Consider the following 72,089-nt stretch of genomic DNA (forward strand, 5'->3'; position numbering starts at 1 on the left):
AAGCTAACTGAGTGCTTTTCACCTAACAGCAAGCGAATCAGCCATTTCTGATCTGCTGCATTCCAGAGTTTGGTTCCTCAGTCATTTCATACAGACTTCTGGTAACAATTAATACTACCATAAAAAGAAAATAACAGGGAGAAACATGCACACAAATTGAAAGCAGATATCTGAATGCTGTTGTCCCACAAATTTAGATCAACCGCATGTCTGCCTGGAAACTTGTAACTAGCATTCATGAGTGATGTTATAATATAAAGTGTGGTGGAGAAATGACAGTGGAGCCTGTTTGTACTTTCTGGAATTAATATATATGTGCAGATAATTAAAAGTACAATAAAAATACACAAGATGAACATACACAAGGGGAAGGTTTAAACATCATCCAAACATGTCATATGGTGCAGTCCTCAGGGAAATAAAGGCTTACAGGATACTGGCAGACAGTCCTGCTGCTGGTACCAGAATTTAGCAGTTTCACTGCTTGAAAAATAAATCCTTTTAGTTAATCCGTCTCTGTGGGTGGAATTACACACACCACTCCCATTATTGTTAGACAGGAGTGCAGGCTGAATTCCCATGAACTTTACTGAAATGTAACTTCCAGCATTCCCTATGCAAAGCTTTATTTATTAGGAATGCTTTTCAACATGTCATGGTGAAATCTTATCGTGGCAACATCAGATGCTGGTGATATTAGTTGGGCACATTTCACCCTTGATGTGTACCTGCAGCTCTTATTAGCATTACAGAGCATTTACTATGCATATCAAGAAGGGAGTATGTGAGATTGTGAATTCTTTCACCCAGTGTGTTCCAGAGTGTAAAATCTTAGTGGCCAAATGTTGACACCTGGCATAGTGAAGGGTTTGCTGCAGACAGCCAAGGTTATTGAATGGGAATGTGGCTGCACTGTAAGCCTTCCCCTCACCATCTGGTTCATTCTGGAATATGGAATATATATCACAATTACATGAATAAATGAAAAGATATGCAAGTTAACTGAAATGTATGTGTTTCTGTGCTTTTCTACACAATGAAACAGCCATCTGGGAATCAGTGTGGCTCACATTTCAAGCACAAATCAAAGCAAGCAGCAATTCACTCCGTGACGTGTGCTTCAAAGAAAACTGGACTTCATTATCACGGAGTTAATCACTTTGGAGTCTTTTTTTTCAGGGTGTTTTTTGTTGTTTTTCCCCCTCTCTCTTCTCTATGGATACAAAACAAACCTATTTGGAAATACACAGAAACAACTCTTGTTAAAACTGTAGTAGGAACGTACTATGGTTAAAAAATAAGAACAAAAAGAAAATGGAAGCATGTTTGTTTGCGCTCTTGTATCTCAAATCCAAGTTTAGAGGTGGGTCTATAGACAGGAGGTAAAGAACTGCAATATGAATATCCCCCCCACCCCTCCGCCCCCCCCTTTTGCCCCAGTTAGTTTTATATGCATATTTTCTTTTTCCATGTCTATGGTGGACATGGATCCAAAGCATATGTTGTTGCCCAGCAAAACTTAATGGAAAGTGGATAGAGTGGGGGGGCATACAGAGTGTCAGAATGTCTGCCAAGAAAACAGCTCCTGTCTTTCTACCATCCTTTGGCATCTGTGACATGTGGAGATATTAGAACCTCCCCCTCCAGATTTTCCTTTGCCTTCTGTGAATGGTGGGTGCAAATCCTTACAATAAAAGACCATGGAGTGTTTCTGTGGGAAAACTCTTCTGGGGCAAATCCTGAGGAAGTGGATGCTAAGTTTGAGTTGAATTAAAAGGCATAGTTTCTGCAGCTTCAGTGGTTGTGTATCAGGGTATGTATGTTAACTGACATTGCATCTAAAGGCTGAGAATGTGTTTAGTAGACAAGTTGTGATAGCACTTTGAGAAAAGCTGTTTTAAGAACAATGAGTTACTGTGCTTCCATTTTATATATGTCCTTTTTTGGCATTTCTGGAAAGAAAAGCTGTCTCTATTAAACAAAAACTGAAAAAATATAATTGCTGGAAGACGTTCATGCACATTTGCCCTTGTCCAAATTTCATTAATCTCCTTGAACACAAGAGTTGACTAATTGTATGAGCTTTTAGCCAAACTCTTAAAAAATAAGACTTGAGAGTAAATATTCATGATTTTCGCAAGGGTCCTTCCTCTGCATGTTCTCTCATGTAATCCTGATCTTAACAAAAAGCTTTTTTATGTGAGATGATCTCAGAGAATGCACTTTTTTTTATGCCTTGGCTGAAGTGTCTAAATGTATAAACTCCTTCTTTACAAAGAAAAGACTGGTTCCACAGTGGCTTCATTTTGGCATGTGCTTACGCACATTGCAGAACTGAAGGAGTTATTTCTTACTAGAAAAGAACAAACCTGCAATGTGAATGCATTACATTGTTGTTTAACCTGCTAAATGTAAGAGCATACCAAATAGACCTGCAAAGGCTGCAGGATTGCCGTCATGGACAAAACAATCTTTAGCTTTCTGTCCTCCAAATCTGTATCTTCCATATGCTGAATATATACCTGAAGGATTGAGAACCCTCAAGACCCACAGAAAACAATGACAGTGAAGGTTTTGATGGTGAGGGATCAGATCCTTGAAGAGAGATGAAAATTACCAGCCCCTTCTGATTCTAAACTCTTAGCAAGCAGTAGAGATAGAAAAAAAACAACACCTAAACCAGAGCTCACTTCAAACCCTGTTGTCTGAAATCTCTTTGTGAATGTTGGAAAGGAAATCTGCTTTGAATATGTTCTCTCTACTACAGTTGTCTAAAAAAAAGTCAGGGTCAAAGAAAGGGCACAGTAAATTCTGAATATCTGAAGATGTGGAGCTGATGTATATCCACTAAATGCTAACATAATTAAGACATGACATCATCCTTCAAGCATTATGGGTGCTGTATATTGTATTGTAAAACCTTATCTAGCTTCTAATGGTGTGCTGAGGGATTAGTTATTTTTTCTTTCTGCACCTCAGATATGTGAATTAAAAATTATAAAAATCAAATTGACTTCATAATTGATTTTTTATGGATGTTATTTGTTTTACCATGAATATTTCATAAACAATTTTTTCCTGAAGTATGGCATTATAAGACATGCAACAGAGAGAGAGAGATAGCAGTGGATGCCTGTAAGTCTCTATGAAATCAGTGTTATTCTTTAATTCAAAATGTTTGTAAATGTATTGTAACTTTTCATGAAACAAAATCTTTCTTATATTAAAATCAAAGGGGAATTTGCCATTGTCTTTGTTAAGGAAAGGAATAGACCTATTATCCCCTTAGCATTTTTCTTCTACCTTTCCGATTCATTTAACAAGTCGCAATGAGTGCAATTGTCCAGAATCTGTAACACTTTATCCTACGTAAAATCTTTATTCTCATGAATCACTCCACTGGTGTTATTGCATGAAGAGGAATTTCAAGACATAGCTTACTTTTCTCAGCTATGTGAATTTTGGCTTTATCAAGCTCACATGTGGTGAAGCTGAGGTGATGAAAAAGTGACTAAGAAGATGAGGATGGGTGGAGACCTTTCAGTTTCCCACAGAACAGGATTTCTAGGGACAGAGGGGAAAGAAAATGAGTATGAAAAGCCAGCCCTTATACCAGACAAAAACCTCTTCAGGATCTGATTGTTCCAATCCTTGTGGTAAGACCTTCCTTATTCCAAACATAAAGCACATCAGAATACTCCTGAAGAAGCTGCAAGGAGGTTCTGTGTGACAGGGCCATGCTTTGAAATGAAGCCTGGGTTTCTTTGCAGTTCTGTAGAGGAGAAGAATAGTTATGGCTGAAGGGCAAGTGTTCTCAGTAAGCAGTGTATCCAGCACTTATCACCATCTTAATTTGGCCATCTAGGAGTTAAGATTCAACTCTTAAATAGCTTTTTGACCCCACATATAGTCAACAAAACCTCTCCAGAGAGGATTCATTGTACAGTATAATAAATGGAGTTTGCAAATGCTTCTCCATTAACAGTAAATAGGTCTAGACAACTGGCTTAATCCCAACTCTAAAGAGGCTGAATTTAGGAGAGAGGAACTGCACCCAGAGCCAAATCCTTAGCATTAGGATCACCATCAACTAAGCATCATCTGTGAACAACTTGTAGCACTGCAGGCTCCCTTTAGCAAGATTTTTCTACTGCTTTGTGCCCTGAGTGCTCAGATAAACCAAGGCTAGCCCACTGGGTAAGAGCAGTATTACTACCCGAGGATTAGCTGTGTAACAAAAGACAGCAGAGAGCTGTTAACCTTTTGCTTTGGTAGGTGTTAAAAAAGAGGGTAACAAGAATTTTCCATCACTAAGAACATATCAGGCAGCATTAGCGATGGATAATTTGAGAGGTTAAGAAGACTGCCCTGCAGGAATTTTTTTTTTAAAGTTAATCTTTTATAAAGATTGAAAGTTTCACAGGCACAAAGTTTGCCTTAGAGAGATTTAGTTCTTTTAGCCTTTGCTCTTGATACTTGCCAAAGGACAAACAAAATGTGAATTTGCATCATGCCTCCACATGTGTTTCGCATATTTTACATGTGGCGTCTAAATGGCTCCTGTGACCTTAGTGTGTGGATCACACGTTTTTCACATATGCTTTGTGTGGTTCACATCTGCTTGAAACATTGTTTCTGACAGTAGAAATCATTATTGTTTTACAGCAGGCTCTAATAATTTAATTCAAGCTGCAGAATTTGAGAAGACACAGAATGTTTTCAGTTTTGGTTTAGATTTTGTGTTGAGTGCTACCCATTATAATTGCATACCAGAGGAGAGATTCACAGCCTAGGCCAGAGTTTCCAATTAAGGCTATCAAGGCTCTTTTTTTTTTCCTTCTGCAAATGTGCTGGCTTGTCAAAGTTGTCACTTTTACAGAAAAGTGCTCGATCCAGCGATCTCTGTGTTCTGATGAGTTTTTTGGGTCTCTGCTTGAATTTCTGCTCAAAGCTAGAAAGTCAGTGGTATGCAGGCAGGTACACACACAGGATTTGGGAAACAATTTTTTATTCTGTAAGGTTTAGAGCATAGTTTGAACAGAGCTCTTCCATTAACACTTGTGAGTGCCCTAATGTCTTGGGCTATGCAGATGGATAGAGTTTTTTCTGACTATAGCTTGATTATTAGGACGAAGATGTAGGAGACTCTTGTCAAAGTCCTCAATGCAATTCAAGTTTAATTATTAATACAAAGCACCAGTGGAAGAGGTTGAAAGCAAGCTATTATGCCATGTGATGAGCAGGGCTCTTACCAGACCTATCAGATATATGAGTATTTGTGCTTAATCTGAATGAAGCTGAATGAGAACTTGAAACTTGGTTTCTAATGCATGGCTTCTGAATAACTGCAAAATGAACAGCTGTGTCCTACAGTGACAATTCTCAAATCTTCTACTAAATGAGATGCGCCTGTCTGGCTGACTTCAAGTCTTCCCACACAATCAAAGTTGTGGTCATAGTTCTGGCCAGAACATGAAGGACTACCTCTTTCCCTGGTCAAACATGCTGCTGAGTTTGCTTGCACCAACCAGCTATCAGCACCATGTCAGGCAGCTGCATCTGGGCCAGACTATGGTCATTTCTTACACAGCTTCTGCACACATAATCATTTACTAAGTTTTATCCAGCTTTTACTAATTTATCCAGCTTTTCTCCACTTATTTGCCTGAATTTCCAGGTTCCCAGGTCATAAAACTATACAAGAAATAGGTGAATTGCAGGTATCCAGATATTGTGCTGATTTTATCTACAGTTCTGTCCTCCGCAAACTGAACAATGCCTTTAAGCTCTTGAATTTATTCTCCTTCTTCTGTTCCGCCTATTTCTGCATATACTTCTAAGAGTTCTCTCAGTCGTCTCCTTGCTTTAAATTATTTGCAGCCTCATGTCATTCTCTCTGTAGGTGACAAAAGATGTTATTTTTCAACTGCATGAGACTGCATGTTTAGTTTGTAAAAGTTGCTCATTGCAGTAAAGATTCATGGGAAAAAAGACACTGCAGCCTGTATTGTGTACTACTGCTGCAGACTCATGGGCAATGGGCCCCCTCCAGGGATTGTGCTGCCAAGCTGGCAAAGAAACACGGGCAGTGAGATTACTGAACTCACTAAACAGGGTGTTGAAATAGATGGAGTAGTGGTCATGTCACACGTGTATAGTGATTGAAAGAACAAGACCTCGAATAGGGTCTGAATGATCCTTCAGACAGAGAGCTAGCTGATATTTAAAAGTCAGAAAACCAACTTGTCATTTAGTATCACTTTTGTACTCTGACATCTTCTAAGAATACTGGAATATGTACTCATTATTATTATTATTATTAATTTATTTATTTTTCGTTGAGGACAGAAGGCACATGGAGAGATGAAGTAGTGTGAACAAGATGACAGAAGGTGATTTATACTTGGTAGGACAAATTTCAGTGTGTAGACATTGTTTCTGAATGTATGCTTTTTACAAGTCATGTTATGAAAAAGATCTCAGTTACTTTAGATATTGTGCCCTGGTGTTTCAGATTTTCAGCTGCTTATTAGATAGTCTGAGTGAATCCATCTTATTTATGCTTTGGTTTTCGCTTTCTCCTTCCAAAACAATCATAACTTTCTCTGTGGGGGTAGAGGGTCCTAAGTACAATGGTTCAGCTAGTTAGGGAGGGCAGTGTCATGTAAAAGAAAGGTCATAAAGGGAGATCTCTGCTGCGCATTCACCATACTCAATGGCATTTGTCGTCACAGCAGATTTATAGGGGTTGCAAGAAAGGGCTGTGTTTGACAAAGGGACAGGGTCAAGGAAAAAATTATTAGATACCCATTCCCCAGGAGGGAGCTGCTGCTGTATCACATAAGCTGCAGTGACGCATCTGAGTCTGGGGGAGGGAGAGCACTTTGCATCTCTCAGTCCATTGCATATCCCCTGCACATGGCCTGTTTACTCAAGCTTTTCACAGGCATGCAGGCTTTGGCTCAAAAATAATGAACTTAAGCCAGAGACAGGACCTCTGAAAGCAAAACATTAAATATAAGGAGCTATGATTCTCCTTTCCTCTCCTTTATGTATACACGCAAAGCTCATTAATGCTAATGATAGTCTAGGAACAAATGAGCCATGTTGTACCACGGCTACTTTATCCCATAGGCAGATCAGGAATGTGGCACCACTCACCCAACAAGTTACCTAACACAGAGTTGGCCTCATGTTGAAAGAGATTTGAAGCTGTAGGCAGTTAAATACATAGCCTGCCCCTTAGGACTGCCACCGTAAATAAGCATTTTAAAAGAATCTCAGCCTTTAATGAAGAACAGAGGGAATTTTCAATCAGTAATCAGAAACAGCTCTCAAAATCAGGGATAGTGGAGTGGTATGCATATTTTTATTTGGTGCACAGAAAATGCATTGTTTCTGAGTTATTTCTATAAGTAGACTGACTGTACTGTTAAAACCTTAGTGGATCCTGCAGTGTTTGTGATTCTCTGAGTATTAAAGGAATTAGAGAAAGCCTTCTAAAGTAGTTAGAGGCACCACAGTGAGAAATGATTACCCACTCTAAGACCAGCCATGTACAATTAAAAAGAAAAAAAAAAAAAATGAAAGAGAGAATAGATGCACATAAAAAAAGACTGAGTCTGAAGAAAGGAAAAATGATTTAAAATATCTATCTGCTGTAATCATTCCAGATTCACTGCGAGACTGCATGTGCTGAAAAGGAAGATGGAGAAGTAAGAAGACACTTATCTAATCGTCTGCAAATTATAGTAAGAACTGCTATAATGAGACCTAAGGATATATCCCTGTTAATGAGTCATCAGGATTCTCAGGAGTAAATGAAATTCCATGCTTGTGTAGTAGAATGTACCTAGGTCAGACTGGAAAGACATTATTCATCAAAGAAGATATAAATAAAAAAATGCTAATAGTCAAACCTATAATCAGTGAAGCTCTTATGCTGAAAGCTAAAACAACTTAAAAAATAAAAAAAATTATATATATCTAGTTCTACACAATATGAAATAGCTATAAATATGCATAAACCAAAATAAGCTGAGGCTTAAAATTGCAATAGGGAGGAAATCAGAAATGTCTTTTAGATTAACATACATATATATATATATATATATATATACATATATACACACATATATGACATGGTATAGAAAACTGTGACACAAGGACATCACTTTGAGATTGTTTGCTCTCAGCTTTCTAAGTGTTTCTTTTACAATTCTACTGCCCACTCTTTGGCAGTCTATTATTTTGTCTTCGGGCCCAAACATCTGGGGAACTCAGGTACTGTCAACTGGTGCAGTGGTCAACCTGTTGAGAGGAAATCTGTAAAAGTGATATTGTTTCTTTCTTGTCACTGTTTTGTACCTTTGGTGAAAGTTTTGGTAATATTTGAGATTTTGATTCAGTGGCCAAACTTGAATGCTGAAATCTAAAATATAAAACCAGAAGCGATATTTCTGGGTGCTATAAGAAAATACAAGAAAACAAACATCTAAAACAAAATAAGTTTTGTGAATGAAACACCTTTCCTAGTTTCCATGCATTTACTGTAGAGGATAGTAAAAATGCAGAATAACCTTCCTGAAGTATATGTATGCCAAATTAGAGAATGTTTCATCAAGAGAAAGTAGCAGATAGGTAGTGTATTTTCAGATCCACACTAGTAGATAGAAGTTTCAATCTGTTTACAGATTAGGCCACATGAGCAGGGAAAACAATGACAAAGGGGAGTCAAAGTGAAGAAGAGAAACAATGATTGCAAATCTTTCATTTAAACCATCCAGATTTTTTTTCTCAAAAAATACACAGCAATTAATTTTGAAAAATATTGTTTCAACATTTCTGAAATATCTTGCCAGTATTATTCCATTTGAAACTAATCCTTGATTGTCGACAAAATTCACTAACAGTTTTGGTTGTTCTGAAAATGAAGTTTTATTCAAATGGTTCATTTACCAAAAAATACTTCTCACCTTAGCTCATTCTTAGTTCAAATACTCTAAATAATATCGATAAGAATTTTTTTACCCACTTGGTAGTCTATGGTGTCTTTCATTAGATTTTTTATTGGTTGTAAGGCCAGAATTTTTTATATAACTGAAGATTCTTCCATTATTCTTTAATTTTTTCTTCTTGTAGAACTGAAAAAGCTGAAGTCATGAAAGGCAATGGAAAACTGCTTGCCCCTAAGAAATCTTAATGTGGCCAGGAATGTGCAGTGATGAAGTGTCTTAGAACTTAGTTTCTTCAGCCAAGGGTAATCTCACTTAGAATTACACATACATGAAAAGAAAAAGATGTCATCAAATCACTTCCATCATGATCAACAGCACTGCGATGTGGGGCCTGTTCCAAGGAATCTACATATCTTTCTTTGCTCCAGCTCAAATGACTTTCTTCTCACTAGCCTCCTTTGACTGTATTTTATTTCCAATTGTTTCTGTAGCAGTTTGTTCTGTTTCCCATCATCTCATATATTCATGAGTGTCCTTTGGCCCAAATCCCAAAGCCAAGCCTTTAGTAACCTTCTTCATCTTTTCTGAACAATTAATTTTAAGTCAAAGGAAATCAGGGAATAAATGTTATAAAATACATTTCAAAACCTGAGAAAATGGGTCAGTTTATATACAAATGTTCTTGGGCATATTGTTAATTTGAACTACTCTTAGAAGGGTTTCTAGACAACATAAATCCCATGTGATGTGGCAGCTGTTATGTTAACTAGTATGTTTCCATAAAAGTGTACAATGCGGTTGTGTAATCCTAAATGTAAATTCATTTGTTCAAACTAAGTCTGCCAAAACACCTCATTTTTTTCTTTTTCTTTTCAGCTTTTTAATTGCTCCATAAGTCTGTGCTTTTTTGTGCTTGGAAGTACAATACAGTTGTGTTTTGCTTTTTTGTTTGTTTGTTTGTTTGTTTGTTTTTGTTTTTGTTTTTGGTGGTGTTCAGTTTTGGTGTTTTTTATTTTTTATTTTTTTTCTTTTTCTTCTAATCCACTGATTTTGTCCTTATGTTAAAGTAGGTACCTACCAGCTATAGCTGCATTCAGGTGTGTTGTAGAAGCAGAGATATACACCTATATACATCTCAAATGATTTGACTCAGGCATTATTACTAGTTCAATTTGGTGCCTAACCAACGAACAGCACATATAAAAGGCAATGGACAGTAAATGAAAAAAAAATTTGAATCCTCAATTTTCCAAGTTATTCCCTAATGAAAACAAGGACTAAAAAACCTAATAGGTTTCTGCTTCAAAATGTATTTCTCCTCATAATACTAATAATATTTTCACTGGCGTGAATAATGTTTTGGTTGATTGTTTGTTACTTCCAGACTTCTCTGACATGAAGTCTTCAGTGTTATCTGCTGGGGATTATGAGAGGCAGTTGATTCTGACAAAGTCTTGGCTGTCAAATATTTAACAAAATGAGTTACTTTTCTGTTTGCTTGTTTTAATTATTCTCCCATGTACTAAATTTATTATCAGTTTTTTGTGTTTGTTTTTGTTTTGTTTTGTTTTGTTTTGAAACGTTATGCCAAATCCTGAGTTTTTTAGATTTTTTAAAGTGAGAAGAAGGTCACAAAATTAATGAGATTATGAACCTTCAGATCATAAGACAGCCATGTCTTCTATGAGCAGTTACCAGAGAAGTCAGTGCCACACTGCTTATGGAAAATATCACTTGGTCTGTCTTTCGCCTCTGCAAATGTTTTCTGAGCTGGTTGCTGTCCTCAGCCCAGCAGCCTAAAAGAATTAGCACAAGTTACTGGTACACAGATTCCAGATGTTCTAGACTTTGTTTGGTGAGAAAAGTTAACCACATATGCCGGGACAAAGAAGGAAGCTGCTGTTACATCTAATGCAATTTTCTGCTTGACAGTAGCTCTAGATAACTTGGTGTAATGTAAAAACAACCATCCTTAGATAAAATGTCTGAACTATTAAGATTTTTTGAGGTCATTAGGACTTCAATTTTGTGCCTTTTTTTTTTTTTTTAATTTTAAATTTAACTTATTTGTTATTAAAACTTTATCTTTTTATCATTCAGATTTTACTCTAGTTTTAGGCTAAGTAATATCTTGTGTATGTGATGTAGAAAATTATCTATCTGTGTCAGATTTGAATTTACTACCTTTCAGTATACCTGAATGTACCCTTTCTCAAGTGTTACAGGACAGAGAATAAAAATTGTTAGTATATTATGTTTATAGTTTATATGTTTATGCTTATAGTTTTTTATAGTCTATTCCTGTTAGTCTTCTTTGTGAAGTTCCAGTATCTATCTTCAATTTTTCTTCAGAATAGTGATTTCAAGATAAACCAAGATTGGAAAATCAAAATGGAATCAGGAAATTTGCATAGAAAATCCAAATATAGTAATGCCCACTATGTTATTGACATCTATCCAATTAGGAAACAAGTGAATCAAAAGGAATGCCTTACATACTATTTCTAACTCTGTTTCTGAAAAAGAACCCCTTTTTTATAAAAATAAAGAAGCATTCAAATTGTTCAATGAGTAATAAAGGCAAAATATAGAGCTGTATTTCACAAAACTGATTTAATTTCTTCCTAGTTGTTTCATATTTGTGGGACTAGAAGCAGAAGATGCAATGAAGACAGCTTGTCAGTTTTATGGATATTGTAGGAAAATAAAACACATTTTTCCTTCACTGAATTACTGTTATCCCCTATTATTTTAGTTGTTGCTAATAAAGAACATAAATAGCATAAAAAGGAAAACACTTCTGATTTCCATATTTAACTATATTCTGCTTTAGTTGTTGGAAAACAGAATTTGATGTTGTCAATGTAATTTTATCACAAGGAAATTTCATACTTTATCCTGCCCTGATGTGAACTGCTTTAACTGACATCAATGAACAGGGGAATACTGGTTTATTCTCTATGGTCCTCTATGAGAAATAAGCCATTATTCATATATTATACACAGCTTAACAGCGTCTTTCATTTAATCTAAAACTTTTCAGTCTCAATGCCAGCTTTGAGCTTTGATTTGCATTTTCTGTAGTACCCAATGGTACAGTGGGCAAAGTGCCAGGAAAATGAAAACTACTATGAAATTCCTTTGAGAAAGCTTACTAAGCATTTCAATCAGGACACCATGGGCAAGTCGTCAAGATACACCTATTTCATTTCACTTGGTTCAAATTACTGATAGATATTGATACACTGTGAAAGAATAGGAAATGTGAATAAAGCATTCTTTGTAATACCATTTGCCACTGCTTAAAAGAGATGTTAAACACCGGGGTGTCACAGAGAGAGACTTAGAATACCCATCTCATTTTACTTTGGTGGGTGATGTTAGTAAGATTTTATGAAGAGACTTAGCTTAAATTTACCAGAATTGTTCAGATGCATAAGTGCTGCCTGTGATTTACATGTTGGCAGGTGGGAGTGCTTGAGCCGTCCTCCAGCTTATGGTTTTGACTCCATACATAGGCCAAGCCTGTGGACAGTATATTGAGTTTGTACTATTTTCTATCTAATGACATTGTGTGGTAACAAAAAAACAGATATTCCAGTTTGCTATTTTCTGTGGCATGCTTGTCAAATTTCTGGACTGTGAGAGAGGTGAACAATACATTGTCAAATTTTTCAGGTAATTACTGGGATTGTGGATGAGTGTGTCCAAATCTTACTGGTATGCACACTGTAGTCATCACAGCTAAACTCTGGATGATGGCAATTTACTCCACACAAAACCAAGAGTTGTCCTTTTGCATAGTTACAAATCTGTCTTGTAGAGATTAAGGATATGCAATGAGATGCATTCATTTAAGAATAGGACTGACTGGATGTGAACAGAGTTTGAAGACATACTATAAGACAAGAGGGAAAGCAGAAATAAAGGATAGATATTTGCAGGTACAGTCAAAACTGTTAGTCATTCAACAGATTCACCTAACACACTATCTTTAAAAAGAGGGAAGAAAAATATACAATATTAGACCTACATGTAGAAACCACAGTATTGGTATTCATTTATTCCTTATGTAAGTAAGCCAAGTCACTGATGAATTTGTGTTTAGATTTTGATTGATTTGTACAATAAATGCTTATAAACAATTAACAATGTGCAATTGAATGTTTCTTGATTAAAAAAAAAAATAATAATAAAATTCTCTTTTTTCCATATAGTAATGTTTTTTTTCTTGAGAAAAAGTAGCATAAAGCAATGTTTAAAAAGAAGCTAAATGGGTAAAATCTTCATGAGTAGCACAAGATAAATAATACAAAAATAAAGCTAAAATCCATAAATGGTTTTTTTCTAATCAAATGACAAAAGCCCTGCCAGACCTGTAGGTACATATACTTTCAGGGAACTCTCATGTAAGAGGGACACTTTTAATAACAGGCACTGTAGCATAAATATCCATACAGATGTCTGGAAAGTAAGTTCAACTTCAAGAAACTTTTACTCTAGATTTGTTTCTCACATTTCATCAGTGCAGAACAGAAGAAATTCATTGTGGTCTGTACTAAAGCTAGCTACAAGTTAGATAAGATTACATTTTTACTATGTTAAAGTAATGTTATGTTAAAGTTATGTTAATATTAATGTTTATCGCATAATATTCCTCCTGTATGCAGTAATTCTCATTTGCTCCGAGTATGCTTGGTAATTCAGCCTGGAGAAAAGAAGGCTGCAGGGAGACCTCATTGCAGCCTTTTAGTACCTGGAGGGTACCTATAATCAGGAGGGGAGTAAACTCTTTGAAAGGGACGATAATAGTAGAACAAGGGGAAATGGTTTTAAGTTGAAAGGGGGAAGATTTAGGTTGGATGTTAGGGGTGAAGTTCTTTACTAGGAGAGTGGTGAGGTACTGGAACAGGCTGCCCAGGGACATTGTGGGTGCCCCGTCCATGGAGGTGTTCAAGGCCCTGGGCAACCTCATCTAGTAAACATGGACGTTTGGTGGCCCTGCCAGGCAGGGTCGTTGGAGATTCATGATCCTTGAGGTCCCTTTCAACCCAGGTCATTCTGTGATCTGTGATTCTGTAATTTAGTGATTTTAATTAGCCACTGAGCAAAAATCCTTGTTGTTGATCCATTTTATAGCTGTGTTTTTCTTTTGTTTGTTTGTTTTCAGTTATTTGATTAGAAGAGACAATAGTTTAATCTCAACATATTTAGATTTTGGTTTATTTATAGTTGGTTCTTATTTCTACCATGTAACCTTGGGAGGGTCCAGTTACATATGCTCGTCTGGAAATCATCTGCACAATCCCTCCCATAGCTAAGGAGGGATTTAGGGAAATTATGTTAGGTGTCATTCTTGCCTTCTTGCTGACATTTGATTATTCCAAGATGATCTCTAGGAATGTTACCACTATAACTACCATAATGATTGTGAGGTTGTCTAGGAAACCTTTTCAGTCTAGAGATCTGTTGATTAAAGAACTTTGGCATTATTTTTGCTGTTGATTCATACAGTGAATAATTGGGTTTTGATTTCTTTAGTGGAAGCTTTTTGCAGTTGTTATTGGCCAGTACAGCTCTAAGAATCTTGGCTTTAAAGGAAATCAAAATAAAAGACTAGCTCTCCAAATAAGAAAAATTTAGTGAGGTAGAAGCACACAATTTGTAGAATTTGTTGTTGGGGAAAAAAAAAAAAAAAAAAAAAAAAAAAAAAGATTGAGTAAAGATTGATTATTGATTATGTTATGATTTCTTTAAGGAGTTAGGAAATCTAGGAAGTCAAAGGTGATTGATAGAAAATGGTATACTACATTAAGTACAAACCGATGTGCAAGGCTAACTGATGCGATGGTTATTACCTGAGGTTTCTTCACATGTTGGTGTAAAGGAGTGTCTTGGAGAGATTAGCTTAAGTACATTCAGTTTTCTAGAATAACGTGCTCCTGTTCTGTGGCTTCAGCTATGCAGTCGCTTAAAAGAAATGTTCTTGAGAGCATGTCTGTATGTGGGATGTGGCTTTCAATAGGTTCCTTTCAGTATTCATGCTGCAGAGGTGGGTATTGATCAGTACTTAGTTTGTCTGTAGTAGTTTCAGTAGTTTGTTTGTCTGAGGCAGGTCAGCAGGCCTGATTTCAAGGAAGCAGCAGGTTTCCTCAAGCAGCTGTGCTGACCGTGAGAAAAGGAATGGTAATAGAAGAAGGGGGCTATTGTTACGTGCAACGAGTATGAAGATAATGGATTTATATGTTTTCTTCTGAAAAAAAAAAAAAAAAAAAAAAAAAAACCTCCCTTTTTTTAGCAGTACTCATTATAAAAGAAATGAAGAATGTTTGCCTTTAATGTTCATCTTCTGATGTCACTAGCATGGCATTTAGCTTGATACAAGCATGTGATGACACAACTTTTTGACATTGGATTTCACCTGCTTTTAGGTTAGAGAAATTACCCAAACCGACAAAATGATTTTGTTCCTCAAAAGTATGAAAACTGACACAAAGCACATGGAAAGAAAACCGTCTCACTCATCTTGAATTACAGGGTTACAGTGCTGTCGCAAGACTCAACAGTCAATTATTTTTCAACCTCTAGGAATGTTGCATTTTTCCAATACAAATGAATTTACCAGCTGCTGTGTTTTTATTTACTTTTAGAAAAAAATAATATATATGTTGTAGATTTTTTTGCCCCAAGGTCCAGAAAAAGCAGTATTATCATTGCAAACATCAGCCCACAGGTCTGGTAATTCCGTGTTACACTAAATATAAAAGATTCCAATCCCAGCCATCTAGATTTCTTATTAACTTGTTAGTACAATGTGCTATGAGAACTCCTGCTTCATAACAGGTGTTTCTCATGGGACAACAGCAAAAGCATTGCAAACTTGTGCATGTTGCACAAAGATGCCAGGAGCTGTAAAAACACATAATGGAAGGACACATACTGGCCATTGGAGAAGCCCATCCTTGCTAGCTGGAAAAAAGAAAAAAGAAAGCATGACAGAGGACAGAGGAAAAAGAGCTAAACACTTTCCACATTCTTCACTTTCCTCCTCTTTAAGGCTCCTCAGTAAAGACTTTCATATAATCTCAATTTAACTAGTTATTATTTTTGGCAAAATACAATACGAGAAGAAAATAAGAACAAGCCAGCTTATTTGCAATTCTTCTAGCAGAATATTTTTGCTGAATCTTTAAGTACTGATCCTGTCAGCTATTCAAAGCTTTTTCTGATTTTCTGAGATGCTTCTCACTTTTATTATATTCATGGGATATTGAATCAAGTCCTTTGTTATCAAAAAGTCATATGGAATAGAAATCAGAAGATCTGAAACTTTCCTTAGCTATTGCTGGGGACATTATTACTGAAACAGAGGAAAAAGTTGGTTCTGGTCATCTGAAAAAACCCAAATCCTTGCTTTACATGTGGAGTGGATGTGCTTTGGGAGATTCTTATTGATGAGGCTTCAGGCACAACATTTAGACCTCACATTTCTTCTCTCACACAGATAAATTTTCAAGCAATTAATGTTACACTGGAGTTTCATTCACTTATACTGCAAAGGTAATTTCCAAGAGTCATTTTGATGGATAGATCACATAGAAAAAACACCTTAGTTTACAGAGGAACTTCAGTGGACAGTAAAAATTGCAGTCCTTTTTATGGTCATCACCACAGAAGAATACAAACAAAGAGATGCAGGCCTCCAGTTTTACACCTAACTATTGTACTTTAGTATATTAGCTCATAAAGATTTTATTTCAGCTGTGCTCTGAATAGTATCATTGTCACTGGTATGATGTAGTCTCTACCATAATTAATGTATACTCATAGGGTATAATTGTCAATAAAATATGCTATAATTGCTTGAATATCTGTCAGTGATTGTCCATCATGCCTGTATGATAATATGCAATGATAATATCAAAACATTGTAATATGTTGTCAGATCTAGTGTCAGTCTTATAAACAACCATTACAGTCATGTCAATTACATCAGATAAGATACAGATATTAGGGTGCATATTTTGTGGGGGGTGTTGAAAATGGAATTATTCTACCTAATGTCATCTGTGAAGAGACAGCAATATTTCTCATAACAGCTGAAGTATCAGAAGTTTCTGATTGCTGGATGCTGGAATATTCCCCAGTGACAATTCCTTTTGGAATAATAACGGACAGGAGTGCCACTTTCAATTCTGTGCTGTCAGCCTGTGAGGCCAAAAATCCTGTGGGTACCACAACACTGCCATTTTGTGGAAAATTTCCTTAATTTGTGAGAAAAGGTGCCCTTCTTAAGATTACTGGATTTTGTCTTCAACTCCGACAGAACTGAGATTTCTTCTTTGGTGCAGAGCTTTTCAGATCTGCCCTTTATGAAGAAAATGGAATAAATTAAAATAAAACAAACATTAAAAGACAATTATAAATGCACTATCATATCATCTTTGGGATTTCAGCACTACTCTTGTTCTGAAGTATGGATAAATAGTGTAACAATATATGATGCCACAATATAGTACTTTTAAACCATGATGTGTTGCTGAAGGTAATGCAATATATATGCTTTGTAGAATATATATATATATATGTAAATACATGCTAAACATATATATGTACGTCTAAACAAAGTGTTTGTATCACATTTTATAGTTTATATATACGTGCCTAAACATATGTGTATGTAAATAATACACCGTTGCCTCTGTGCTGTTACAAATTACAGGATTCATTTGATTGCAATTTCTTGCCTGCTGTCAGTCAGATGCCTGTAATTCTAGGGATCATTTTCTCTCAGAGGGACTTTGTGGCCAAGTTGTTTTCCCAGGGATTCCTGCAAATAGGTAACTAAATGCATTGTGCAGAAAATGTATCTATCTATCTTAGCATTTTTGTGGAAGATGTATAAGTGGAAATTATTTAGATTTTTAAAAATATCTGTAAATTGATGAAGGGATCCAGGAAAGAAGAAAAAACCCCAATGCTTTCAAAAGCTTTTTGACATTGCCTTTCTACATCTGAACAAATGTAAAATGGTAAAATCTTTGCAGCAATTTTTTCAATGCCAAATTGTAGTTATTAGGTATCCCATAAAATGATACTGAATTATAAAATGCCTAATAACACAGAATTTATAGTGATAGTGTGACTTACATTTGCAATAAAGCATGGAATCTATCTTCAAAGAACTGGAAGCTTGGTTTTACTATAAGAAATTATACAAGTAATAAAAAAAAATCATTGTTGAGGGATTTGTTAAAACCAGATCATGGGTCTCAGCTCTAAGTGAATTTATTTTGAACCTTCTGAAGCAGACATTGCAAATTTTTACATTCTAATGAGTGAACTAAAAACATATATTTCAAAGAAAACAGCACTCATAAATTACATTTATGACACATGAGGTTGCTGACTGCTGTGCAGGGAGCACAGAGTAATGGTGCTAATATGCACTCTAGCTTGATTTTCTCAGTTCCCAACATGCTCTAATTCTACACTACAAATCTTTAAATGGCAGTTATATTTTAATTAATATGATTATGTGCTGCCATTAGCAAACCCTCCCCCAGCACATTTCTCGTGCCAAACCCATGAATGCCAGTAAACCATTAACATAAAAGGGCTGTTTGCTTATTAAATTCATCTACACAAATAGGCAAGGGTTGCAATTGTTGATTTGCCATTGAAAGAAAAGAACACGAGCGAGCTGCACAGTAGCTGGCAGTTGCAATTATCTAGTGTAATTAAGCCTAATTTATAAGCCCCCCTCAAATGAGAAAGTAACAATTTTTGTTAATTAACAAGAGCATTTGTAAAGCTCGTTAACTCCATCATTCACCATCTGCCTAGATAGATGGGAGCATGCAGTTATTATTGTGGGACATGTTGCATATGTGTATTTGTGCAGCAATCTGTTTGGAAAGTCTAATGATTGAAATGGGAGATAGGAATGGATGTTATATTACAGTGAAAAGAAGATCTACTGTTTTCATTTATCTTTACAGCAATGCAAGTGCTTTGTCATTATCTTGTGCATACGGTTTCATTATTCTGATACAGCACTCTGTTACATTGCCTCATACCATCATGCCTACAAGCCTGCAGGGTACAAGAGCACTTATCTTTCCTGATGACTGTTGAATCATTTAAAACAAGTTATTAGTGAAACAATTAAAATGATATTGGTTCACAATTGTATTGATAGCTGCCAGGCATAATGAAACATTCTGAATAGCAGTTGGGGGTTCTCTGAATGGATAGAAAATGCTGTTAATCAGAGACAAGAGAAGCCTCTAAAGAAAAACTAAATTGCAAGAACACATTAATTGTATTGGAACATTTCATTTAATTGAGAACAAAGGGAAGGTAAAAATCATATTATCAATGTTTTATGAACATGAAGGAATAAGAAAATTACTATGTCATTTGTCACATATCTTCTGTTGGAAATGAAAATTGAAAAGGCTGTATTTAACTTTAACAGAAGAAGGCCAAATACATCATGAAGTTACACATTTTGTTTTTTCACTTGGATTGCAAAAAATGTAAGGAATAAGGATTTTTTCATTTACAAATTGATGAGTGAGTAAGCAATAAGCAAGTTACAATCTTCCAGTCAGCCATGTATCATGAGAACATGATATCTGTGCTCGGTCATGGAGGTCTTGAGAAAAAGGCAGTATAAAATCAGATATGAACAGTGTACAAGTGACACAGTGCACACCCTTGCTTTTTTTCTTCATGTCTTCTTAGGAAGAAGATCACTGTCAATTCCGTGGAATTGTAATTCTCAGAAGGGAACATTTAGTACTTCTGGCTGATAATAGACTTATGTACCTAATCCAGTGCTCTACTGTAGCTGCTACAGAGATTCAGATCAGATGATTCTCATTTACACAAAAAGGCCTTAGCGTGGCCACAAATATATGTAATTTAAAACCTATTACTCTGCAGAGCACTGCAAAGGATCCTTGAGTAAATGGCAATTGGACCGAAGTTGACTGAATATGGAGTAAATTTATCTCAGTTCTACTCTCCATTACCAGTGGTCTCCTAGAACTGGGAAGCATGGGAAAAGTTTGCCATTTTTGCTGGATATTGGTGGCTCTGTGATTTTCCTCTAGGGGATTAAGTAATGAGAATGACCAGAGGGCTGAACAGATGGTATGGGAATTGGACACCCTTATTTTTAAAAAAAGAAATTGTTATGAAATTATATTTAAACCATTAAGTTAATTATTTATTCTCTTTAATGCACCAGTCCTCTCAGTTTCTGGTGAAGACAGAAGAATGACTGGGACACAGGCCTGGAGCCAAACCCTGGCTAATAGAACTGACAAAGGTGTAGAGTATGTTGGTATGGTAGTGACAACAAATAGATGCAGTCACCTTTGTGAATGCTAGGAGAAAGGCATGCAAATTTTTTTGTGAGCTGTTTTTCAGAAGATCTATCTTTAAAGAGACCTGAGCACCTGCAGTTTTTAATGGCTTTAACTGGAATTTTGAATATTGAGATCTTTCAGAACTCGTGCCTTTCGTAGAGAGGGATGAAAAAAAGAATCTCACTGTGTGTGTAGTTTCCTGATGGTTTATTTTAAAGAAAAAAAGGAAAGCTGAACTTTGCCTGACTAGAAAGGAAAGAAATATACAGGTTAATTTATTGTCTACCTAGCAGATTTTACCTTCAGTTTTATTTTTACATTCAGTTTTCTACCATAAGCATATACAGATCAGCTGGGTAAGCACATTCAGCATAAGAAAATGTGTTTGTATATAAATAAGTTGATTCACATGCAAATAAGCTCATTCATACATGAATACGCATGTTTGCCTGGATAAAGTATTCCAGACATTTGTGACGAAGAAGTAAAAAGCCCATCAATAACAGCCCAGATGATCACAGCTAGGTGAAGAAGAAAAACCTAATCAAAATCCTGTCACGGACTGAGCAAAAGTATTTATAAAAATATGGCTCTATTAAATTTCTAACACCTGCTTTTTCTTATTTACTTGTTGTGCAAGGAAAGTCATTCTCATAAAAAGAAATTTTAAATATGAAGATTACATATTTGTATGACAAAGACATTTTCCATATGGAGAAGGCTTCCCAAATGGGCTGTGGTGATGAAAAGCCACAATTTTGCTAATTTGGGACTGAATATATGTAAAAATATTTGTATAAAACATGATGCATATTCCAGAAAAAAAAAAACAAAAACACAATCTCTGCTTTACCTTCGCCATCTTTTATTTTTTATTTTTATTTTTTAATTTTAGAATGATAACTATGCTTTCCAGCCAATAGTCTTATGGAAATGGTGATGTTTGTGGCCCTGTTTAATCACTTAGTGCTATAGCACTGGTACAGAGACAAGACAAGAAAACACCATCTATTTTCAACTCAGTGAGCTATCTTAGTTTTTGCTAGTCCTAGTTTTTACTTTAAATCTATGTCCATTTTGCTTTGCTAGTCTTTGGAGAAAGTGATAAAATAGAAATTCTCTATTGATGCTCTTTTCTATATTTAATTGAACATGTTTCTCTTTTAAGATGACACAGAATTAGTCCTCCATCAGGCAAAGGGACTTTCTGAATCAGAATGTAAATGCTGTGCCAGGATCATTTTTCCATGAATAACATGGACTCAGTTTAAAAAGATCTTCCCTATCTATGGTATCTATCCCTCTTACTGTATGATGAGTCTCAATTCCTGCATCTTGAGTTTAGATTAAATCTGCTCACTGTCTGCTCACTATGATGTTTTCTTCTCTCCTCTAGTCCTTCATTTGGTTCTTGATATGCTAATCCTACACTCCATAAAGAATTCTTGAATGTGTTTGACCAGCAGTACAGTTATTCCCAAAGTGTTCACATTAGTATTCATGAGTAGAGAATCATAGAATCAGCAAGAAAAGACCTCCAATATCATCTAGTCCAACTGTCCATCTTCCAGTAATATTTCCCCACTAGACCATGTCCCCCAATACAACATGTAAAGATTTCTTGAACAACTCCAAGAATAGTGACTCCACCACCTCCCTGGGCAGCCCGTTCCACTGTTTCATCACTGTTTTTGGAAAAGAAATTATTCTTAATATCCACCTGAACCTCTCCTGACGCAACTTGAGGCCTTTTAGTGCCAGAATCCATTCCCTTTTGTTTTCATGGCTTTCTCATATTGACAGTTTAATAGCAGGGTGGCAGGGATTATGTGATCAAATGTGTGCATTGCTTCCCATGCTCCTTTGTCACTTCAGCTGAATTTTGCTTATTTGTTGAATATTATCTCCTATTCAGAACTTCAAAGTCAGACAGGTCTTTCAGTATGATATCCCAGTCCTTCTTTGTTATTGATACTGCTCAACATCAGCATCACCAAATATCATCAGGACATTTCTATTTTGTTGTGAAAAAGCTGTTAAAGAAAATATTATGTCCTCAGAAACTTTTTCACTAGATCTCTGTGTAAAAGCAAAGACTTTTTACCATTCCCGATAAGTTTTCAGTTTGTCTGGATATGTTTTCTGGATGTGGTTATTCCTTCAAATGTTTCAGGAGCCCTTCCTAGAACAGTTTTCCCCTTGTTTTGGATACAGATTTTGATATCTTAGATTTGAAGTCTTTCTGGATTTCCTAAATATATACATCTCCCCTATGAAGAAAGGCTAAGTGAACTGGGTCTGTTTAGCCTTGAGAAAAGAAGACTGAGAGGAAACCTGATCCAGGTCTATAAATATCTGAGGTGTGGGGGGCAAACTGGTGAGGTCAGACTCTTTTCAGCAGTGTGTGGAGACAGGACAAGGGGAAATGGTCAGAAACTGGAGCATAGGAAGTTCTGCACGAATGTGTGCAAGAACTTCTTTATGGTGAGGGTGATGGAGCACCAGAACAGGCTGCTCAGGGGGATTATGGAGTCTTCTTCTCTGAAGATATTCAAGACCCGCCTGGACGCCTACCTGTGTGACCTGGTGTAGGGAACCTGCTTTGGCAAGGAGGTTGGACCTGATGATCTCTGGAGGTCCCTTCCAACTTCTGCATGGTACTATATTTAAAATTTGTGACCAATAGTGTTGATAATATCAATATTTTGGCTGTTGTTGAACAGAACTTGCACAATATCAAGGGCTTCTCTATTTCTCACTTTGTGCCTCTAGCAAGTGGGCTGGGGGTTGGAAAGAGATTGAGAGGGTACACAGCAGGAAAAGCTGACTTGAGCTGGCAAAGGAAATATTCCATACCAAACAATGTCAGTGTTCAACAATGACAGGTGATCATTTGCTTTTCTGAAGCAGTCATTCCTCAGAGATTACCTGGACATTTGTCTGCTCAGGAAAGGCGCTGAGTGATTGACTTTTACCCATGTCCATTTTTTTTTTTAATTTTTTTTTCAGACTAAACATTTTATCTTGATTTATGTGTCTTCTCACTTTTGCTCTTGCTATCCTTCCTTTGTCCCACACTGGGAAGGTGGGTGAGTGGTATGAGTTCTTAGCTGCTGGTCAGGATCAGCCCACATGTATTCAGAAATTTGCTACTACTCTGAACAACATACTGTTAAAATAATTTTAAAGAGTCTTATTTTAAACAGGTATAATAAAAACACTACCAATGGGATTATACCATGATTGTCCTTTACCAAAGTATTCTGTTACTTTAGCAGATGCTTGGAATATTTCTGAGACATACATAAAATGAAACTGTTTTTATGTCCTCACACTGGAACAGAATAACTCAAGACATCTTTAAATGTCTTAGATGTTGAAGTTTGACTGGGAGGAAGAATAATCCTGTGCTCCAAAACCTTTGTGGATATTATGTATTACCTCCTGTTAGAACACTGCACTACAATCATCCAGTGCAACTGGAAAGCAATCGAACTTGGACACACTTCTCAGCAGCATTTAAGAAGGTGCAACCAAGCTGAATTACCTCTCAGACCCAACCAGTGTGGCCTGTTTTCCCATCTGGTACATAGTCACATGGGATGCTCCATAAGTCACCCCTGTGCTCATTTAACATTTCTACTGGCGGGTCTGGATGATGACATACTGAATCCTAGTGCACCATGGCTCAACTTTGTGCAGCTGCAGAAAGCAAACATGGACAACTCCTGGAAACAGCTTTTGCTTATATGGGACACACTCCCAGCCACTGCTTTAACTCCAATAACCTATTCTCTCACACTGAAAACTGGGAAAGAACTTGGCAAGTCAGGAAACAAAAACAGGTTTCTGAATTTTGGTTGGCAAGGCTGGGATCTCAGTAGCAACTGTAAGTATCAGAACCTTAGGGCAGGAGACCAGTTGTGACTGCTGGAGCACATTCATGCTTTTCTAAAAATACCATCCTGTCTAGGACAAGTCTTTCCTACTGAGAGATTTGTCTGGATGACATCTACCTGCTAACAAACATTTCCTTTTGTTTCTGTCTGAGATAGGAATGTCAAGTGATGGGTATTTAGCAGTTCTTGTGCTTCAATTAGAAGTGCTGTTCTCAGAATTTAACAAGGCCATTTCTAACATCCTTCCTGAATGAAATCTTTTCTCTTGCAACTCCCATCCACTGTCAGGTAAGTTCAGCAGATGAGAAAAGCGTGTGTGTTTTCAACAGAGAGAGCATTTCTTCAAAGAACTTCTTTCTGCATGTTGATCTGTTACATGCATGCCCAGCTAACCCTGTTCTAAAAGAACATTCTTAACCTTTGACTGGGATTTTGAGGACAACAGCAGCCTCTGCTGTTTTGACAGACTGTCTTTGTTCAGGTGGCTTTTTGGAACTTGTTCTCAGTATATTAACCATAGATGTGCTTGCTCTCATTTGTTTAATACATACTGTGCCGAAGTCAGCCCAGCCAACCCATTATGTATCCCTTTGTACACTACAGGACATTGTATTAGAGTGATGGTTAGTAGCTAAGCCAAGCAATAATTCAAACTTGCAATGTCTGGGTTTGGGAGAGAAATACTCTCTACCCATCTACTGAAATAACTCATACATAGCAGAAATGAAGTAGAAGAATAAGATATTTTCATTCTCTGGGATCAACAGACTGCAATAGTCTTCCCCCCTTCCAGGCAGTATTAGCCATATGAGGCTTTCACACACATCCACCTTGTTTACATTATAATTTCTACTCACATAGGGTAGAAATGGAATTCCCAAAACACAATATAGCAATAAACACTGGTTAAAAAATGTAAAAAATGACTGACCAGGCATGCAATATGCTTCTTGCCTCTGTATAAATCCTATGTGGATGTGGATGATTTGATTTACTTTCCATATCAAAAGCAATATCTTTCCTAAGGCAATATTAGAATAGTTTTTAATGATAACAGTCTGTGTAGTGATGACTTTTTTATATAAATTTAATGATTTTTACCGTAGGCCCTCCTATTTGAAAATCTATATGAAATCAAATGAATGCTGGCTAAATAACACTCTCCCCACCCTTATTGTAGGTGAGTGCGATTTTGAAAAGATGCTGTCTTAATTGAACTGATTGCATCTGCTGAATGTAGAAGTGACAAGTTTAAGAAAGAATAACATTTAAGGATTATTGCCTTAAATTAACAACCTGCAACTTTGTAGACTCAATTGCAGTTTATCTTGTTAAAGATAGTCAAAGTTAGTATTCAGATATCCTTCTTACATTTTCCAGGGTCTCTTGGCCTTATTAATTCAAATCTTACTTTCAATGCATGCATGTAGCCAAGATAATTATTAGAAGGAGAGATCAAAGCAAGCATATTATAGTCCTATTCCATTTTCTGCTGATGTGAGTGATCTGCCTCTTCTTTGATGTTGTATGCTTCTACAGTGAAAGTACAGAGGATAAAAATACTACACCATGTAATCTGGCATTTATCCCATGAGAGCAGAATTCCAAATTGTGACACATGTCAAGAAGTTAAAAAAAAAACTTAAAAGAACCCTATGCTTTCTACAGTGACATACTCTGCATTTAAACACCATCAAACATCATTTTCCATTACAAATTTAGTCCCCTATATAAAATTCAAAGAATTTCTGTAACTTCAGTAAAAAAAATAAAATAAAATAAAATGACAGCAATACTTATAAGATAGCTACTATATTTACTAGCAGCTACACTAAGACTGCTGCTTAGCATTTTTTTTTTCCAAACCAAATCTTTTTTTTTTTTTTTTCCTTAAAAAGGCAAAAGAAAGACAAAATTAGCATTTTTGTGCAAGCACAGATGCATCTTCTGTACAATTTGGATTTATCTCCACTAGTCTGTTTGTTCAAACTGAGTTTTATCATCCTTTGCAAAATAGCTGTGTTTCCAGGTGAAAACCAGATCTGGTGTGGACTGATAAGATTACTCCTCAGAAGGAGGAAGCAGGATTTATCCTTTATTATTGTATATTTAAGAGCTAACTGCCCCACATTTATTGTCAGAATTCTGTCATTTTTGACACATACATTGGAAGCTGAACTCGTCATATTTTGCCTTTGTAGAATAACATTTGATTGTTTCAGATTGTAAAGAGCAGAAGGAATGTCAGTTACAAGAGTATAACATTTGGCCTTCTTTGGTTTACTGGCAAATGTCAGAAGTCTTTGGATAGTTGGAGAATTTCTCCTTCATTATTGACACCAGTGAGGATTTTATTACCTTCAGTGTCTGTATAGACTTGAGACAATACCAGTTCCATTATGTCTAGAGGATAAAGCAGGTCTGATAAGAATATGTTTTTTCTTCATGCTCAACACTGTAATGAATTAATTCCAAACTGATTCATTGTGATGTTTCAAAAATATCCTTAGTTTTCTTTTCAGTATTTATCCACATCTTCAGACATCTGAGTTTGATAGGGACCAGAAACAAAGCTGTCAAAACACAGGGAATAAAAAGAAAATGTTGTTCCTAAAAGACTACTGGAATCAGGAAGATCCAGAAATATTACCAAATGCATTAGTTCCTTTTTATCTTTGCAGTTAAGTTTGTATACTGCAGATAAACTACAGATACCTACACCTGGAGAAACTCATTCATGGGAACTCAGACCCTGACAACTCTTCTTGCAGTTGTTGCTAAGCATGTCCTGATCCCTTCACTTCATCATTCAGTGAAGATCTGTTTAATTTCTCTTGCTTTCTAACAACACTTCTGGGTCTTGGTGGACTTTCTACCCAAATAAGTGAGGAAATAGTCTTGCATGGATTATTATTATTATGTTTTTATTTTATTTTATTTATTTATTTATTTATTTATTTTTTACAGTGTAGTGCTTTTGCTATAGAATGAGCCTCAAAATCCCAGCCTTGTTAAGCTGACCTATACTGGCAGTTGAGGTTTTCCCTAAACAACACATTTAAAGGCAAATAGTATTAGATTTATAGCCTGGGATCCTCCTAAACTTGAAGTTACACTTAAGTAGACATGAGTGCAAGAAACATTCCTTTTCATCTATGTCTGCCTGGAAGATTACCTCAGATTCTATCAGACTGTCATCTGGCACAGGGATACATGCTCCTGCCATGTCCAGGCTTGAGTACTGCAAATCATAGGATTTAGGATTGAGATTTGCTTAAGAGAAAGAAAAAAACTCATAAGGTGATTCAGAGTGCGTCTGCTCATCTGCTCAAGAATATGGGCCATAATGTTCTTTCTGCACAGTACTTCTACTGATTTCAGAATCCACATGTGCCTTTGAAGAGTTTGCAGTGATTTGTCATTAGAATGATTGTCAGGTGGAAAGTAGGCTTTCTTCAGAATCAAAACTCTTCCTCCAATAATTTCAGTTTTCCAGCTAATTCCAGTTTTATTTCCAGTTCCTCCATGCGTTAGTTCTGGCTACTCTGTCGCCTGAGGGGTCTGTTTCTTGAAAGGATCAAACATAGAAAGCTGATGAGATCTAGGTCCTTGTTCCATAGACTACTCAATAAATTGCTAGGAGGAAGAGGACAGACTGCTTTTGACATCACAGTAACGTTCAGAAATACTTTTGAAAACCTGTGAAATTTACTTAGAAATGCATTCCTACATTCTCTTTTTCAGGAATTCAAAAATTACTAAATTAAAATCTGCTTTGTAAGTTGTTTTATCTATCTATCTATCTATCTATCTATCTATCTATCTATCTATCTATCTATCTATCTATCTATCTATCTATTTATTGTTCTGGACTTTTTTTTGTTTTCTTTCCCCCCCCCCCCCCCCCCCCCCCCAAATGTATAGATTTCCATATGACAAATAATCCATTTTTTTCACTGTTTCTGTCTATAATTTTGCAAACTTCTTGCAGATTCAGATGTGACTGTCCCAGGTATCTGCAGTGAACGTTCCCAGGACACAGAGCAGGGAGCACTACAGCACGCATGTTTAACTGCTGTGGAAGGTGCAGCAGGGCTCTTTGTTCCCTCCCTGTCTTGAGTGCAGAGAAACCAGCCAAGCAAAAGTCAGAAGTACTTGGCTGTAGTTCTCAGACTATTTTCAATAGGTTGATGTTACACTGTATTTTTCCTTTCATCTATAAAAAGTGTCTTGCATTTGTACTTGTGGCTGTTCCAGCAGTCCATCTTGTAGAAAATCATGCGCTGCTGCACGAAGAGAGGTCTCTCTAAAGAGTGAACAGAGTCAAACAGTAGAAGTGATGAGAATGCATTTATTTGTCCCTCTTCACGTTTCCCCTTGGACAGAGAGGTGAATTTGTGTTATCAGTCTGGTGTGAACAGGCTTTTTACTTTTGCTGTAATACTGACTTTACATTCAGCTAAAGCATGACACTACTCTCACAATGCAGCATTCCTGTAGCAACTGGAAGGTAATTGTAAATGTGGGAGACCTACATATGTGTACCTAGCTTTTCTATGAAAAGAACTAGGTTAATGAGAAATGAACACATTAAAGATGGTAGATAAGTAGGAAATACATTTTCTAAAGAAATCTGAGAGGAAAGAAGGATGTGTAATTAAAGTTACAGGCTGAGAGAGTAGCTTTGGTTCCCATCCATACCACAGAGTTTTTGTGTGACCTCGGCAAGTCATTTCATTATGCACAGTCTCTTTTCTACACACTTCTTTGCTCAAAGGTGTTGAAAAGATTGTGGTAAAATCTGTGGTACAACTGTGGTAAAAAAGTGTGCATTTGAAGTGAAATCTCCAGAACTACTTCAAATCCTTCAATTGTTAAGAAGAACCACCTCAAAAATCTCTGTTTTTTTGGGGAGCACCTGTGGTGTGGAAATGAGAACCTCATCTTGAGTGAACCTCTGCAGTCAAGCAAATTTTGTTCTCCTGTAGGCATATTTCTCAATATGATTCAGTGGCATTATATATGTGCCTCTGAATGGCAGAGATGAGGTACATTACTCATGAGAGTGTTACTCTTGCACAGTGCGACTGGATAACCACTATCGATTATATATCTGAAATTCTGAATTACTGAAATGCTTAGAGGATTCTTGACGTTCTTCCCATTTCTGTTACTGAATGCTGCTGGAAGTAGGGTGTGGGCAGGAATAAAGTTTGTCATAAAAATACTTACTCCTTACTTTTTCTGAGTAAATGCCACAAATACCTGCATAAATGGTCCATAAAGATTTCACGAATCAAACCTCAAGCTAGATATCTAAATGGTCCCCACTGTATTTACATGAAAACTGTTACGCAGTATATTAGGAATTGCAATAGAAAAATAGCTATAAAGTATAAGCATGATTTTGCTTTTTGTTCTTTAGGTTCTTGTCTTGATTGACTTCTTTAAAAAACAATATGGAAAAGTTGGTAAAATATTAGAAAATATAGAAAGTAGTGACATTGGGTCAGAATTTGGAGATATTTTAAACTTTCCATATTCATTCGTTACTCTGGAAGAAAGATGAGTTCAGGTTATACTGAATACATTTCACATACAGTCCTCCTAGTTATCAATTAACTCAACTTATTTCCTCATCAATTCTTTTCCCCCTCAGTCCTGATGGTTTTATGACCTAGACTGGTGATACCCTTAGGCACTCCATCTGATAATTGACACATTTTCTAACACAGCATAGTGATGCCCAAGTCAGTACTTTCAGGCCGTGACTTCTGCTTATTGGAGACTGCAGCAGGGACTCCTTTTATCCCTCATACATCAGAATACACTGACAGCTCTCCCAGGCAGGGACAAGGCAGATCTCTCCCTCAGGAAAATGTATGCAAACACCTCCGGAACATTGTACTCGTTGCTAGGCATCACACTGGTGACATCTTTATGATAAACATGGTATGCAGAAGAAGGCCTAATAAAAGAATAACAAATTATTACATCCAGAGGGCAATTTTACAAGATTAACTGGTGTAATAAATTACTGCTGTAGTCAGAATACTATGTTACCTTTTAAGGTATTTCACAGCAGAGTGCAAATGAACTAGCCTATAAAAACACAGACTATCTCAGAAAATAATAAACACATTCTTACATTTTTTAATACCCGTCATGATGCCGATGTGTGGTATTTTGCTTGCTTCATGGTAGATTCAGCAAGTGTTTGCTATAAAATAAGACTATACATGCAATTCATACCAAGATGTCTCTGTTCATTACTTTTTCCTTGCTGCTGGATGTTCAGTACCACTGTAATCTACATGATATCAATTTGAACAAAAGCCTGTAGCATTTTTTTTTTTTAATAAAAATATTTGTATACATTACAAATTATGAAAAAATGCCAGTAGCCAAATACCTTTTGTATTTTTATATTTTATACTAATTATCAAATGGTTTTTTTTTTTTTTTTTTTTTCTAATTTCTGAATGCATTTATTAAAAAAGTGAACTCTGACTCCCTCTGTTTATATATCATCCATTCTGACTTGTTTTCTCTCCATTCCTTTTTAATGGTCTGAATATTTCACATTACCCCATTACCAATTTTCATTATAATTCTAGTCTTAACTTTTAGAATAACGTGCACTATTTGCTTTAAAGATAGCTTTTGGGAGGAAACTTATCCCTCATCTGTGTATTGTCATGTAATATTTTTATACCAATATATAAGTGAATTTTCATTTGTATTTCATTTGTAAATGAATGAGATGCTCTTTCCTGTGGTTATTCCAGTCAGAATGTGAAGATTTCCCACAACCCATAAAAGGCAGAGTGTACATCTGGAGTTCAAAGGCCATGGATGTGCTACAATTTATCATAAACTTTCCTATGTTACTCTAATATAATACATTAACAGAACAACAGTTTTGCATTTGTAAGTTGCAGACCATTTGCAGCTGGTTACAAGGTCATATTCTTGCAGTTCCACCAATTTGAAACAGAATGACTTTATAACTGAAGCCACTGGTCTCTTTGCTTTCAAAAAAAGGCATGCTATAGATTGGGTATTCACTCTAGTTTTAGTCAGGGGTCTTTCTGAGTGGTGGTGTGCTCCAGTCTTCTAAATTTTGATGTACATATTGTCCTTTCCTCTCACATGCTAAGGGTACAGCATATGGGACTCTAGTCTGACAAGAACCAGCAGCTCCAAAAAGCCTTTTTGCACAGCTGGTCAAAATTACTATATCACTCCCTAAAGAAAAGTAAGATTTCCTATAGGAATCACAGTACCATTTAGCTTCCTCCATAGCTAAGTTAAAAAGATGGCTTTACACGTGTGCAGTGCAGTCATTTACTAGAATGTAAATTATGTTGCATTGTAAATCACAGAAAATGCAGAAATATTTTGAAAAGTGCCAAAAGGGCATTACTTGGTTAGTTACATGGATCCCCTGTCTGTACAGTAAATAACAACTCATTTTTTAGATTCCATTTTATCCATCTGCATAAGCAAACTGGAAATAAGTATGTTCTTATTGATGAGTTACTTGAGTTCACACAAAAAGTGATCTGTGGCAGATCCCACACAAAATTCCCAACACCGTCTCATCAGAAGAAATAGAGGATGGTGCAAGATGGAAAAACAAAACAAAACAAAACAAAAGCAAACAGCAAAACAACAGCAGCAACAACAAAAAAATACAGCAGAGGGAGGGGATGAGCATGGTACACATCATTCAAGGCACTGCTAAGAGGTGGCACTCAGACATCATCATTGATGGGGATCAAGTGGAAGGTTCAAAGCAAGCTCTTTTCATTCAGCAAACAAAATGATACTCTTCAGTGGGTGGAGGCGATGGAGGAAGGCCAAGAGAAAGTGTGCTGAAGACAAAAGTAGAGTCTGGGCTCTGGGAAGACATGAGTCAAGGCAGTGCAGGGGGAGAGAGGGAGGAGAGAGGAGGGAGCAGAAGGGGCAGAAGATGTGATCTAGAAAAGGCCTTGAAGCATAGGGATTAACTGAACCAAGCAACTTATCAGAAAATTTTCTTCAATTTACATATGCCTGATTGTATAAATATGTTCATTCTGGTCAGAGAATTATTAACAAAATAGGTACTATTTGTAGAAAAATGTCAGGAAAATGAAGATCACTGGTTATGCTTTAACAAAATGAGAACAATGTGCTAGTGCTGCATCAAAATAAAATGTCATTAAAATATGAAATGAATTATGAAAATCAAAATAGAAATACCTTTAAAAATATTATTCAGAGTTATCTATCTATCTATGTATCTATCTATCTATCTATCTATCTATCTATCTATCTATCTATCTATCTATCTATCTATATTATTCCAGTTCTTCTTATTTCTTTGTGGATTTATAGTATGCAGGATTTAGATTTCATGCTTCAGTTCAGTATCAGTCACTTCTTGGAGACTAAAGAGCTCTTGAAAGATGAAAAATATATATAGTTTTTTAACCGAGTACAAAACTCAGTGCCTTTATGTATGAAAAAATATAGTAACTCTAAAAAATTTTCAGAATATATTTTCACTGTTCTAAAAGGACAAAGAATTCACAAAATGTTAAATATAATAACTGGCCATATTTTCAGAGGACTGTTTTTTGTCCAAACACAGAAATACTTGCACTCAGAATTCAATGCTGCTTCTCTGTGAAAGTAGCCAGATAAGTAAAACTCTAGCAGTTTTCTCAGAAGAAACATTAAATAATTTATCCTTCTATAAACATTCCCCTTGCTTTCCAAATCCAGACTATAATTTAAGAAGTAATAGTTCTTTGACTACAATTATTTTAGGATATTCAGCATGAATACCTAATACTGATTTGAGCAACAAAACAGTGCTAAGTTCTTTTCATATGTTTTATTGGATTAACTTGTTAAAAAAAAAGAGCACTGAATAAAGCCACTACCAGGAATAGAAAAGCAGCTGGATGGAGTAGCAAAATGTGTTGTTCATGAGGTTGTGGCAAATTCGACCTTTTGCTAAATAGACAGTACTTAGTATGTAGTTCTCAAGATGTATTTGCCTTGGACTTTCATCTGAACAATATAAGGGGGAGGATGGTCTTCATAATCAACTACCATTCAAGGCAAAATTGCTCTTAGGAAGAAAAGGTCTTTCTTTTCATCATCATCTTGCTTATCAGCTCCACAGGCAGTGCCTTGTATGCAGAAGCTTCTGTATCCATGAACCCCGACACAATTGGAAGGTTTGGGAAGAGGCCAGTCTCTGTATTTGTAGTGGAAAAACTCAAGATATTCGATCAAATGCACACTGCAATTAAACACCACAAAAATAAGAAAGATATTCAAGAACAACTTTTGATAAGTGAAAGCATTGATTTAACACTGCTTCAGAATTTTTCCTTTTCTTTTGCTCATACATTTATTATTAAATCTTTAAGAAAAAGATAGAGTTATAACTTCTGACTACCATATATACTTGACAAAAAATCTTATCTGTTGCTTAGAATTTTCATTCTGGGCCTTATAAATGGGAAATGAGAAGATCAAGTGTCACTGTAGCTCTTACAGTAACCTCAATGTTGAGCAATATTTTGTGTGCATGTGCTATAAGTTGATCAATTGCAATGGTTCATTTTGTCTCTACATTATAGGAATTTTACACATCTTACCTTAATTCGTCTAAGCTTTATCAGACTGTGTCAGGTCCATATTTGGTATAAGCAGAAAGCAGCGGAGAAAATAAAAGTGCTAAGAGCATAAATAGATAACATAACTATCATCATATCATGAGTAACTGTGCACTGGTTGTAGCTATACATAACCAGTTACTATTGTAAGAAACTAGCTTTCCCAAAACAACTTCAATTACAAGTTAACTGAGTTTGCTTTCCTGAGGTATAGGTAGGCAGTCCTCATAGGTACAAATAGATCCATCCTGCAGATATTTAGTCATTGTATCTCAAATTTCCCAAGTTCCTACCAAAAATGGTTTAGAAAAAATGAAAGGATATATGTATCTGCCACTTGGATAATCTTCCTAATCCCATTAGCCTACTTGCATTTAATCACTCTCACCTAAGATACAGGTTAGTCATTTGAAATGAAAAATTTTATGACGTCATATCCTATTTGAGGAAATCCAAACTAATGGGGCTATTTTGTAACACTGGACTGCTGCTGTTCATCTAAGAATTTTAAAATGCTGAGGAGTTTTCTGCTATCTACATGCCAGCTATCTCATCTACCACTTAATTTCTTGCAGAATCTCATGTTATCTGCTGTGAGAGGAAAAGAGATCGAGCACAGATGTCATTTTCTCAGTAGCAAAAAAGTATCCAGTTATAATGTACTCCTGAAACACTGTTGGGAAAAATAATTGCCATTTCCTTTCTCCAGGGTAGTCTAGAACCTCCCTGTGTGTATTCTGGCCATCAGGGAAAAGCAAAATCACTTCACTAATCAGTCAGCACTGGAAAAATTCTGTCAACTGAGTACAAATTGTTATTTATTGCCTGAAAATCAGATTGGAAGGCCTGGATCAAAATCCATGTTAGCACATGAACCTTATATTCTATGCACAAAGCTTAACGAGATTTTTTTTTTTTTAATTTTTAGTTTTTACTATTATATAACTAGGATTAATGAGTATCCATTAGAATCTGAATTCATCTGAGATGAGCTGTGGCTGTCACCAGTTGCTCTGTATCAGGGTTTCTGTACTGGCCTGTCTTGGGGCCTCTTAACACTGTGCCTGTGGCCCAGGACCCAAAGTCCTCAGGGGATGCTTCAGGAGTGTCAGTTTCCGGCCCTTCCTGGCTACCTTGCCCATGAGCTGGATGGTGAAAGCCTGCTGGTGCTTCATACCAATGATGAATCTGAACAAACTGATTTAACTACCCAGCTCTGTCATCTGTGACACAGTGAGGCAGTCAATTCCCAGCTGTCTCACAGAGATGAGTACCTTGGATTATCACCAGGCCAGCTAAATAGTTCATCCTGGTGTAAGGGACAAGTATGATGTCAGGTGTTCCAGCTGCAGCTCATTAGCTAAAGGCCTGGGTTCAGTATCTCTTTACCATCACAAAATTAATATTTTCAGTGTCTGATTAGTATCAAAGGCCTCATTTCTTATAACATTTATTTTCAGAAGTACCATTTTCCCTCTTTCTTTTTTTTTAGCAATCAAAGAATAGGAAGCCACAATTCAATTGTGATATTTGTTATTATTTTTTCATTATTACTTCTACTTTTGTGCCAGGTATCTCATATCTTTTTTATCATAATAAGGTTTTCATAATATTAATATGAAGTGCTATCTTTATGTTACCGATGTACAGAAGGAAGCATCTGGTAAGTATGTCATTTTACCTACTAGTTCTGTGAGATAACTGAGGCAAAAGATTTCTAGCATATTAATTTGTTTCTTTGTTTTCCTCCCCTTTTTGCTTAGATAGTTACAAACAGTTTGTCAAAGCCTGATTAAAGCCTTCATTTTTCCAATTGCCCTGAGGATAATGCATAGATGAGTATTTCTCTGTGCAATGTTTCTTCCTCCACAAATTCTACAGATTACACAGATGTGAAATGAAATCTATTGTCACAGTCTGGTTTTCAGATCTCCATAAAAACTAGATTTTAGTTGTTGTACTAATGCAACAAATATAATTTGCATTGAGATAACTACTATTTAGTTACATATGAGAATGTGAGGGCAGTTCACTAGAGCCATTTTGAAAGGGTAAGGTATATCACAGTCATCTTTAGAAAAGAAGGGTCAAGTAACAGAATTTAATGTAAATAAATTACACAGTTGCACTGAGTATTTTATATTTTTATATCATATAACATATATTTATTTTGAGAAATGGATAAAAAATACTACAGAATTTTATAGACTCTTCAGTGTGTGCTTATGTTAAGACAGTGGCTTCAGAACTCAAAACTTGTGATTTTGAAAATGTCAAAATCAATTTATTCATGTTTGTCAAAGTGGGAAAATAGCAAAATGAGTTGTAAATGTTTCAGAAAAACATTTTTCCTTTCTTAATTCACTTAAATGTTCCATGAGATGTAAGTTGATTTCATAAGGCATGAGAATATCTTTCAGAAAGAGAGGTGGTTCGTTTTCCCATCCTGAAGTTGGCTGGCTGGTGGGCATCTCCTGCCTTCAGGATTGGAGGGCTTTCTGTGAGAGGTGGTCTTAAAGGCTAGCTTTAGTGCCAGCTTCCCAGCTATAGATGCTTCCCAGATACCCATCTCATTTTGCAGTTCCTAGAGTCTTTCATAGGAGGAATTGTCCCATATAGTTCTTACCTCAGTTTAAATATGTATCAACAAAATTATCAACCAGTTTGAACTACTAGGAATTAATTATCACAGAACAATAGCATATGGAGGCTGCTCCAAAAGTAATATCTTCAATGTTATTACATTGGCCAATAATGTCAGAGGCAGATGGTGGTGGTATGGCAGGAAAGGCTGAACCTTCCCACCAGTATTCTATTATATTTTGTTGCCATGTGACAGATGTCAGAAGGACAGTCTGACAGAATAGTGTCTAACATAAAAGCACATATGAAGCAAAAGTGTGTCATCGAAATCCTCTATGCAGAAAAAATTGCGCTCATTGATATTCACTGATGCTTGCTGAACATTTATGGAGACCAAAGAGTGGATGTGAGCACAGTGAGGCAGTGGGTGGTTTGTCATCACAGGTGATGGTGACAACATGTCACCCCTGCTGGTGCAGATTTTTATGAGTGTGGCATGTGGGCTGTTGTTCATCACTGGTGAAAATGCATATAAAGTTATGGTGACTGTGTCTGCAGAATCATAGAATCATGGAATCATAAAACTGCTCAGGTTGGAAAAGGCCTTAAAGATCATGAAGTCCAACCGCAACCTAACTGTACTACCCAAGAAAAATCGTGTTTTGTATTTGACAATATTCTCTATCAAGTGTTATTGTGCTCTTTGTAGTTGTTGTAGTTTCCATGGAGATAAAGTAGAAATCATTACTTTTGGAGCGACCTATATACTTCAGTCTGAGAATGTTAGGACACAAATATAATTATCATGGTTTTCATAATTGCTGGAAGTTTTCAATTAATGTCAAAGAAAATGATCTAAATGTAAAAGATGACATGTGGGACCACAGAATCCACCGTTGTTTCTTTGGATACTACTATGTGGACTACAAATAGAGTAATGCTTCTATTTGGAATCAGGCATCTTAAAATAATTTCATCCTGTTAAACTGCCATATGGAAAAAAAATTCCATTTCCAGCCAATAGTATGTGTACAGTACAATACAATGCAATACAAAAATTCTATTGAGAGTCTGCCAGTGTATAAAGCACAACAAAACTATGCAGCAAAAACAGACACAAGAGCAGTTAGGCAAAATCAGCATCACCATTCTCTAGGCAGCATTAAGTATAAATCCAGAGCACTGGTGTGAAAATGTCTCTGATTTCCTATTATTGAATCTTGAAAAGTATGTGATTGAAATATGCCCATGATGTTCTGCAAAATTTATCCCTTTCATCAAATAATAAGAATATTCAAATGACATTATTAAAGGTCTTAGGAAGGAACTTGACATCAAATAAACTAAACTCTGACAAACAAAAAAGTTGAAAACGTGTTTTCTCTGTAAGCCATTCTCCCAAGCCATTCTTTGTTGTGCTTCTAATACTTCCCCCAGCAGCACCTACTATTAGACATGTTCGGGGACTAAGGAATGGAATAAATGGAAAATGGTCTAAATCGGGGTGGTAACATCTGTATTATGTGGCATATATTTGATAAAAGGAGATTCTACATACCATGGGCATTTAATGCACTCCCTGCTGTTGTGGGTATTCAGCTTGAATACGTTCAGAAGCAAAAAAATGTTTCCTTTTTTCCCTAGTAGCAAAAATTTGAGCCAGTGCATTCTATGAAGCCATTCTGTTCTTGCTTTTGTAGCTCTCAGGACAGTCTTTTTTTCCACCTAGACAAAGTCAAACATCTTAAGTTCCTGTTGTATCGGAGTCACTTTTTTCTGATGAGCCAATACTAGAGCATAGCCCAGTGTTGGACTCAGCATAGCCTGTAGCAATGGAGGCAGAGGTTAAATAAGGAGGTTTATTCAGTTCTGTTGAGGTGGAAACACATCCATTAGTGACACAGAGGTTTAAAGCAGTCAAAAGGCCCATTTCAAGAATAAGAGTGTCACTTTTCACAATATTGAACTCGGCAGGTACACAAAGAGTGTCATGTGTCACCAGAGCAATGCGATAGCCAAGCGCAGGGTTTGCTTCCTTCAAGTCTCCTGAAGTAGTTCAGGCTTCAGACCCTTTGAAAATATTGCAGATGCAAGCAGAATTGTCACAACTGAACCAGTGCCTGGTGAACTGAGAGCATTTCAGTAAAGCAAAGATATCCTCCAGGGAACAAATGTCCCAGGGTGTGAATGCCATTGTAGGAACTTATTTCAGGAACAAAACAAACTGAGTTGCATTTATCTATGCTCAGTTCTAAGGCTGAGAAGGAGGACTACAAGCCAATCACAACAATTTCAGAGAATCAAAAACTGTATTCTAATTTGCAGTGTTCTTAAAAACACTTGTTGTAAATGACTTGTAGACCAATGCACTGAATTTATTTCAGGCATAAATGAAATTTCTTTCAGAGCAGTTTCAGAAGCAAAATAGCAGGCACCATAGCAAACCTCATCTGTGGAGCTTTAAAGGTAGGAGAGACAGAGCAGATGAAAGTATATAAAAAATAGGGAAAAAAAGGGGGGAGAGGAGAAACAGAAGGTAAGAACAAAGATGACAGTTAAAGAAGAGTGTAGAAATAAAGGAGAGAGAATGAAAAAAGGCGGATTTAGTACAAGGAGAATCATCAGCAATACATCTAATGTGAAATTCTGAGTTACTTATTTTGGCAGGCTGTCATGATTACAATGCTATCTGTTGAATACTCTCTACACTGATCAAGAAATTAATTCAGGCAAAATGTTATTGATTGGTTTTATTATTCTATTTAAAACAAAACAAAACAAAACAAAAGCCAGCACCACAGAAAAAAAGCACAAAAGAACAAACAAAACACAACAAAACACCAACCCTGATTTTCATACTAACACTGGCCAATCTTAAATTTATTGCAAAGAATCTCAGCTCATGTAGTAATTGACAAATCTTAAAAAATACTGAACATCAAGAAGGCATCTAGAAAGTTATATAACTATTCAGATCTGCTTGTGTAACACTTGTCTGTGTCATTTTTTGATCAGTTTCCCCAGCCAGCTCTCACATCCCTTTTTGTTCTGTGCTCCCTGTAGCCTATTAGTTCTGTATTTTAAAATATATTCAAAGCCCAGAGAACCTACTTTTCTCCACTAGTCCTCTACTGTCTGCTTACACCCCTCATATTCCTCATCCTGCACACAGCCATGCTAAGTGTGCATATATATGCACAGAGGCACCCCATTGCCCGTCACTGACATGGTTTCTCGGTGGTCCGTACTCACTTTCTTGATGAATCAGGGCCAGAGTAACTGTCCCACCATGAATTATTAGGCTGTCGTGTTCATATCAGAATGGATATCTGCGGTTGTTTTATTCATATATATATATATATATATACACATATACACACACACACACACACACACACACACATATATATATATATTATGAGAGCTCTGTAAATCCAGTACGTAAATTATTTCAGATCAGACTTTGAAAAGTGATTTCCACAATGGGGGTCAAAGTTTCAGATGAACTCTCTTCCCTTTAGCATATTTGAATAAAATTTTCAGTGGTGCTGATATCTTCTAATAATGCACTCGATGTCATTAGGCTGTTTAACAGGAAGTATTTGGCACTGAGCACTTTTGGATTTCTATACCAACAACACGTCTCTGTTTTTACTGTTGGCTTTCCTTGCTTTATTTTTCATCATACTGTCAGTGAATAACATTGTTATCACTCTACTCATACCAGAACATTTTCATATTTTTTAAGTTTTGATTGAATATATTTGGCATAATGAGAAATATTAAATCAGGATGGATGATAGCAACCCTGGAACTGCACTTCAAACGCTGTTACAGGCATTTCAGGAAAGGGTCAGTGAAATAAACTACAGCTCATTAGCCTGAGGCTATGAGTGATCTACCACCATACAGAAAACTGGAAGCCCTTCTGTCTTTTGTCCTCAAGAAGACTGTGTATTAAACTAATTGTTACGTATAGCTAACAGACTTTTACTCCAGTCAGACTGGTTTTTCTGCACCAGATAATTTGGATTTCATTGGGGTGGAATTTATTTATGTTACAGAAATGTGCAAGAATGTATATTCTTCATAGAAAATCTTCAATACCAACCTGAGATTTTAAAGGAGGAAGCAGCTATAGTGTAAACTGCTTAGTTAGAAAATACATGTATATACCTTATACAATGAAAAATATACTACAGTGCAGTATTAAAGAATATTTTAATGGCCAGTTCCTAATAAGTGCAGAGTTAATTTGTTGTATGACAACATTTTTAAGAAGTACACTTAAATACACTGAATAGAAATGAAAAATCTTATTGTATTTATTATCCTGTGCTGCATTTTTCTAACCCATGCACATGTATGTATAAAGACTGTGATGTGCTTTTCACTTCTAAGATTGTAATTTTTGAAGTTAAAAGCTTTTGTGATGTTCAAGAACTGCTGAGTGAGATTTGTCCAGTACAAACTGATATTATTCCTCACTGTTCTCATTAAATCTGGTGATGCAACACAATGGCCTTGTTGGAAACAATGAAAATGATTAGATTCTGTTTCATGATAGGAATTTTTTAGATTATACCAATCCACTGTCCACATCCTTTTTGAGATATAATGTAAAACTACCATAACAAAAGAGAGCACTGCACGCACAGAGATTATAGCTATAGGAACAAATTGGAAATGGCATATAAAACAATTGGTGACTGGAGAAGAATGGAGACTATGGAGTGGGGGCTTGAAAAGAGGGAAATAGAGGAAATAATTTTTCCTAACTACAGAAAATAAGTCCTAAATTTTGTATAGTTGTCTATTTTCTAATGTCTTGTAAACATATAAGCTGTTTTGATTTACAGTTTTTCCTTGAACTAATTTGCATATGAAGAGGCACTGAATTATCTCTTAACGATTTAACTTGATTGTAACATGTTGTCACACACACACAGAAAATCCATGTCAAATAGAAACCACTGATAACTTCTATGCATACATTTAATAAGAGATGTTCTTTGCAGCAGACATTTACAGCCCTCTGGTCACAATAACCAATAGGTTAGGGAAATTTCATATGTCAATGAGCACTTTCAATATTGTATAACTTTGGATAGGCAACTTGAATTATTTACAGTTCTTTCAGACTCTTGTAACCTTTCTAAAAATCATATCCTGAATTTGAGCATGAATTCTTTTATTTATTTTTTTTTTTTTCCCCTACTCTAAGTAAGACATAGTAGCCTTTTTGTAAAACAAAACAAAGTAACAAACTATCTGTCTCTGTGTGATGAAATGGAAGAACTGATAGTGCTTTAAAAAATAAATAAATAAATAAATTAGAAACAAATGGAATCCAACACTGACAGATCACATGCATGCCGCACAGATAAAAAAGATTATGAGATTTAATATGTTCTTATTTCTTTGCACATTGCTGAGAAAAGGTGTGGATTTTAGTAGGATCACTCATGTATTTAAAGCTATGTGTATGCTTTACTGGGTCAAACATGCAATGATCAGAGCTAGCAGGACAGAGCTTTTGTTACTTTGTCATCCTTCCCCTCCTGCCAAGCCAAAGAAACTAAGCCCTCTGTGGTTGTTTCCAGGATTTGTCAAAGACTCCCTTCCATTCTGAAGGAACACTTGCTGCTTCAGCGTATGGCATATCCAGTGATCACACAAATGGGTGGTGCCACACGTATGCTTCTATTCCGAACAGCTAAGTCATGGCTGAAACTAAATCAAAGGCAAACTTTCACTGCCCTCAATAACTGAAGAACTTGGATTTAAATAGAATCAGTTGCCTAACAGCAGCAAGGGAGGTTACTGTTGCATTCTCTTCCATCCTTGCTTATGTTAGAAGTTTGTCTTTAATGTATTTTCCTTTTTATTTTAATGGAAAAAAAACACATCCATATGATGAAGATGATAAGATACAGTTGTGGTTTGAGTTGTGAATAATCTAATTCAAGTAGTGAATTATCTTCATTTAAATAATTCAAGATTCAGATACAAAAGAAAGGTTGGAATTCTTCTTAATTGCTCTTATGAAAATTCCATAGTAGTTGTAATGAAAGGGTCATTATATTTCAACTTAGTTTGTTTTGACTCAAAATTTGGTAGTCTCAAAATGAAGCTGACATTAGCAAACAGACAAACGAGGTTCATACAACTATGAACTGGTGTCCCAAATATTTATCTGTGCTTTTTGGATTCTCTTAATTTGGTACATGGCAAGGTGTTTTGAGAAAACATAAAGCAGATGTTGAGGGGAAAGCTGTCAAACACGGAGTCTATTATTTTCAACTTCACAATCTTCTTATACAACATTGCTAAAGCTAAAGCATGACTTAATACCAGGTGGGTTTTTAAAAGTCTCTTTGTACATTAGCTGACTATTACTTGTGCTTAACTAAACAGGGAGTGCACACAACAATAAATGAAATAGAAAATGGCATTTTAAGGAGCAGAGACAGCCTTTCAAGATCAGTGTAATTTTTCCCATGAGCTACAATCATATAAGCAAATTCTTACATTCCTTTCCTTAATGCAGACAAGGCTGCTTTGGTCTGGAGTCACAAAAGTATTTTAAATCCCTTGATCAGCTAGGGCCATCAAAAGGAAAAGATAACATAGCCAGAATTCTCTAGCATGATGTGTTAATCCAAGCTGAGAATTATGGGTGCTTGTAAAGTAATACTAAACAACCTAAGCTGTATTTAGTAAATCCAAAAGCCAAAAATGGCTCAGAAATCTTACATTCAAATGCGCATCAAAAATCTGATCCTTCTACAGAACAATCGAGTTGTGGTCTGCATTTTCTTCAGTTGATTTTATACCACAGCATTAAGAGAATCACAGTAAAAAATCATTGGATGTCTTCAGTACAGACTATTTATCCTTAAATAAAAGTCCTCAAAAGACTAGAAAGAAAAAAAGAAAAAAAAAAAACCAAAAAAAAAAACCACCCAACCTACTTCAGGTGCCTTGATACCTTTTTTCCTTCCTTTTCCAGTGTCATGAAAGAGACAAACCTAAAACTACCTTTTGCACTGTACAAGAATTTGGATTCTTATGAAGAAGCTCTAGACCTTCCAAGAACAGTACAATTCATCAAGCAAGAAATATTACTATCAGCAATCTCAGCAAAGTTTACAAATTCAAGAAAAAACAATATGTTTGCTTTTTCTTTTTTCTTTTTCTTTATCTGAAAAGCGTATAAGGAATCTGTATATACAGAAACACATCAGAGTAAAAGCATGCCATTTTCATAATAATGTAAATGGAATTAATGCTACTAAAGGTCTTAGGCTGTTACAATGGACCATTTAGATCACAAGACAGTTTTATAAAATGCATGTGTTAGGGTTATGTTTTCATTTATACCAATTTAAATGCATAATAACAGCACTGTAGTTTGTTGAATGAATATTTTAACTAAGAGAAATTTTCAGTCCATACCCTTTATGAAATGCCATTGTGAATCCAATTGCAAACTCTTAAATACTGTTTTTTTTTTCCCTTACATCAGCTTAGACAGATGAAGAAAAGTTTTGCTACCTACTATCAAGTAGTTTGCTTCTCATTTTGTCTTTTCCCTCCCTGAGAGTGCGATAGAAACATTTAACCAGATTTCAATTAACTGCTTGAAAAATCATCAGTTGTTTTTTTTTGTCATTTGAGTCTTTCATTCTTGATATATGTAGGTCACTTTGAAACATAGCCCCACCATTAGCTATGCATTTTTTGTCAGCAATGAACAAAAGCCTTCATGCCATGCTAGCAGAAATTTGCACCAGTGGAGGTGACACATTGTCACTGTCACCACTGCTGAAACACAGCACTCACTGCTTCACTGTGCTTTTTGGTCTCCATAAACATTCAGCAAGCACTGATGAATGTCAATGGGTGCAGTGTTGTCATGGTTTTGCAATTTTTTTCTGCATGGATGATTTCAGTGACACACCTTTGCTTCATATGCACTTCCATGTTAGACACCATTTTCCTGGATTGCCCTTGTGCTGACGTCTGTTACACACAACAATGAAATGTAGCAGAATATTGGCATGTAAGCTCAGCCTCTACTGCTATACCACCAACATCTGCCTCTGACATTGTGAGCCAACATCATTACATAGGAGGCATTACTTTCAGAACAACTCTCATAGATTCAGTGTCATAGAAAATAAACAAGTTGTTTTCTAATCCAGGAAAACTGAACCAATAGTATTTGTATAAAAAAGCTGAAGGAGTGTCTATGAAAATTTGGATTTAAAGTGATAGGCCATTTTCCCATATACTTATATATAAATATATATATATATTAGTTATCTAGAAAATAGAAAACTCTCAGTGTATAAGTTGATGAACATACAGGATTCACCATAGGTCTGTAAATTCAAGTCAGCTCTAGACTCAGTGATCAACCAGATCATCCTGACTATGGAGCCAACCATGAAATTTAATTTGTTTTGTTTAATTGATGCAAATGAGTTGATGTGTATTTATATGATGTGAATATGTATATGATGTGATATTATGTTTTCCACACTGTAGGCCATAATACTATATGCTGTTGAGCAGCAGTGTCATATAACACATTGCAATAGCTCCCTGGCAATGTGCATAAATGGAGGCTGAAATAAGATCACCAATCTAATTTTCATATTATTATTACAAACATAATCAGAGGGCTAGAGCGCATCTCTTAAAAAGGAAGGCTGAGAAATCTGAGCTTGTTCAGCCTAAAGAGAAAGTTTTAGTGAGGTCTCATTGTGGCCTTCCAGCCTTCCAGTATATGGAGGGGGATTATAAACAGGAGGGAGACTGATTGTGATAGAACAAGGAGGAACGGTTTTCAAATATAAGAGGTAAGATAGCTACTAGGAGGTTTTTTTTTTGTTTTTTTTTTTTTGCTTTGAGGATGGTGAGGAACTCGAACAGGTTTTCCAGGTATGTTGTTTATGTTCCAGCCCTGGATGTGTTCAAGGCCAGCTTGGATGGGCCATAGGTAACTTGATCTATCAGGTGGCCACTCAGACCATGGCAGGGGTTCTAAACTAGATGATCTTTTAGGTCCCTTACAACCCAAGCCATTCTATGATTCCATGAGTTTGTGATTCTGTTACTCTGTGACTTTATGGTTCTATCACTGCGATTAGCACTGAGGGCCAATGTCCAGCCTACTTCATTTTTTCTATTTTCTTTCCCAGTTACATGTAGTGGATTATTTAAATCACATATATATTTAGTGCATCTCATCATATATTGTTTATTTTGCTTGAAGATAGGTCCATCCTTGTGAAACAATCAAAGTTAGACTCTGTTGATAGATGTCTTCCACCAGCCTTTGCTTGTACTCACAGCTGCAACTCTAAAAGATAGTCCATGTACTGAAAAGCTCTTGGAAAACAGTAAGTGGCTGCTGGAGTCTTTAGTTTAGAAGTGGTTCCCATTGGCAAAAGACAAGGAGAGTAAAGTTTCTGTGATAAATATAGATAATCATTTGAAAAGTGCATATTTAGACTGATACAGTAGGTAATTTGGAAGTGAAGCCAAATAAATGTACTCAGGATATTTTCTGATGAAATCAAGACACTTGCACTAACACAAGGAAGAATTTTGGGTAGATGAAACTGATCTTTAAACTCATTCTACCATTTTTTTGCAACACATCAATCCACGATATAAAGTTCTGCTCAAAGGAGAGAAAGGTCGTCATTCCTTCAGTAGGTTGTTTTTTAAAAGTTGAGTGTTTCTGTTCAAGCATGTGTTTAATAAGAAATGAGAAGTTCAATTTAAGCCAGGGTAATTGAAGATAAATTTTCAGAACTACTAAATTACAGCTCATTTTTCTCATATTCAAAATGGGAGTAGTGAGTTTTGCATGTCTTCAATATGACCAGTCAGGTTACTATGAATGTGTGTCTCAGTTTTACAGTTTCTGAAGATGAGAAATGCTTTAATAAGTTGAAAATAAGTAACGTTGTTTATTTCTGTTTGGGGTAAATTCTTGTGGTGGTAAAATCTGATTGCTCCCTCAGATTTTTCAGATAGTTTATCTTTCATAAACAAAAGACAAACTGTTTTTGTCCTTGTCTGGCTCTCACCTCATCACTTAGAACATGTTCTATATTCATTATACTAGTGTCTAAATTTGCTTTTTAGGGCCATTTCTGTATACTTTTGTGTGTTTAGGCACAAAGAAGTGCCAGTTGATTATTATTTTTTTTAGTTACACTGAATTTGAAATAGAAAAAAAAAAAAACAGAAACAGGAAAAAATTGTTTTTACTAGTAAACTGCAAACACGACATGGAAATCATAGAGGAAATGTGCAGACTGCATGTAATACCAACATAACTTATTCTTACAAATTGTATTATGTCACCAGAGGGACACTTTAAAATGAAACCTTTCAAAGTTTTCAGATATTTCAGTGGCATACACATTTATAGCTAGCAATTAAACACAGAAATTATGGATAGAATGCAATTGGAAGTGAAAATCTAAAAAGTCTGCACTGATCTAAGAAGACAGTCTGATGCAAAGCATCATCTCCCAAAGGCCCTTCTGTCTACGTAGTTTTGAAACATACACTAAACCAGCTGCCAAACCTTGCTTTTAAATGGAGGCTACAGAAAAGGTGTTCTGCATTTTCAGTGCATGCCTCTTTACAAAGGAACGAAGCACTGTCTGGCTGCCATATAGGCAGGCAAAAGGGAGCCAGCTTGCAAGTGATTAGAATAATGAAACTGGAAAGGATTAGCCACATTATCCAAACATGAAGCGATAGGCTAGTCAAACTAATCCCTGAGGAATAGTTAAAGGAAACAAATGACATGATAGTCATAGGGTTACTTCTCAGTAAGATAGCATTAGAGCATGTGGTACTTACACTCTAGTTCTGCTCACATATTTTTTTAAAAGCATATGCAAACAGCAAGAAGGTAAGCCGATGGATCAGGATGACAAGACTGAGCTAGTTTTATTTCAGATTCTGTATGTCTTATCTGACTTTTAAAAATAATTAAAGTGTTATTAGACTGACTGATATCAATAGAATATCCACATCCTGTGGAGCCCTTAATTGCAGGAAAAGAAGGGTAATGATCCAGATTTTAATATGACTGTGTCTATTGTGCCCTGTTGGATAGATTCATTATGCAGTGAGTGAACATTTTTTTTCCCTCATTATTTAATTATTTTGGAACTGTAAGAAGTAATTCCAGTGCTAATCACAACATTTATGCTTTAGAAGGATGAATTAGCCCCAGACCTTTTTTTCTTTTATATAAACTCATCATATATGGAGATGATATCCCTGTCCTGTATTCACATGTTGTCAGATTTCTATCTATTCAGAAAAGTTGCTGAACCTATTAACATTAAAAACAGGTGGAAACAAAACATGTGCTGAGTATTTGCAGGAGACCTGACCAAAGTCCACTGGAGTCAAGGAGGGTCCATCCAAATTCATTTTTATTCTGTAACTGGGAATGCAAAATGAAAATAAGGGCTCTGTTCTTGTTGAAATTACCAAGCATACATGGAAGGACATAGATCAAGGGCAAAACAGGAACTAAGCTGCTACTAATGATCCTCTTGATGACTTCAGACTGCCCTGTATGCAGGGGCATTTTGCTGTGAAGGTGAAGGGCTCCAGCAGAGCTGTTGTCTTGGACTCAACACATGCTTGCACTGTATTTGCTCACCTCATGTAAGAGCCCTCATACTCTGCATTTTTTTCCATTAGAGTTCTAGAGAATGTGGATACCAAACACTATATTGTGCCAGAGACAGCTAAATCCTGAGCAGTGTCTCTAGTTGATATATGCTGCATTATTCACAGGGATATCAATGGACAATTGCAAATTAATCTATGGAGTTTCTTCTTAGCCGCCATTAGTTGCTGGCTTCCATTCTGAAGCTTAAGGGTACTCAATCCTACTACATTTCTCTCTCAAGTTTAAAGTGTTAATGAGCATTATCATTGTTCATATTCTGATCTCACCTTGTCAGAGATCCAGTAATCAATTGGCTTCAATAACATCTTTTCACAATGATTTCTCCAGGTTAATTACATGTGCTATCTCAAAAGTATTTCCTTTCACTTTTTATCAGCTGCTTGATAGAAGTATTTTTTGTAACATCTTTAGAAGAGCTGAATTTAGGAAGAGCTTATCAGGTTCTGAAGGAGTGTAATCATCCATTCCTTACCAAGTGATATATTAGATCATTTATTTGTGGCAAGACAGACATTTCAATAGTGCTTATTGTTTCCCATAATGAAAGGTTTAAATCTTCCTTTAGGTTCCTCTGAAATTTAATTTTTGTTGATGGAGACAAGCCAGTTTGTGCAAGATTTTTTTTTATGTCAGGGCTTCAGAAATCCAAAACTATTAATTATATTTTTCCACTCTATAACTCTATGTTGTGAAAAAAGGAGGTGGAAGAAATCAAGTACAATAGAAGCTTTCACACACCTCACCTTTAAAAACAATAAATTCCTTCCCTTTAGCAGGATTATTTATTGAGCTGCTATTTAGTCACTGAAAAGGGATTTTGTCATACGCTCTACACCACTCATGAAAACTGCATCCCATTGTATTTCTGTATTTGCATTTGGCAGAAGTGCACAATACGTATGACAAATTTATCTCCTTGGCCAAGTTAACCCCAGAAATACTCTTTCTACAGGAGATCTAAGGTTCCATGAATACTGTGTTTTTCAAGACTGAATGTCTTATACATGAATTCCCTTCAACCCACTTTTAAGCAGTTGTTTTTAGAGTACAACTAACCATAATTAAGAAAACTGCTGTGTCAGCAAAATATATTTATTGTTGGTACAATGTATTTATGTTTCATCCAAATGGCTAATATAATTTGTACATAGTACCAAAAGACTTTATCCTGCAGTCTTTTCTTAGGCAATACTCACAATGTCAGAATACAGCCTCCATAGTTGCATCACTGTACTTGTTTCCTTCATTTCAGTTTTCTGTTCAAGAAAATCTATACCTTCTCTTCTCATCTGCAGTGCATTCTGACGTCACAGACAAAGAGCCAAACAAATTTTCATTTGAGGAAAATCGATGATTTATGATATCTGACTTCAAGAAGTGTTGTTTCATAAAAATGATAGACAATGAGGCACTAATCTACCAAGATGTCTCTGGATTTCAGTCCACCCTTAATATCATTTTCCAGCAACCAAAGCACTGTGTGACAAAATGGTTCTGAGTTCTTTGGAGCAGTTACCTCATTTTTCAAATACACAGAATTCATCAGCAAGCTGGCAATTTCACAGTGTGTCTAACAAATAGGAAATTATTCAGAAAGTATTATTGGAATATTCAGAAACTGCTATTCACTCAGCTATTCTAGTGGCTCAGATCCTAGAAGGCAAAGTGGCTTGACTCATAAACTTTAAAAAGAAATCTAATGATATGTAAACTAATCTCATGATCTGGAGGCACAAACCATGATTTTTACACCATTCAGTCTGGCAGTGCTTCCACTGGCAGAGTAGAATGGGCAAGGGAACAGGTGTTTAGGGAGATTGCAAACAGCAACATTTTTTTTTTTTTTTTTGTCTTCTACATGGGTTTATTCAGAGAAGACTGCTAAGGTAATTCCACATAAAATTTCACAAGAATGTTTATTCCCCAAATAACTGCTTCTTTTCAGATCTCAGTACTGGAAATGAATGAGTCTTTGCTGCCCACAAATTGCAAAGGACCAGAAAACTCATTCATGAGTTACCTCCACTGAAAACCAAAAACATGTACATCTGTATCTGTGTGCACATATATACTTATTTGCATGTACATGACCCAGATTGAGTCTTTATAGCTAGTTTTCCCAGGACTGTATTCCATCTTCTCTCGTTTTCTATTACCCCCAGATTGACATTGCGATATATGTAGGGATGAACAAGCTAGAAAATGCAAAATGCTTGAAATACAGGATTAATTTCACTAATCGTCGTATTATTTTGATAGTATTAGGTCACTTGCTGGATTCCTGCCTACTTCTTACCGGTGCTGTTCTGTGTTACAGAAGTATCCTTTGCACTTCAATGTGAAAATATATTCACCCGTTTCCATCCTCTCCCACATCTGTGTCTGAGCTTTTGTATAATGAAAGTGATGCTCACAGGTTGTAGTAGTTGTTTGTCAAGCTGTGGCAGAATGCCTGACTCTGGTCCTGTGGCTGTAAGAACAGAGGGAAACTTCATCCTTCTTTCCCATCAGAAGCATATGTCATGATTCATTTTCCCTGTTAGCTTATCACAATGTAAATGTCTTTTATTAGCTGCTGTGGACCTCCTCAGCTGTTCAGCTGTTGGACTATTAATACTGAGCACAATTGGGTCACCTCATTCTCTTTGCTTGTAGGACTCCAACTGGACTGAAGGGATCTACTGAACCTGCAGTTTGCCTTATAGCAGATAAACTGAATATCTGTCCCTTATAAGACTGTACTTGTAGACATGTGAAAATGATGCTCACAGCTCATTTCATCAATGATTGAAGCAAATACTCTTCCATTTCATGTCAGCTGTTTGTGCTAAGCAACAGAATAAATTTGCACAGGTGATAACTTCAGGAAAAATAGATATGTTACCATAGATTTGAAACTCCACTCTTACAAGCCTCCACAAAATCTGATATGACCGTACTAGATAATCTAGGTGAATTCTTTTGCACAAGGAATTAACACTTTTCACAAATGTTTGTATAATGAAGCAAATTTGCATTACTGTTACCTCATGTGACTCTCACACCTTTTATTTTAATTTTATTCCCTAATCCTTCCTGAGAGCTAGGAAGAAATATGCTTATTGCTTTCAACACCAAATCTAAAGATTGTGTGAGAGTCATGATCTATTTAAATTATGCACTCATTCACCTCATTGGATGCAGTATGTATATTGCAATACATAAAAGCATTCGTGAAGATGTACTGTTTTTATACGGAGAGCAATGCAAACATTCTAAGTGGTACTAGGTGAGTTTCAGATGATATCCAGTTATTTATGCTGTAAGCTAGGTTACTGCAAATCTGTAAAGAAAGACTCTCAGAGGAATTCTAAGTTTGTATTCTGATGCTGTCATTTATAAGCTATTTTAGACTCACTTTATGTATAAGAGTCTGCTTCACATTTCTTGGAACAGGTGATGTTATAACGTGCAATTTTTTTTCCTCAGCAGCCTTTAATATATGGTACACGTATTACCTTCTTATTTTAGGTAACACTGAAAATGATGCCTGTAGTAAAGGCTGACTAACAATTTCCACAATAAAACTCTTGCTCATTATATTGTTAAACTTAAACTGTTCAGAATGAAATCTGTGATGCCAGATAGCTGCCTCATGTTTCATATTTTGGGAAACTTTCAGATACAAAAGGTACAGCCATTTCCAAGAAATAAGCCAAGAAAAGTCCATGGTTTTGCACATTCACTGGGACAAGATCTCCTGATTAACAGTGAATATAGCAATGGGAAATCAGAAATAATAATAATAATAATAATAATAATAATTATATAGATTGTACCCTGTGTAGACTACACACAGTCATTCTGTGTAACATAGACAACTTTGGTGATGCCATAGTGTGTCCCTAGTCTTCAGATCCCTGAATATGGGATCTCTTCAGAATGAAAATGGCAATTTTTTGGCTCACACAGTCTATTTCCCTTTCAGGGGGACCAAAGACTGTAGGACAAAAGTAGCTGATGCATGTCAGCTGAAGAGTAGTGGAGGGGAGGGAACTGCTACTCAAGGGGAAATGAGCTGGAGGCCATGTGTGTTGGCAAGGTGACACATCACTATGCTGAATAAGAACAGATGGGCAGGGATAGCAACAAGAACGGGGATCATCTTCAGCCCAGGGATCACAGATGACATGACCCTGGTGATGGGCTAGGTCTAAGGCCAAACCATAAAATTAGGTCAGTAGTTAAGCTTTAGAAGGTATAAGGCATAGCTGTAGCAGAACACAAAATCTGGGGCAAGAGTGGAAGCTCAGAAGTTTTTTTTAAGCATCGCAAGGGGCCCTGACAGGGATTCTCACTGCTTCCCTTTCTGCAGCTGTGACCAAGGGCTGGGAACTTGAGCAACCAAAGCCCTCTGAATAAAGTAACCACAGAGATGGTTGGCTCTGGCACTGCTGTGCTTAACCCTAAAGTGGAGGTGAATGTAGGCACCAGGTGCCCATCCGCACCTAGGAGCTGGAAATCCTTCAGCATCACCCCCACACGACCCCCTTGAGCTGTGCTTCAGCAAGGCTGTACTCTGCTCCCATCTTTCTTTCAGGTGCTGCTCAGGGTGGAAGCTATTCCTGTACCACTCCACATACCCTTCCATGAGTACAAATACAACCAACTAGCACATAGCATTTCCTTCTTCAGTATTAGGCACTCAGAAATATTCATTTTCATTTTCATTTTAGGTGAGGCACAAAATGAACTTCCTGAAGAGGTTGGAAGGTGTGTCAAGAAAAGAGATTATTCAATAGTCAAGGCACACTGGAAAATTGTCTTTTACATTTGCCTTCTACTGGAATGCCTGTGTGGGACTAGGCTTCAATCTTATACAGTTCACTGCTTTGTCTGCTCTTCATTATCCTTATAACCTATTTGATAGCTTTCTCATTTGCAAAGTGTCTCAGACATAACTGTGGCTGATTGCAATGCTGTAAATAATGTGAAATAAAAGCATGTTTAATGGTATAAGATACTAAATGTCCTAGAAAATTGGGATGTAAGCATTCAACTCCGGGACCCAAAATTAATGGACATTTGGCTCCTTGACTTTATGGTTTAGCTTTCTTTGTGTAAAAAGATTAAAAAAAAATAATTCCACTCCACACAACAACTTGTAATGCTTAATTAGTTTAGATTTGTGGAATCCTGTGATGACCATTTCAAAGGAGTACACAGCAAAATTCTAAACTCTTGACTCAGTGATGGCTTAAGCAGAAGGCTTCAGGTAAGTCTGGGTATCACACTCAGCTTTATGGTACAAGGATATGTCCAGTTCACTGCAAAGGAAGAAATGCTGATAGGATGCTTTTAAGGCAAACTGGTCAAGTAAATTGCAAAAAATTGTACACAATAATACAGACCTGCAAAGTTATCATCTTCTAGTCTGAGAATTCCCCTGTATTTGGTCAGAAAGGAAGAAGACATGAATGTTTTGTGAGAGGAAAAAGACTGTGGAACTAATTTGCAACTGAATAGTGTATTTTTCTACCAGAATTATTTTTTGGTTATCCTACCAGTAGGTCAGTAGGTGATAAACAAAACTTCATTATATCCAGTACCATCAGAGACCAGACTGAATAAAATTCATAACTCAAGGTAGAGATGTTGCTTCAGTCCAGTTAGTGAGACACAGATTTAGTCACAGGAAAGTGACTGGAAAAGTTTCATTTTCAATATGAGAATCTCAGCATAAAGAGGCTTAGATAATTTCATCAGGAATACCTGCCATCTATGTGCTTCTTGCTCACATGAGTCTTCCATTTATCCATTCTGTGTTTACTCTTATTGTACTATTGACCACAGCTTTATCTGAGTATTGGCAATGGTGATTATAGAACTACTTTAGTTTGATAACCTTGTTCTGTTTATTAGGGTTACACTTTGAATCTCCAGGCTTTGACTTATTATACAATTAAAAATGATTTAATTTTATCTAATTTTTATCATGCTTTGTTACTCAAAGCTAGTTAACAAAAGTTAAATAAGCTGTTAATGTTAAGCCTATGTTTATATGCCTTGCTGAATCCCACCCTCAACAGTGATGCCAAATGACTACCCGACGTTATCTAGGGTTTTATAACTGTCTCTCTTATTGTTGCTTGCTAATCTTTTTAATGCTTTGTTTGCTTCTTTTTTTTCCCTTGCTAAACTCCGTACCCTGGAGCCTGCTCTATTTTTCTGTATCATGACTGGTTCATTGTTTATTTAGCCAGGCTATTGTCTAAGCTATATTAAAATTGTCCTCGGAGACAGGGTGACACCCATAATGCATGTAGCCTTATTACAGCTAGAGGCACAGCAGAAAAGCACTACTAATTTATTACAACAGACAGTGTAACCATTGAACCCAGTTCAGCCTTGACCAGAGGACCCAGGTGGCTTAGCCATGCAAAATATGTCTCATTTGTATCTACCTATTTTGCATTCACAGCTGATACATAGCTACTGAGAATATGCGGCTATAAGGAAATAATAGTTCATAATAGTGATAGGTAGAAATGGATGAGGTGTTTTTAAATAGGAGATTAGCTTTGATAGTCACTTTTTCCTTTAGGATCGGGTTTTTACAAAACTATTGTAGTCTTTGGGCTGATATTGAAGAAAATACAAAGAGGAGCATGAGATCAGGAGAATGAGGGAATAGCTCTAAAGCAGTAAAATGAGGAACAGTACAAATCTTCTGAAATGACTGGGACGATTATTTGCATCTTTTATTATGGTCAGTGATAGCTATAAGCAAAATCTATATGCTGCAGATATCTGAGAAAAGAGTTTTGTCTCTCATTTACTGGGGCCACAATTTCATTTGACCAGATCAATATCTGGAAGAGGAGTCTTGAGTCATCCCAGTATAAGTGTTGTTTATCCCACTGACAGTTTCAAATTCAGTGACTGCTTCTCATGTCACCTGCATTCAAATATGCACCTGTAATCAGTCTTCCACAGGGAGAAAAAAATAAGTAATGTCATGATGAGGACCAGGTGAGGGAGCAAAAAATATCACCCCCAAGGAGAACAAAATGTAGATGTAGCAAGAATAGAAACTTGTTTGTACCAAAAGCAGTTAGTACCCAGAAGAGTATGGGAGTGGCTGCACACCAAATTAGAAATGGAAGCAGCACCAAATCCTGAGATGTTTAGTGTTTTTTTTCAGAAGTCTTCTCTCCTGGCTCTGATGGCAACTTCAAAGCCAAGAGAACTGGCTGATAAGAGGGCTGGAACCTGCAGATGTAATGAGTGCATCTACAGATATTAACACAGGGAAAGGAAAAAGAAAAAAAAAAGTGTTCCATTTTACTGCAAACTATTTTAGCCCCCTATTAAAAAGCAGAAAAGAACATCCAAAAATAAATAGATTTCCAGAGTCAGGTGTAGTGACAGCTTTCATGTTAAAAAGTCCATGACATATGAAGAGAGTTAACCAAAGTTTTATGCACTAAGCGTGAAATAGGAAACGCAGTGCTCATAGTCACTGGTTAAGATCCTCTTATCTCCCTGTGGAACGAAACTGAACTTTATATGTTTCTGTTGCTGGCAAGGCAACCTACTATGGTTATCAGAAATACAGAAGAAAGTCTAGTTAGAGATTTTTCCCCTCTTTGGCTTCTATGCAACTGTAGCTGATTAATCCAAGTCAACAGAAAAGTCAGTGCAGATTAAATGAGAGGATTTTGTTGTTTTCTCCTCCACCTCCCCTATTTTTATGGTGTTCTGGTGCTGCAGAAGTATGGGATACTGGTGCATTCTCTTGTTCCTATATATCAGAAATTTGTGCAGCTGTCATTACAAAGTTAAGAGTGCTATTTTAAAATGATAAATATATACTAATCTGGTTATGGGATGATTTTTGCTTTTACAAAAGAAGAACCAATAGCATTAAGATCAAACCAACCCCTTTACACCTGCTTTAATCATAGCTGACTCACTTAAAGTTGAGGGAGGTTAAAGAAAGCAAATGGATCACAAATTTAAGATGGCCTTTGTCTTAGCTTTCTTGGAAACCCCTGGTAAACCTGTTCTCTTCCCTGTGGCAAGGTCATGACAATCTTGTTTCCCTTTCTTTTTTTTTCTTCCAGTAAGCTTGTTTCAAACTTATTTTTATCTTTGCTTTAAGCTTGTAATCCTCCATTCCTTTCTCATCTTGAATCAGACCTAAGTCCTCAGATACAGTGTAACCAAACTTTCAATGTCTAAATGCCCCTCTGCAATTCTTTACAAAGGGTTTGAGTTTACAATTAAAGTCAGTCAAGTCAGAAAGTCACAGAGCAGACTTGCTTTCAAATTTTGGTCTATTAACAAGTGATTGAATGATATAAATGTTTTCAAATTATCCTTTGAATACAATTCATAAAACAGACAGGCAAACTGCACACTTGGGTAAATCCAAACAACAAATAAGCTGATATCTAGACCAGCAGTGACCATTGCTAATTCAGGAAGCTCTTTGACCTTTTGGTTCAAAGTGCTATTACTGTGCGGTACCTTTTACAGCTGAAAGAGCACATGTTAGAACAAAGAGCAGAAGGAAGGCTTTTAATATGATCTAATACACCTGGGATGCAGGGTCCAGATGTAAGAAATCTAACTGAGAGCAATAAAGGGGGAATGAAACGGCTAAATTAGTAGCAAATTTCTTTACAGAAATGTTGCTCAAAAAAGAAAATAAAATAATTCAGTAAAGAAAGGGCCAATACACAGGCCAAGAAAATTCAAAGATAGTACTGAAGTGCAGAAAGTCTGTTATAGCTCCTCCAGCTTCCTCAAATTTAATGGGCATTTAAAAGCTCAGGTCAGTGACAATTAAACAGCTTCACATTTCTGGGTAAACAGAGCATAAGACAGATGCTAAGCACATCACTTTTTACTGAAGTAAATGAGTGCTGAGAACATCCATCAGTTTGTGAGACAGAGTCTTAGAACATTAACTTACACTCATATGAAGTGCCAGCTGAGGGTTATGCAAGACCCTGGCTTCTGTGGTTTAGGTCTCTCTTTATTCACTTGTAAACAATTAGACTTTTGCTCCAACCTCTGAGAGCAAATTTAACAACATAAAAAATGAGTCTAATTAAGGAGTCTACTGATGCCTGGAATTTATAGACCTGATTTGTGCCATGATTGGAACACAAAAACAAATTCTGAAAAAAATTGCTTGGATTTTTAATGCTGTTTTTTATTGGTTCTTTGATTTTGTTTTTATATTTCATTATTCTTATTGTTTTATTATTTGATTTTTAATTCCTGTCTTGACTTTCAATCTGTAACTAGATTATCATTCATATATGAAAGTGAGGAATAAGGTACCCTCTTCCTCTTGTACAGGTCTTCATGCCTATCAACTAGTAAATCACACAGAAACGTGCCCTTTTCAATGAAAGGTCAATGAGAGGCAAAATGTTTGTACAAGACAACCCGAAGGGGACAAAACTCATGATCTTTCTGCCCAGTAAGTGAATGACAGAATGGAAGGGAACAAAGTGAAAAGCATTTCATCCTTGCACAGTGAGAGCTGAGGGGATGCATTCTCAGACATGCTCATCATACACAGGATGAGGCACACTATGCTGGCCAACGGCTTCAGAATGGGTTACATAATTAACATTTGTAATTAACAAATAAAATTGGCAGAGCTGACTGTGTTTGGTAGTCTATAGATAAGGTTTGCAAAAAATATGACAGCGTTCTCTGGAATAACACTAAGCCAAGCTCTACTCACGGTCAAGAGAATTTCACATTTTTTGTCTGCAGGAAGGAACTTGAAGGTGCCCAATACAAAGAAATAATTTTGTTCAGCTTTCCAGTGACACTGGCAGTTTCCTGAAGGAGAATGCTATCTACGTATCATACTTCACATGTGGAAACGGTGTTATAAATCAAAAACAAACAACTGGAACAGCAAGAAAAGCCAAACCCAGACTCACTAAGTGTCCCCTAATACAAGTTTAACTAATGAGAACAGGTAGATCATGATCCAAAAGAGGTGTTTGGAGAATTCCGTGAGATTAATTTAAACTGATAGTTGATCACTGCAAATTTATTGATATTGACACAGAATCAATATTATATTTATCATATGTGCCTGTTGTGGGGTGCAATTTTTACTTGTATTGATGTCACAAGTACTAGTAGGTCTGTTTTTACAGCTTGATGTAAGAAATGATGGAATTTGTGTTTTGTTTTTGTTTTGTTTTGTTTTGTTTTTTAATGTAAAAATGTACTGGGAAACTATGGATATTTCTCATGGTTTAAAACTGTATTTTAAATCATTCTCAGTGGTTTTATGCTTCGTAGCATCCTGAAGAACTTTATTGAAGATTAGCAAGTTCACACTGGTACCTCTCAATTTTCCATTTCTGTAAGAAATACAAAAGATCTGGCTGGTGAAGCCAGAAAGTTCGCCTTTCAGAGACTGACAAGAGATGTTACCTGCTTGATATTTATACTGACTACAGACCTTTGTGAACTGTATTTATTTTTATTTGATTGATTGATAGACTGATTGATTTCTGAGACATTATAGCATTCAAATTTCCCACTCCCAGATTTTTCCCCTGCTACACTCTCCCCCAGAGTTTTTATGTTTTTTACATACTGGATCAAATATATCTATACCTATATCTATATATATAGATATTCTTTTTTTTTTTTTTTTTTTTTTTTTTTTTTTTTTTTTTTTTTTTTTTTTTTTTTTTTTTTTTTTTTTTTTTTTCCTCCTTGGATTTGAAGATGACCGAAAAGAAATACAAATTGGGGTTCTACTACTGTTGGTTCAGTTTGGTAGGAGTATACCTATATTTTAGGCCTCAGTGATTTTTGTGACTTTACCTTGGCGTCTGCTAATAACATTGAGAACCCATCATTATGTTTGGGAAATTATAATTTCAATTAGTACTATTTAATATTTTCAAACTTTTCTGAAATTTTAAAATAGGAAAAATATTGCACTGTCCTTATTTTGGTGCTGGTTGATTCCTCTGATAATGTTTCTCCCTGTAGGCGAGGTCACAGTGCTTCTGTACCTTCCAATATCAAGTGACAGCAGATTCCCACATCTTCCATTATTTTAGCAATAAAGTAAAGATTCCTGTTGACCATGATAGCTTTATAACGTGAGGCTAGCTATTAGTTTTGATAGCTACTAAGGTTCTACCCCCTAGAATACCTTGCTTTCAATTGCTTATAACTTTTTCAAAATCCTAATGCTTTTATTGAGAAAAATGAAATAAAAGAAAATCAACACAGTGGAGGTAAAGAATAAAGCCATAGCCCCACCAAGCTGCACGGGTGACTTCATTTTGCAGTAAGAGGACCTGCTATCTCAGACTCACATCTCTGTCATCTCCATTTCAGTAGTGTCCCTCCTTATCTGTTTATTGTCTACAACTGAAGGCAGCAACTGATATCTTTTTGTGCAGTGACCAAACCAGTAATCCTAAACCATTAGGTGTGGACTGTGCACTAATGTGGCAATAGAGGAAATCATCACAGTGACCATTAAATTACACAACATAATATTCTCCTAATTGGCAGAACTACATTGTAATATTTATTGGTTTTATTGGATTTCCAACTTTTATTATTTATTTATTTATTTATTTTTAGTGCCCGAGAAACAGATATTTAGACAGAATATAAAAGTCTTTTAATAGTGTGGTTGATCTCTTTTTCCTGTATACATCAAGATTTAATCTTTAATATATGTCGCACATTTCTGTTTTTCCTGTGGACTTTTAGCATGCTTTTCAGAGCCATCAGGATTGTGCAGAAAGATCATGTGCCAGGCTTGCCGTGGAGTACAAAGAGGAGGAGGAAAAAAACTGGAAGAAGACAGATGTTAACAGTAACCGAGATGCTGATGTATTTGATATTTGAAATGGCAAGTTGAGTTGAGGGATCCTCACTAAAAAATTTGAAGTTATCAGAAATTCTGAATTCATTTGAAATTCAGTATGAAGTTTTCTTCACCTGAGCAAAGAAACTCAGAAAACATTTCTGCCTTTTTAAAATATCCTTAACTCTCCTCCTGTATTCAGATAGTGCGGGAAGTGCATACCCTCAAGAAACTCACAAACAAATGAATGCATTCAGCATTATGGAAAGATTTGGAAAGCGTCACATGGTTAAAATTATTGAGAGAAAAGGACCACAGAGTGAATGAGGTAGATCTCCTAAAGAAGGAAAATAATTCAATCATGTAATAAAACCCTATTTTTTTTTATATACCTACACTTTGAAGTCCACATTAATTTTGCACGGACAACTTTAATTGTGGAAAAATCTGATGTGCTAGTTTTTAAATTTGCTTTCCAAAGTTGGCTTATGTGTGAACAAATGTAAAACAGGGTAGGCTGGCCCTACTTGAGGTACTTGGGGTAGTAAATAAAAACATCTGAAAAAGCTTTGACAATTACAAATTAAAATTGTTTATTAAATCCTCTTTTACAAATTAATCTTTATTACATACTAAGGCTGTTTATTAAATCTTAACACTTTCATAGGCTATATCATGTCCAGAGTATTTTTTTAATTATTTAATATATTAGTTTTAATCTTTGGAAGTGTTAACTTCTTTGAAGCTCTGGAGACTGTAGAGCACATTTTGGAATTGATATTTTTTCCAAATGGAAAGTTTCTTCTGTAACTGTGCATGGATTTGCATAGCTCATAGTAATTTTCTCCAGTCTTGTCTATAGTACTATATCTCTCTTGTAGGAATATTGTGTAATTCAGCATCTTCAGCTCAGTGGTTGGGAAGGATTTTAAAGTAAATGATGATAACACTGTGGATCGAAAAATACCTTTTTCACATACATGCTAGAAGATATTTATTTACATTTGGAGCTTTGTGGTACTGGAAGAAAGTATCCTGCCTGAGAATTTTTATATCACTTGTTCTGTATGAATCCATCCAGAGTGGGTGAGGAGGTGTTCACAGAGATGTACTTGTCTCTGGCCATGGATCCCTTGGGTTTCCAGTTTAAGCCTCTGCTTCTTGAGGAGGCACCACTGCTCAAGAGCATAGATTTTTCTGCTTCCAGAGCTCTGCTACAATGGGTTTTTATCCACGTTGAGCTGGGACCACAATGCCAGCTCCTGAGATGGGTAGTTAGATTTCCCAAAGCATCCAGAACAGCAGTGGTTTCCCTTGCAGCTCTACCACTTCCATTAAAGGACCTACAAGTCCTCAAATGGCTCCTGTATACCATCAATTACACCAGATTATTGCTAGAAAATCAAAAGCATATGAGAGAGACACAATTGTAAGATCTGACCTCTTCCCAAAGTAGAGAAAACAAACAAAACCAAACAAAAGAGAGAGCAGTGAATATGACTCTTTGGGGAAATGAGAATGTAAACTTGCCTTTTAACTTCAACAATATTTTTTAAGGAGAAAGGAACTTTTTGTCTTCAGAGCAAATTCTGTAACCTTCATTTAACCAGTAAAAAATGACTGAGGTGGGCAAGATTATGAAGGTGAAGTTCTGACAGATATTCTTCCATCCCTGCTAGGACAAAGGTTATGCTCTCGTCTTTTGTGTTCCCTGCCATTTTTTTTCTAGACAGCTGAACCATTCCTTCCTTAAGGTCTCTTTGGTCTTGGGCCCCTAAAAGCTCATATAACATCTTCAGCAGTTTTGTGTTTCTTTCCTCTCTCCCCCCCCCCCCCCCCTCTCCCTCCACTTTTTTTTTTTCTTTTTTTTTTTCTTTTTTTTTTCTTTTTTTTCTTACTTTTTTTTTTTTTTTTTTTTCGTTTCTCGCACTGAAACCTGTTTTGAGCTTCTTATAATGACTCGAGGTGGGCAAGCTTATAAAACTGTGGCAGCAGCAACAGCCTTGAAGAGGATACAATAACGCTGTACATTTGCTACAATGTTCTTAAGTATTTGCGGCATTCTGGCTTAAGCCTGTCAGTTTTTGTAAGGGCTACCTGTTACAATGCACCTAATTAGCTTACCGGCTATTTGGAGACAGTTCTACTGGTTTTTCTATCATCCCGTCTTTATTAAGTGAGCTGTTTCTGAAACGAATAGGTTCTTCATAATGATGAGGTCCTTTTTACGCTTATTAGTCCTTAAAGCAAGCCTCTTCTTATAGAACAAAGTTCTCTCTCTCTCCCTCTCTTCCTCTCTCTCCTCTCTCTCTCTCTCTCCTTTTTTCATTCCTTTTAGGACTTAGTCTGGAAGAAGTGAAGCAGCCGCCTTCTCCTTCTTCTTCTCCTTTTTTTTTTTTTTTTTTTTTTTTTTTTTTTTCCTTCTGCTGAAGCATTTTATTAAAAGTTTTTAGTGACTGCACTAAGAGCAAGGTGGCTGTGCCTTTAATCATTTTCATCTTTAAAACAGAACCTTATATTTTCACATCTTCAGCTGTCCCAGAGGGCAGCTAGGCCATCTTTAACAACATTAATTTCTCTTTATGACAGGACTAGTGCTGCCCCAGGTCTTCAGAACTGCCTAAAATGTCTGGAAAAGTAGATAATGAAGAGGATATTAGAATTGTAAACAAGAACAATTTGGTAATAAAAACCATATATTTTCTCCATAGGACTTTGGGCTTAATATTGCAGCAGCAAAAGTGTCACGAGTCATAATTTGTTGATGGCCACTGTACATTAGTTTCTGTAGAAGCATGTGCATAAAGGGCAAGAACTATTGGCTTTGCATTAAAGAACATCTAAGATGGGTAATTCTAATTTACTTGCTTTGATTAATCTCTTTTGTTTGCTTTTATCACAATGTAATTTCAAACACAGAGACACACACAAAAGAAAAAATAAGAAAAAGAAATAATAATAATAAAGAAATAAGAGAAAAGATCCACTTCTGCACTGTAAACCCCACAGTTTTTTAGTAAAGTCTGCTTTCTGTACCTGGAAGAGCTGGACAGGCCCCTTAGCCATGCTCTTCACCTGGACTGAAGCATTCCAGCCCCAGGGATCTGCCTCAGCTCTGCTGCTCTGCACAGTGCTCCAGATTCCTGAGCAGGGAGACAGCTGGAGGACTGAAATGTTGCTATCTTCACTGGTACAATTATATATTTTACTAGCTGCACATCCCTGCCTCTGCCTACCCATACATCCTTTATTGCTGACAGGGTTTATGAGTGTAATATGATGGAGTAAGAAACAGTAGATTTTTCCCCAGTAGCTGAGCACAGCTCTTTGTCCGCAGAGAATGTGGGAGGGCAGTATAAAATGGTAAGCATTGTAATCTGCAGATGTCATAAACAGGGCTATCTTTTCATCTTAAGGTGCACAGCCACTGAGAAAGTTCATGCTATACTTAACCTTTGGCCCTCTGCTGATCTTTTGTTGCTCTGCATTAGAGTGTTGAAACCTGAAAACATAATCCTTACAATACCTACCACCTTTCTGCAGTATGGTTTTCCTTCATAATTTGCATTGGCTGCTGCTAGCAGTCTGAACCATCCAGCTTCCTTCAACAGATTTTAGACTTTAGACTGCATTGGGGAAGGAAGGCAAGCAAAACAACCTCAAACCAAAATTCAGAGACCGTATTGAAATATTTCATATCAGTTGACAGCAACATTTTGTATTTCCTGTTAGAAAGTTATAGGCTTAATCAGTCGTCTTGTTTACTCAGAGTATGCAGTATTTCAGCACTAAATGTTTTAAGCTAATTGGTCCAGTACTAAAGTACCACATTATGCACTTTCGTGACTAAAATAAATTGGCTGCATTTCCTGGGATTCTTCCTAGAGTATATACATTTCTCTCTCTCCTACCCCATCAGGACAACAGCTTTTCTATCATTAATTCAACATCAAATTATTTCCTTGGTTACTCAGTCCTGAGGCTAATGAGCTGCCTGTGCTTGCATTTTGCTCCATTGTTTTTATCAGGGTTTGGGATGCAGGCATATCACTTTAAGGCTGGGTGGCAGGAGCGGGATCATTCCCCAGACAGGGCTCACTCAGCCTTGATACAAACTGAAAGGATAAAATGAGCGCTCTTCTATTATTTAGGCACCTGTCCAGGGGTTGGAAGAAATCCTACTTGTGCAGATTTAGCTAAAGAAAGCAGAGATAACCACCTTGCCTTCTGTGTCTAATAAGAAGTGAAAGGGGAGAAATAATGAGTATTACGCCATATTCCTCATGTAAAAGGCTGAGAAACAATACTTGCCGAACACTGGCAGCGATTCCAGTCATTTTCAAATGAAAAGGACTATTTGTTTCCAAATTACACCAGCCACTGGAATGCGTGCATAGATGGGTCCCAAATCCTCATTTTGTGAAGCAAAATTACCTTTCAGTAATTTAGTCACTGCGGGCTTTCCTCGTCGCCTGGGCAGAGCTATCAGATAGCTTGCAGCTGCAGGCTGAAGCGGGACCATTTTTTTCCAGGACAGGCAGTTAGTTAGTAGAGCCATCAGTGTGGCATCTGTCATCCCGCTAGGCCCAAATTGTTTTCTATGATGGATGTCACAGTCTGTATGATCAAAATAGGAGCCCTGCTGCTTTTAATTGCAAAATCGGAGTACTTGCACATTTGTTATTATGCTGAGGTTATTACCTCACACAAAATGAATTAACAGGTGAAAATAATTGATGAGAGGAGTCTTGGGATTTTTAGCCTCTTCAAAGAGACTTTGTAATTATGGCATAATGAATGTTCTGAGACATATCTGTGGGGGGCAGCATGAGACCACCAAAGATCTCTTTAGATTGATGATAAATTCACCGAAATCTACTGTAATACTGCTTAAATTTACTTAGCAATTAGTTTAATAGGCCTACATGATTCATGATAACGTAGTGAGAATTTTTAAATAAGTTTGTTCCATCCATCTATAAATTAAGCCGCTTACCTCAGCTTTCTTCCCAAGGTGATGGAATATGTTAACTAATCAGACTTTCTGAAACAAAGATGATATTGGGCAGGGATTTTGGTTACTGAAACACATTTCTATTCAAACACTTTGCTGCTTTCATCTCACACAATGCAAATCCCTCTGACCCCTCTACCCCCCCACCCTCCATTCCATTCTCAGTTCCTCTCATCAAATTTTGTCCAAATATAGTATTGATAGTCCTTCAGCACAAGGAGACTGTGTAGTTGTCCTGTGAAGTAAATCACTCAAGCATTTTGTAATCTGAAGTAATTGTTCCTGGCTTTCTGTCCACTATTCCATTCAGGCTTGGTCGTGTTTCAAATTCATTCAGCCCTTGAGCACAGGCAGACTGATGTACTCCAGCCCATCTCCCTTTCCCTCTCACACTCCTTCGTGGCACAAGGTGTCTGCAGCACGGTGCTTTCTTGCCCATCTGTCCTGCTGATGCTGAGGGGAAAATGTGCTTTTATTTCATTTTTCAGTTACTGTATTAAACAAGCAAGAACAGCTCACTGAGGAGAAGATCTGTACGTGATGTCCATTCAATTACGTGCATAAGCTGATTTTAACTATCAGATTTTAAAAGTGACAAAAAGTAAAAATGGTCTGATTAATTCAATAACCAGTAAATAATTCACCATATAAAACTCACAGGGGAAAGCCTCCACATGGTGTATGAGCAAAGTTCACCCTTTTTCTGTTGCACATTACGTTATTGACATACCAGATACATTCAAACACCTCAAGGTTACTCATTAATTTGCGAGAGTTGAAATCTAATTTAATTGCAGCTACTACTGACATCCTGAAGATTCTACAATAGAGTTTGTAACAGATCTGCCTTTGGTTCAGACCGTGGGCTGAGGAAAACACGCGACAGAGGAAAGGAGAAGTTGCTGCTAATTAGAAAATAACCAAAAGAAACCTATCTTGGGAACCTGGCTGATAGGTCACATGGGGTTGTCAGTGATTTACCCGACTTCCATAACCTCTCCCCACACTCAAAATACATTATTTATTATCGTCCCAGGAATAAGGCACAAAAGATTATGTAAGATCAGATATATACCTCTACGCACACAATGTGCTTTCCTCGCAAGACAACGGCACTTTGTTTTGTGAGAATTCCATTTATTCTTGGGAGAATTTCTGACTGTGGCTTTGAATGGTTTTCTAAATAATATGTACATCACCCTGGTGAGCTAGGAGGATATCATAACTTTGGGACATGCAGGTGTTGTTCTGTTAATCCTTTTAAATTCTTATTCCCTTTCCTCATGCACACACCATTAAAAAAAATAAAATAAAATCTTCGTCTTCGTGCTTTCTTCTTTATATTATTGTAGCTACATTTTACATCAGTGGTTTTGTCTCTTTATCCACATCATGCATTCTTTTCAGATTTACTGTAGATGTTTGGTATTTAAAAGTATATAATATCAAAGGGTCTCAAAAAAAGAAAAACGCCTAGCAAGAAAATATAATAAATGCAAGACAAGTAGTGGATTGCCCCACATGTGAAGCGGACTGTGGTAACTCATATCAGGCTTCCTGTCACTTGCTGAGACATTTTTCATAAACCCTCACACGCCTGCATTTATCTTTAGTATAAACCCCAAGATGAATTCTCCAAAGACATTAACAATAGATAAATGCTTATTAAACAAAACAGAGTATTCAAAAAATAAGTATAGCGTAAGTATGAGGCACAGTAAGATGTTTATAAAATAGAATATATGTTGTCTTTTTGCCTTAATGCCATATGCTGCTCTCTGATAATTTTTTCAACATTTGGTTATAATTTTAATAAACATGAAATGAAAGAATACCAAAAGCTCTAGTTTAAATCATATCACCTCTGGGGCCAGTTTGATTCGTAATATATAGGTGAATTCTCTGGGTAGCTTATAATAGCAGCATGAAAATTAGGGAGAAACAGGGCCAAGGAAAGATGAATTTCGATGTATTTCATGTCAGTGAACACTACAATATTGGTATGAAAGTCTTTTTATTAAAGGCATTTCAGGATGCAACTCAGAACCTAACTTAAAGAACGGGAGAATTTAGCATTTAAATCCCTGAGGAACACGAAAAAATATATTGAACTAATTGAAAAAATAAACAACAACAAAAACATAAAAATACACTCACAAAAAACCTAAAACAAAAACAAACCACCTACAACAAAACAACAGAATGGAGGGGAGATATCAAAATTGTACATGGTTTATGATCACTTTGCAACAAATCATACACAAAAATGTGCTGTATAATTGACTGCAAAAGCAAATACCAGTTGTCTCTTGCTTTTGAATGCACTGTGCATGTACAAATGTCTATATGGTGCCCAGTGACTACAAACAAAGAGTTTCAAATAGAGTGTGTTTTTTTCTAAATCTGGTTCTATAGCTGCACATTTGATGTGTTGTTTAACAATCCTGGAATGTACGATTGACAGAATAAAAATAAGATAGCTGCATTATTCATGTATCACTATAAAATATTGGGGAGGTTATGGTTTGTGAATTACTCACGTCAGCAGACAAATCCAAATCCCACAATTACTATCTAAAATTGCAAGGTTAATATGTAATGAGGTTGCAAATTAATCTCATGGATGATGTAAGAATGTTAGCATTACATGTAACCTCAGTCTTGATAGCCTTTCATTCAGTAATTAAACTGAATTTGACTCTGCTCTGTTTTCTTTAGATGGCCCCTGTTCCTGTGTAATACCCCATAGGATCTCCACACCACTGATGTATTACATTAATATATCATCAGAAGCAGTTGTCATTCCAATGATGTATTAGTGTAATACATGAGAATGAGACTCACTGATGATGTATTTAGTCCTTACAATATGGCATTGTCCAGGGAAGCAAGAGTCCAATAAGAGATTCATTACAATTACAGTATGAAGTCAGCTAATGCACTGCAGGTTGAGATATACATTTCTGCTACCAGGCAGGTAATTTTGATGCTAAATCTGGTGTCTTGTGATGGTTTCTGGTGCTATAGACTACAAAAATTGTGATTGCAGTAGAAAATAATTCCAAAAATGGACAAGCCCTCACATACCTCTATTTACATCTCTGTTTTTCTGCTCTGCCACTCCTAGTGAGCTGTGTACAAACTGTAAGCTGATTTTTCCTTTCTCTTCCTCCTGGTGTATTTCACTGTATTAAAACCATAAGCATCTTAGATCTGGCATTTGCTTTTCACTGATGACTAAAAAGAATTTGTCACTTCCTGGAATATCCCATAAACAAATATTAATTGAGAATAACGATAAGATCTGCATTCTGTTTTGGGCATAAAGTAGACTGCTGACTTGATAGCTTGTCGTTGGAACATTCATAGCTGCTGAAGCTCTCCTTTCGCAGTAAAAAAAAAAACAAAAAACTGTGAATCACTGATACTGCTGAAATAAGAAATCTTTTTTTCTCGCTTTTTGTTTTAATGAAGTCTGTATTTGGACAATTATTTACTCTTTTATAAGAAGTGGCCGTTGTTGCTGGAGTTACCAAAAAATGGAGATTTGAAATAAAGTATTTTGTTAATTGATTTCTACTGGGTTTTCAACTAATAGACTTGGAAAAACATACTGTAAATGCAGATGAATAAGAAACCAACATTCAGTGCACTCTAACCAACCCCTGCTGCTCTTCCTGAGAGGACAAAAAGTGAGGAAGAGAAAAAAAATTGGGACTTTCAAATCTTTATAATATAGGGCTTATATGCAATAGAAAAGCAGTTTCTACTCAGTCCTACAGCCTTTGATTGCATCATAAATAAAACAGTAGTGTGAGTCATCTTGGACATACAGTGTATTGAGATACTGACTAGAAGGACAGTTGAGAAGTTAAAATTATGATGGCAGCCCCTTAGGCTGGTGATGACTGGACACAAAGTGTAGTGATATGCTCATTTACTGAAGAGGAAAGAAAAACGTGCAGTAGTTTTATAGCTTCTTCTGGACAAAATATCTTGATGAAACCATTCATGTTTCAAAGAAGCTTGTTGTCCTTATTGCCCTATGATGATTAGATCAGGCAGAAGAAATAAAAAAGAAAAAAAGACAGAACGCTATTGAAATACAAAGGCAGTCTGACAAACTTCTCTTGGCAACAGCCTCTGGGCCAGGAAACCTGATTTCACCTCAGCAAAAGGAAAGATAAAGGAATAAGGTAAAATTGGCGGGTAATGGAAGTGACACATGACGAGGTAGAGAGGGGTGCAGGTATCATCAGTGGGTCTGCACTGATTAATATATCTGTAAATAATTTCACGTGTCTTTCAGATGTGAGTATGAGTGTGATTGCTGTCACCTTGTAGTGTGATGGTAGCTGTAGCTTCAACAAAGGCTAGCAACCCATGTCCCCTCAATGTTAACACCTTTCCTGTCATATACTGTTTTCACTGGTGTTGGTCAGATGAAAAGCAGTAATACTAGGCCTGTAGAAGCCTTACCATAGTGATCCCAATCACTTGAGTGATGGCTTATGTGCTGCCAGATGATTCTCACCTAGTTGCTCATTCCTGGAATGGAGTTAAGGGTTTACCACATATCGATGTCTATTTAGTTGGGTTTGATATCTGCACCCGGATTTGGCCCTTGGTATGATAAATTCCACATCTATATTGCAATTCTAGCATTTCTCAGACAAAGATTTTGAACATACTGGAGAAACAGAAGTGTCAAGCAGTTTATGGCCTTGTAAAAGAGAGAAGATGGAAGAGAAGCATTTGGCCTCTTTTGTGCTAGCGGCTGGTGCAAATGGAGTTTGAGATGTCACTCCCCCAAGCTGCTGAGAGGTGGTAGATCTCCGCCTAATGTCACTTCCACGGGGTGTGCAGATACCTAAAAAAGATAATATGAAACTGTGATAACTTCGGAACAGATCACATTTCTATGTGTGCGGTCTGCATGGTCTTTGCAAAACGCTAGGTCCATCTGGGGGCATGCTGTTCATGACCAGCTGTTCTCTTATGCTGCCAAATGCAAGCATAGATCTTGAACACACTCAGGACATCTCTAGCTCTTCTTCAGTCTAGCTGAATGGGGAAATGAAGACATGTATCTAGAAAGTGGTTTGCCCAAGATCGCAAGCTAAATTTCTAGTAAAACAAGTTGCTACTCTTCTCTTTTTTTCTAGTAAAACAAGTTGCTACTCTTCTCTTTTTTTCTACATCTGCCAGTCTAGGTAATTCCTCACTACCTCTCCTTTGCTATTTGACACTTTAGCATTGCCTCCTTTTATTTATAATTATCCTGCAACCTAAAAGAAATAACAAATTAAATCTATTTTAATTTGTCTTAGAACATCCTTTTTAAAAATCTGAGGTTTCTTATATCTCCCACATTTATTAAGATTGATCATGATTGGATATAAATGTCCAATTTAGCAAGATATTATGCACAGTGTCCTTGAGTTATGCAAAATATCCTCATTTCAAGCAGCATTTCTCCTAGACCTTCTATTAAGTAGTCTTTCTCTTATCTACTTATGCCGTCAACAGAAATACAGAAATATGAAGCATTAGACTCAACTTCACTATATTTTGGCTGAATAAAGCATTTACCTAGATGTATGTGTGCATAAGGGAAGCCAGAAAGGAAAAAAAAAAAAAAAAAAAAAAAAAAAAAGAAGAAGAAAGAGAAAATGCATATTTCAAAATCATCATAAAACAACAGAAAAAATGGCAAATCATAATTAGTATTTAATGCTCCAGTCTAGTGGGCCAATTAGACTTTGAGAATTAGATTAAATATGCCTTTCAAACTAGACGAAAATGTGGGTTTTTCTCATGCGTAGCTATTACACAAACTTCTTGCTTTTCTCTCATATGTATCTCCATATAAGCAAATTTAATTAATTGTCTAGAGAATTAAATAGTCTTTATATAGCTAGTGTATGGTACCAATTAAGTACATCTTTGATTATATATTTCTCAATTGTTACAGTGTTTATACTAAATTAATCAACAATATCAACACAACCTAAGGTAAAGTTTAATAATAAGGATTTGTCCATCTTTGTTACACAGTTAGTTTACATGGGTAGAGTCAAATGCTGACCAAACCTAAATGGTCTTTCATCAACAAAGAAAAGAAAGCTAAACGAGCACTAGTGGGTTGGGGAGAAGAGTAAGAAGGTACAATGTCAACTCCACATTGTGACAGCCATGAATCAATTATTCAGGTAGCAATGGATAATATTTCTGAAATGCTGCAGATTAGCAGGAAGTCTTCATGATTTTCCCAAGTAAAAACCATAAACAAAAACAGAATGTCTCTCAGTATATGAGTGTGGTAACATCCTGAAGAGATCAGCAGCAGGAAGATATATTATTATGGAAAATACATTCAGAAAGCTAGAAACAGGAAAAAAGAATATAGAGGATGTAAGGGTGACAGTGCAGAGCTTTGCTAGTTATGGTGAGATTAATGTGATTTTTAAAAATGTTTTTTAAAGAACAACAACACAACCACATTACAATATCTAACATTGCCAACACATATTGATTTTAAATTTATTTCCTATTCCAATACCAGTAGCATAACACACAAGGAAAGTGAAGGGAGAGAGGGGCATGTCTGCAGAAATGCTTAACAATGTAATAAATGGAAGGAGAGTGACTGTCACAAAAGGAAAATGAATTCTGACCATCACTTGAATTTTGTGCTCTCTATATTAGACACTGCATTAGGTAGGATTTCAGATTAGCACAAGCCTCAAACAAAACTGTATTTTCTTGAGAGAAACAAGAAAATCAAGTGTAGTACACCCTCAGTAACTATACATAATGCATTTCAGAGTAAAATGTATTAAATTTTGCCCTTAAAACAGCAGTTCTGCTTCCAAAGGTAGATATTAGGCTGAGAGAAGCAAAAATATTCCAAGCAATGCACATTTTCTCTAATCAATGCAAAATCCCTTCCCTGTTCAAGTACTTAATATCTTACTC

This window comes from Excalfactoria chinensis, chromosome 2, assembly GCF_039878825.1.
Source record: "Excalfactoria chinensis isolate bCotChi1 chromosome 2, bCotChi1.hap2, whole genome shotgun sequence".
Lineage (NCBI taxonomy): Eukaryota > Metazoa > Chordata > Aves > Galliformes > Phasianidae > Excalfactoria > Excalfactoria chinensis.